Genomic DNA, 71,753 nt, shown 5'->3' on the forward strand with positions numbered 1-71,753 from the left:
TCCATGGTTAAATGTTCGTGCTTACAGTTTTGCGTGAATTCTGCCTTCTATCCATGGTTTCTGGTTAGGTTAGGTTTGAATAGTCACAGTGGTTACAACATCTCCTATACACTTCCTTATAAACTCACTCACCGAATCAGTGTATACTTCGATATTATCAGGTGGATGGATGATATTGGCAAAGGAGAAATGCTCACTAACAGGGATTTAAACAAATTTGTGCACAAAATGTGAGAGAAACACACTTTTCGTGCCTATGGAAAAATTCTGGAATATTTTATTTCAGCTCATGAAACATGGGACCAATCTTTCTTATGTCTCTCAGATATAAGACAGACACTTCCTTTAGATTTTTTTGGGGGGATTATCTGTTGCTCCATATAGTTAATCTGTTACTTAAAGTTACACACACTTTAGGGGGCCAATTTTCTTTTTCATCATCAATTTTTTTTATTTTTTTTACTTAAAATTCAAAAATCAATATCAAAATCCTCCTTGGAATGACCTTAAAACACTTCCATATTGCTTAGTAAACCACCCCCCCCCCCCCTCCTCTTTCTGTCTGTCTGTCTGGACGTGCTGTATTGCTGCTAAACCTCATGTGTGTGATGTCTGACCAACATTTTAACACCCCAGATTGAGACCGAACGTGTGTGTGCGTGGGAAGGGCGTGTGTGAAAGAAAGAGACGGAGGGAAGCCGCTCACTGAATCCCAATAACATCTAATAGAAATGGGTGTTGCGTGTCACAGACTGGATTATCAGGCAGGGGGACCTATGGAGCAACTCCCATGTCTGTCTAACGCTACAGTGAATACAGGAGCGGTGAGTACTGTTGCAGCCAATAATATGACTAAAAGCCTTCTCCTCTCCTCCTGACCTCTCCTATCAACAACCCCTTCCTCTCTCCAGTCTCTACCCCCTGTGACCTCACCCTCTCCTATGACCTACTGTCTCCTCACCCTCCTCAAACACTCCCTCTTGCACAAGTCTCTTCTCACCTCTGCTTGTCTTTTCTCTTTGTGTCACTCATTCCTGCTCCTCTTATTCTATCCTGTCTGTTCTTTTCTCATCTACTTCCTCACAGGTTTTTCCTAGCGTCGCTCCGATTTCTTCTCACTTCTTCTTGCCCCTCCTCTCTCTCTTTCAGTGCCTCACTCCATTTCCCTGGGTCTCTCACATCTTTCCGTCAGTCTGTCTCCCTCATCTCCTCTGCTCCTTCCTGTCACGCCCCCCCCCCCTCCCCCCTAACACAGTTCTTCTCAGTTGGGTTCCTGCACCCCACAGTTTCTTCCCTGAATTCACCTCTCATTACGATGAAATATGTGCTCTAGGTGCTGCACAGGGAAAGCCTGGGGCGTGACGGTAACCTAGGTTCAAAAGCTGATAGCAGCAATTAAATCTCTTTCTTTAGCCTCCGTGAGAGAAGCATTACGAAGATGTTTCTGACTCACTCAACGCAATGTTTTCACAGCAACAAATCGTTTTTTGGGGGGTGTTTTCTTTCTGGTGCTGAGAAGAATAAACGCTGCCATGAGATATGGAGGGGAAAGTACTAGGATTATGGACCCGGGCATCATTTTGATGCTATGCTGGTCTGGCTAAGCTTGTCGACATCAGCTTTGTGTAGAAGTGCCGTACAGAAATATTGAATCATTATGTTCTGATGCAGCTTTTTGTTTTGTTATTTTGAGCTACATTGCCCCGTCTAATGACAATTCCGATACAGAGAGCTGGGTGACAGCCCTGTCCTCCTCCTCCTGTCACCCCCCCCCCCCACACACACACACACACAAACACGGCCAGAGAAAGAGAGAGCTAGAGGAGCTCCCATCTGCGTAATGACATCTCACGCTTGGTTAGGGATCTGCAGGATAATTAGAGCCCTGGCGGGTGATGGATGGCACTGCAGCGGCGCGCTGCACGGCCCGCCTGACCTTGGCATCATTATGGGACGGCAGGGCCGACTGGACCGGCTCGAGCACAGGCGAGCAAGCAGCTGCTGACTTTAATGGGACCATTTGTCCCCCCCCCCTCATCCTCTCTTTCTGTGTATTTTTTCTCCTTCTCTCTCTTTTTATTACCCTGGACGGCTGATACTACCCGTTTTGTTCTCTGGAAGGAGTGCTGAAAGCTGCAGGACCATGCTGAAGGGTACAGTGTAGGAGGAGAGGGGGGCTGGCAGACATACCCTCAGCTGGTCCACAGATAGATGGCTAGTCCACAGATAGATTCCCAGACATGACAAAGTCATTACATGCCAGACAGGCGAACAGATCATTGTCATTAGTGCCCTACTGTTGCACTTGATATATGTTCTCCTGAGTACATATTATCAACACACCTACTACAACTGCAACAGGCTCTGTACGATAATGTTCTATAAATAATGTGGTTTATATAGCATTCTCAAAGAGAAAGACAAGACTTGTACAAACACAGTTCCATTGACACAGTTGCATGCTGGCAGGACAACATATCACCAAGGCAACATGAAGGTTGCATTTGATAGTCACATAACATATCATACTGCTATCTTTCTCTCTGACTCAACATAAGAAACCAACAAAAGGAAAATAATAAGCTGAACCCACGCAGTCTTTGTAATTTTATGTTTTAAATCATCACTGCATGTCTAATCAGTGTGTGTGCTTATTTATTATTGTGTGCTTATTATTATTTTTTTTTGCATTTATTTCCCCTGAACTTCCTTTGGCCCTTGAATTGCTCAGTCTGATTGTGTGGGCGTTAATGGAACACATTTTAAGATATTTACATGCACCGCCCTGATTGGCTGATAGGGGGTGTGCTTTAGACCATCCTTAGCCAGATGAACAGACATTGGTCTATTATAAACAGATCACATTGTGACATCATGATGTGGGACAAACGTTTCATACCACCTGAAGTGACTGAATATCCAGGCATTTGTTTCAAACAGCTCTTATACAGAAAGGGCATCATTTTTCACAATGTCAGTGTTATTTCCACACGGAGATTGAAATATCAAAAAAGGAAAATCACATAACTGCTCTGTCCCTTTAATCTAAAGAAATGTTATTGGGACCCTGAAGTCAATGTACACATTCTGCCCAAAGCACTGATCCCTATGTTCTAATGTTTCAGTAACCTTGCCAGTCCAACTGCCTCAGACCTGAACATTACAAAGAAACCCCTGTTCACAATGTGTCCTCTATCTGTGATGAAAGTAATTACTACAATTTTTAACAATTCTAGACCAAACTTTGCTTCCTTGCTATGCTAGACTGTGTCCAGGTAAAACTCAGTCGTAATACTCTCATAATAGTTATTTCTTACTGTGGCGTGTCTGTGTAGATGTTTTTATACAAGCCAGCAGGGGACAGTACAACTTCAAGGCTGTTCTCTTTCCACAGGCACAAACTGGAGCTTTTCATCCCAAGCAGCCTGTGGAGAAGAGAGACTTAAAATTGTCTCTATGCTGGCACAAGCTAATGCCTTGTTCTCAGACTCCTCATCAAGCTATGGGTTGAACAGCGGGACTAAGACACTGACAGTTTACCAGTGTGGAGTTTTCCTAGCTTGAGTGGAGAAAACTCTGCCTCTCAGCTAGACAATAGAGCTAACGTGCTTATAGAATTCAAAATTCATGACCAAAGTGTTCAGTCTCCAAATATTGTCTCGATGAGGACCCACAAACACTGGTTTGGGGGGGGGGGGGGACATTTTATCAACTGAACCCTGTTACTTTTTATGGATCTTGTGTAATTAGATGGTAGAAAGTGAAGACTTGCTGTAATTGATCGATACGTCTAATCTACAGAGAGTAAGAAACTGGGCTAAACCACCTGTCTGCTATTCTCAGATGGACACAAAACCCCATCTGATACCTGCAATTTTCAACAAGCTACAGGATGAGTTAGGAGAGTGTTCCTCTTCCTGAGCAGGTGTGTTCCGAGGAGGGAGGGGGGGGGTCTGGAGGCAGCCTTGAGAGGAGGAGCTGCAGAGTACCGCAGTGCCAGCCTCTCACCTTGTCAAGCACCCTCTTGGGTATGGCTCACATGCAGACAGCAGGCTGGCGCTGCCCTCCCCCCTCTGCCAGCGGTGCATGTCTCTGGGAGTGAGCTGTCAGACTCTGAGGTGACCACACTGGGCCTGGCTACTGCCTACAGTAACCCAGCCTCACAGTCTCTACTCCAGGGGCACCATGCCAAGACAGGGCCTGGATACCTGTCTGCCAGTCGCGCTCGACACTTACCAGAGAGGGGAGGAGGATGAGGCGAGAGGAAGACGTGTGGGAGGAGGAGGGGATGGAGGTAAGAAGGGGAGGAGGAGAGGAGTAGGTTGCTGAGGGACGGTGGGAGAGAGACAGCATGAGAGGCCGGGAGACAGAAACAGAGGGACGGTGGGAGAGACTGAATGCCGGTAAAGAGAGGGACAGAGAGATACTAATGAGGCTGATGAAGTAACCTCCCGTGGCACAGTGGGTGGCGAGATTCATCTGCTCATACTTTTCAATGACTTTAGCTTCCAAGTTTCTTTGCATGTGCACATTCTCTTCTTCTCACTTCTCCTTTCTTCTCTTGCTTATGAAGAGTCTCTCTCAACATTGTTCACCTCCTATTCCCTTCATGTCGGTCCCTTATTTCCCCACCTCCAATTAATGTCCAATGACGACAGCAGGTTGAAAGGCATTAGCTCACCCTGTTGAGATGATAAAAAAACGAACTTGTTGTTCGACTACCTCTCGATTCGCGGAAACCAAACAATACTGAGTGAGTACTGCTGACAGAATGTCTTTCCTTTCACTGCGAAATCAAACGGTCACATTAGTTCTAAGGCAGGGGTTAGTTAGGCTGATCCAGACAGCTGTCATGGAAACAGATGTCAGTTCTGTTCCGAGGTGCCGCTTTTGCTCCACAGAGGCGGCTGCCACGATGTTTCATTGTGACTCCCTCTGCCTTTCCACAAAGAGTGGCTTCCCTTGATGTTTCCCACCGTCACACACACGATTGCTGGATTCGTTAAGAGAGAATCATTCTCCATACATCTTCTAATGCACATGACAAGAGTCAGCTGCCAGCAGTGTCTGAACTGCGTCGGCACCAGATGTGCTGTAACGACTAGGGCTCAGGACTCAGTCTACTACTCCTCCCCTGCATCTCACATGGATGAATAGCGTTAGATACTTATCCTCGAGCCACACACAGAGAACTCAATATTACACCAAAAACAAGAACAGATTCAAATGGATTATCTGTATAACCACAGGGCTTTGCAATATCTTTCACTGTGGCAGTCAACACCCTGATAGAACACCATCTTGAAATCTAGATTTTACAGTGAGTTACTCATGCAGATAACAGTAACCAACGCAGAAGTCTCTTCGGGCACCCGCCGTGACTGACCTGCCCTGAGCTTGGCAAGCGAAACGAAACAACTAGGCGACAAGAGCTAGTTAGCCACATGAGCCAAATAGAAGAGGCGGTGTCAAATAGATGAATGCCTGAGCAGCATATTTGCTGATGGAGCAAATGTGTTGAGACGAAGCCCTAACGAGCTTCAGTCTGATGTAGTGAAGCGCCGTGACCCCTCTCCACCCCGTCTCGCATCGACCTCCGACTGCAGCCGCAGTATCTCCCAACACCCAGCCCCCAGGCAGGACTTCACATCTCCAGACAAGCCGGGAGCGTGCCGTGGAGAAGCCAGCCAGCTAAGGTCAGAGACAGGCACACTCATTCCTGGTGCTCTGGTTTTCTACAATCACCAACCTCACAGAGGGGAAAGGCTATATGGAGATTTCTCTCAGCTAGAGCTGTCATTATTTTCCCTCGCACACGTATAGGCCCACTGTCTAGACACCAGCTTACTGAATGGATGAGACACATACTGAAAGACTAAGTAGTATCTGCCAAGAGCTGACTGAGTAAAGTGGAGAAGATGGAATTGTGCACCAACTAGTCAAAGAGAATATCACCAAGATCATTTCATGTCAGAGTATACATGAATAGATGATCTTTGAAGGGTGTGTTGTTTTTCTTTAGAAGAGGGAAACGTTCATGTGACCACTAGCCCAAGTAACAGACGGGCTTTTGAGCAAGACAAATAATCCTTAGATCACACATACAAATGTCATAAGAGGCCGTTATCTTACAGCATGCAGCATGTCTCACATAGAAACCAGAGAAATCCATCTTCTATGTGAGGAATCCTCTTTCCACAGAGGAGCCTAGTACGGAATGTAATTCAGAGAGCCAGTCCTATTCCGAGGTATTGGATTTGTTTTGATGAGCTAGAGCTCCATCTACTGTCTGAAGTGTACATTACACAGTGGTTACAGAACCGTTTCATCAATCAGAATGGAATGATTTTGGAATATTGAGAAATGTTCATAGGGTATAAGCACAAGCTGAATTCATTCCTTAACTTAGAAAGAACCATAAAGATGTGTCAAACAGGATGGAAGTAGATGTTATTTCATAACATTTAGAACATGTCAAACAGGATGGAAGTAGATGTTATTTCATAACATTTAGAACATGGCAGCCCAACAGAACAGACCATATATAATTCCCATATTCCATTCAAAACCATAATCCAAATGTTGAATGAACTGCCCAGGAGCAGTAAATGAGATCATCTTCCTTTGGCTAATCTAAGTGTTTCGCTGCTCCCGCTCTGGACAGCCTGTCGGCCTCCTCGTTCCCTGGGTACCCAGCGTGGCCCGGGATGTGCAACTGGAGACAGAAGAGAGAGAAGATAGTCAGAGGCAAAGGGGGACTGTTAGTCATTTCAGTTGTGCATCATCCATGACTGAACGTTCTAGTGCAGGGGTTCCCAAATGTCTGTTGGGCCACGACCCAACTTCGATATCAGAAATGTATTGCAACCCCAACCAACCTTTATTTGGGGCTATGACAGTCGATTTCAAAAACAGTCAGAGGATTTATGATCTTCTTAACTCACCACTAAGGAGATGGGTATACATAAATGTCCTGGGGAGGTTCTCAAAAGTCAGGGGGGCGCGTGGTCGATAATGCACACCTCGTCACTGCAGTCTCATCCTTCAGTGTTTGGATCGGACGCAGACAAGAGCCATGAATCCTGCTTCACATAGATATGAGCTGGCAAAGGATACCACTCTTTCATGCTGACGAAACAGTTTATCACTCTGTCATGTAGTACCACGTTTTTATTTTTTGTTGTCCTAGGCTACCTGCTTGCTTCTCTAACTTCCATTCATGGGCAACGTTAGCTAGTTAACATTAGCCTTCTACATTCATCTACTGTACATGTTGAACTTTGATCCTCTCAGGACAGGGGCACAACAATGTATGAATTAATGGTTGGATCAGAATCTGCGTTATAATCATTGGCCAGTACGGAGAATTCAGTAAAACCACAAGTCCAAATCCCTGTCTCCATCCATAGCTAATTTAGGAAAGGGCCAATTTTAGCTAGCTGGCCACCGGAGGACAACAACACGAGATGCAACAATTGAAGTTGTTTCTGTTAACAACGTATTTGATAGGACAATCGCCAAATCCAAGCTGGCTTCCCTTGTAGAGGGGCGCTGTTTCACACATGTTGAACTTTGATCCTCTCAGGACAGGGGCACAACAATGTATGAATTAATGGTTGGATCAGAATCTGCGTTATAATCATTGGCCAGTACGGAGAATTCAATAAAACCACAAGTCCAAATCCCTGTCTCCATCCATAGCTAATTTAGGAAAGGGCCAATTTTAGCTAGCTGGCCACCGGAGGACAACAACACGAGATGCAACAATTGAAGTTGTTTCTGTTAACAACGTATTTGATAGGACAATCGCCAAATCCAAGCTGGCTTCCCTTGAAGAGGGGCGCTGTTTCACTCGCTCGGATGCTTTCTCCTGTGAGATACATTCAGCCTTTTGCGAAATGTTGTGAAATTAGAAAACACAGAGACGAAAGATACATTGTTTTATGGTTTTTGGCTTCCTTTGGCGTCCATGAATACTCGCCACTGCTCACTTAATGTGCTAGCCACCGAAGAACAAGCCGAGGATGGTCTCAAAAAAAGGTACATTTTGCAGCAGCGTAGAGGCAGAAGCTATTCACCATGGGAAGGATCCAAGTGCAACAGTCAAGTGTAGGCCAGCCTTTTTCGAGCCAATTTAAGGCATTCTCATTTGTTGATGCAAGAGAGCTTCTTCTTCGAGGTTTATTGGCAGAGTACACTCATAAGGTGTATGGCCGCCACCTACTGTACGGGGTAGTAAAAAAGACCCCAATGAACAAATTCATACTAAATACCAAAAACACTAACCAAATTCATGCTACTATGCTGAATTTCAAAAAAATCAAATAAAAATGTACTCCTTCAGTCAGGTTTAAATGTTTATTCAGATCACTACACAGGTTCAGGAACCTGGGGTGGGGGACCTCTTCATTCAGTACTCCCTGTAACACTTAGGCTGTAAAGTCCTGGAGATCCAGAAATCTATGCCGCCTTCAAATATCTAGCTTCTTAGATGTCTAGCTTCTTAGATTTATTAGTTTGACTCGTGCAATTCATCACTTGCCCTATAAAAACGCAACAAAGTCCACCTTCACGATTAGTGTGTCGGGATCCTTCTCCTGCATGGCATTCACTGCAGACTGTGGGACATCCACTGCCATCTCCTCTCACCTTCAGCGATTTTTCACTGATGCCATATAGGAGACTTGCTGGGTGGCCCTGATCCTAGCTACGGTGGACCCCTTCATCCTTACAGGGATGTATGAGAGCTGGACTTCTAATGCTTAAACAACTTTAAACAGAACAGAGGGGAGGTTCGGAGGTGAACGGGAAGACGGAGGAAGTGGATATTGAGTTGGAATTAAGCAGCGCGTCGAGTACATTTGGTGAAGACGAATATTCTGAATGGACAACAGTAGTATTGAAAACTAGTACAAAAAGGAAATTGTCGAAACATTTGAGTAGAGGATACGTGTGTTAATGATAATGAATCGTTTCTTGTTGGGATGCGGTTGTTCAGTAAGGATGCATGTGGAAAACCCGTTTGAGGTGTCAAATGGTGAAGTATATGCGCTTGGAAAAGTGGAGTCCGAGTGACAAGGAGTGGTCTTATGTTGATTCATTGTATTTCTGAATAACTGAGGAAGAATTGCAGTGGGGCTCAAAAGAATCCGGACAACAGAAGTTTTGTGTTTTGTTCAGGTTGAGAACCTGAAAATAATTCCTGGTGTGGTTGGTTTCTGGCATCTGACCCACTGGGCGAATGGAGAGAAAGAAGAATGTCTGTCGGTTGTGTTGTTTTTTGATAAAGAGTAAATGCCTACGTATGTGACGCTTGGTTAAGTAAAATAAGCCGTAAGAGCTTTTGTCCCCAAACCACTGCAGTGTAAAAATTTTAAAGGATATGGCCATGTTTCAAGTGTGTGCAGACAAACAAGAGTATACTGAAGAACGGTGTGTAGAAGAACGATAGTGTTGCAATTGTGGTGGGGATCATGATCCTGAGTTCCTGGAGTGCCCGGTAAGGGTGAAGGAAATTGAGGTGGCAACAGTTAGAGCGGTCAATCGAATCTCCTATGCGGGGGGGGGGGGGCGCTTAAAATAATTGAGAGCACTAGTGATGCTAGTGAAGAGATGGTAGTGGACACACCACAGACCGTAGTAAATGTTTGTCAGACAAAAGATAACGTGTGTTAAAAAGGTGGATTTGGTTGCGTTCATCGCCACAGTTATAAACTGCACAGCACAAGTCTCACAGAAGTCGAAGAAACTGGACATTACTGTGGCAGAAACGTTTTTGGGACTCAAGGATTTTACATCGGAAGATTTGCAAGGGTGTGGTGTGGTGAAACTGTCACTGTCAGTCTTTGAGTTTCGAGTCAGTCTCTACCAGACAAAGTCATGTTAGGATATATCAGTTATACTGTTAGAGGTCTTGTGCAGAATCCACTGCACTGTTTGATGTACAACGTTTATGGTCATATTGCAGCAGTGTGTAGGAGGGAGATTCCAAGATGTGGGAAGTGTGCAGGAGGGTATGGGAAAGAGGATTGTGTAGTTTTGGTGGGAAAGGTTGTGTGTGTCAACTGTAGGGGGGGCCCATGTTGCTGGGGATCGGAGGTGTCCGGTGCGAGAGAGGCAGGATGAAGTGGCCAGAGTCAGAGTAGTGCAGAAGGTGTCGTTTGCTGAGGCAGTGAAGAAAGTAGAGGGGGATGGGGCGAGGAGTCAAGGGTGAGGGATCCTGAGAGGATGTGTAGTAGATTTGTGTCAGAGCAAATCTACTAGTAAAACTGACTATCCTACCGATCCTCGACTTCGGCGATGTCATCTACAAAATGGCTTCCAACACTCTACTCAGCAAACTGGATGCAGTCTATCACAGTGCCATCCGTTTTGTCACTAAAGCACCTTATACTACCCACCACTGCGACTTGTATGCTCTAGTCGGCTGGCCCTCGCTACATATTCGTCGCCAGACCCACTGGCTCCAGGTCATCTACAAGTCTATGCTAGGTAAAGCTCCGCCTTATCTCAGCTCACTGGTCACGATGGCAACACCCATCCGTAGCACGCGCTCCAGCAGGTGTATCTCACTGATCATCCCTAAAGCCAACACCTCATTTGGCCGCCTTTCGTTCCAGTACTCTGCTGCCTGTGACTGGAACGAATTGCAAAAATCGCTGAAGTTGGAGACTTTCATCTCCCTCACCAACTTCAAACATCAGCTATCTGAGCAGCTAACCGATCGCTGCAGCTGTACATAGTCTATTGGTAAATAGCCCACCCTTTTCACCTACCTCATCCCCGTACTGTTTTTATTTATTTACTTTTCTGCTCTTCTGCACACCAATATCTCTACCTGTACATGACCATCTGATCTTTTATCACTCCAGTGTTAATCTGCAAAATTGTAATTATTTGCCTACCTCCTCATGCCTTTTGCACACATTGTATATAGACCCCCCCCTTCGTTTTCTACTGTGTTATTGACTTGTTAATTGTTTACTCCATGTGTAACTCTTTGTTGTATGCTCACACTGCTATGCTTTATCTTGGCCAGGTCGCAGTTGCAAATGAGAACTTGTTCTCAACTAGCCTACCTGGTTAAATAAAGGTGAAATAAAAAAATAGGGCAATGAGTGATTTATGCTTCAGTAAGGTTGGCTTCTGAGTGTTCATAGCAATGGTTACCAACTGTATTGTAGAAACTTAACATAAATCACGGGAAATAGAAAAAATAGCAGAGAAGTATTTTGGTATAAGAGATCTGACTTCAGAAGAGTTAGTGTGTAGGTGTCCTGTCCTCCCAGGCCGTTTGCATGGTGCAGGAGCAGATAGGATCAAAGTATAAGAATCGGGTAGTGGGTTTTTAATTAGTAGGTGGCAGCTGCAGAGGAGTACCTGGGTATATAAGATTTTACTGCAGAAGTTAATGGGGTGGTGATTTTTATGAAATGATGGTATATACTGCAGGGTTAGTTGGTGGTGCTAATGAAGAGAATGTAATATAGGTAGGCTGTGACTGGTCTCACACAGTACAGTATGTGGCGGTGTATGCACCTTAAAGTTGGATGCGATCTGCCAACCCAATCCCAAAGAGGACCGAAATAGAAACTGGAATACTGAATGAACTAAGGACATCCAACTTGCTTTACAAATACTTTGAACAAATACATTTCAAAATAAATGTATTTCGTGAAGGCGACTCCATCACAGGTAATTTTTTTGTGTGGTTCACCACAAATGTTTTTGAGATGCGGGTACAAACATTACTTATAATGATAAACGTATATATTTTTTTATTATTTAAATATTTCACCAGGCTTTTGGGAGTTTCTCCTGCCATCACATCTTCAAATCAGGTGACCTCTCATGGGGTCGTGACCCCTAGTTTGGGAACCACTGTTCTAGTCTGAAACTCAAAACACTTGCGTACTGAATCTCTGAAGTGAAAATATGTAGAGCAACATTGATATTTACCCATACAACCTCCAGCTCTTCATTCAGCTTGTCAAGTTTTTCAAAGTGCTCTTTGTTGATGACGGGGCCACCAGAGTTAAGCCTCCAGTTGTTCAGCTTCCAGTTCTTCACCCAGCTGGTGACACCTGATGGAAGAAAACACCGACATATGCCTTTTCTTAATTGCATACACCTCACCTCTTCCTCAAAACCCATTGGAAGAGAAGGTCAGAGGGGAGGGACCTCTGGATTTCTCATCCAATGGTCACAGTAGGCCTAGCTAGTAACATTAGCTGCAGCATCAAGCCTGCAGCATTACATGATGCCATGCCACATTTAGTCAGGCCCTTGCTGATAGTGTTGGTAGAGTGTTGTAAGCAGCACATATGTACCGTTTATGGTGAACTTGCTGTCTGTATAAAGCACCAACTTCTTGATGTTCATCTCTTTGGCCTGCTCCAAGGCTTTACATGCTGCCTGTTATTTAGAAGCAAAACGTGAGATTACATATCGTGGGGTTGGTTACAATCTAAAGGGAACTGTGGCAATTCAATGAGTCGAAAATAATAATAATCTGGTTTAGAGTTCACAACTAAAGCAAATATGACATTAACACAGTACTTGCCTGTAATTCAGCTCTCTGGTTGGTCTGTCTTCCATCCAGTGGTTCAGCTACATTCCTACAATAAAGACAGTCAACATGAACACTTCTGGACTCTATTGTGTCAAGCTCTCTTGAAGTATAATTTCCTACAGGCCGGAATCAACTCACAGAGGATGGTCACGTCCCCAGTACACTCCGATGCCAGCTCGGGCCCCGGCCTTCCCATTGCCTGAACAGCAACCATCTGTGTACACCACCACTGCATCACCTGGAGGAAAAGACAACACTTTGTTTCCCCTCCCCTTTATTCACCCTAAAAACGTTGACAGTGACCATTTCAATCTGCAACATTAACAACACAATGAGAATGTCTGTACCAATGTAGGTGAATCCATCAGAGCTTTTTGAAGATGGGCTGCTGTATTGACTCTGTTTGGCAGGGGACACCTCCTCCTCGTCTATGTGATCATAGTGCCTCTTCTGACCAATGGGTATGTACTCAAGGGCCTTCGGTGCTCTTCTAGGGAGTGTTGCCTCATAGCTGGCTCCTAAAAGATAATATTGTGATCTGAGTGCAAGTCTGATTTTGCCATGCCTGAATGGTGCACTAGTTGTCTAATGATTAGACGTGCTTGCCCATTCCTAGAGCCAGTAACATCAGCACCCATCGTATTGCCATTTCAGTATAGCGACCTATAGAGAAAGAACATAGCCATCTAATGTATCTACCCTCTGACAGGTCTGGCGTTATCGAGGTTGCTAGGCTTCTGACAAATGCCCATGCATCCTTTTCTGCTGCAAACTTCTTGTAGCTGGCATATGGGAACTTGTCGACTTGGCTCTTACATTCATCCCTAAAAAAAAAGTAGACACATGCAATTATATGAAAATAAATGGGACTAGAAATGATCATATAAATGTCCGTGAGTTAAGACACACCATAGCTGCAATTAGCTAGCTACTCAACTACACCACAGCTCACCAGGTTTCGTAAACGCCAGGTTTGAATCCTTTCCTCACAGCGTAGAAGAATTTGCCTTTCACGATGTCCTCTGTGCCATTGCAGACTGCCCTGCGTACTATACTATACAGACCAGTCAATCTGAACATCACTTAGACCAGCAATTACTTGAAAGTGGAGGCACCGGTCATTGCACTTAACTTAAGCAATGTGAACAAACTAACTTTCTATGTGTTGAAATGCTAGGAAAACGACTAGCTAGTTGTCATTGGAACTAGTACAGGCACGTAAACAGTGCAGATAGCATGCTAGTTAACACAAAAACATATTTGGCCCGCTAGCTAACGTTAGGCTAGCCGCTATCTGACAAGCAAAGATGTTATTTCTGTGTGACAAGCGTAATGTCAACATATAAACATATTAAAGTTAGTTAGCTATACATTGTAACATGACGTACTTATGCTTCTCCTTTGCCTATGTATTCGCATGAATTAATTACTTTTGCTTTCGAAATAGACTATCTGCTGGGGGATGGAGAAAAACAAGTCTTCAAAATCACAGCTACTTCCGCGATCCCATGACTCCCTAGCGCGATGTACTTCTAGCTACCTCTCGCGAGATTCCGGCCTCTTCCCTGGCCGTTGTTGACTGAGGTTGGTTATGATCATGCTCCCAATTTCGGAATTTCTTTTCAAAATGTTGTACATGTGCATCAAATCCCCTGTATTTTGTATCAGAGTGCATGCAAGACGTTTGATGCGTTAGATTGTTATATTTCAGCTTTTGGATGGCCGGTGTGTAGTGAATTATGTAGTGTTTCAGGATAGACCTAACGTGAATGACTCGGAAGGAAGGACTGGTAGTATAACTGGCGCGGTTTGAGGCCCATGTGTTCCTAGAATAATTGCTTGTAGTCAATCGACGTGTCCGTTTTTTAACCGCGTAGCTTAGTATTTTACTTTGTAGACTTGAAATATGGTGTATGTTTGAGTACTGTGTTCCCTGGTGTTAGCTGCTAACTAAAGTTAGCCATATGATAAGGAACATGGGTTGAAAGACACTGCTAGCCAGCTAACGCTGACTAGCCAACAATGTTGCTTGGGGACATGCGACCGTAAGTTATATTGATTCAATGCAATTACTTGCTCGGTTGTTTGCGAGATCATATGGTTGAATGTGTAGATTGGAACCAACCAGTGTCGGCTTCGTTTGATCAACCTTAGCTGGATGATAGCCAAACTACTGTCGTTATACTGACTAGTCAACGTAGTAACTGCATGTATGTATGGTGAGATGGCGTTCAGCATGGACCACTTTGCTGCAGTTTAGTTTCATCTGAAACATTCAATTATGCCCAAAGATGTACAACATACTCAAATGGCTTTCTGGTCTGTCTTGTTTTCCAGAAACATAGGCCATGTTCAGTACCAGCGCCAAAATCGTGAAGCCCAATGGCGAAAAGCCAGATGAGTTCGAGTCTGGCATTTCCCAGGTAACCAATGGCTAATATGTTAGCTATTGCATGTATGGCTAATTTAAACAACTCCATTAACTTAGTCACTTGGCTAATGCTGTTTGCAGTATTCAACATGTCTGCCTTTCTAGGCTCTTCTCGAGCTGGAGATGAACTCGGACATGAAGGCTCAGCTGAGGGAGCTGAACATCACTGCTGCAAAGGTAAGGATCATGCACGGCACCACATGGAGCATGTGTTGTACTTACCGAGCTGTGTTGGGTTATGAGTTAAACCCCTACGTGGACATCCTGTGAGGTTGCTCTCGCATGGCTCTGTCCTTGTGGCGTATGGGAGCGTAGCGCTTCACAGTGCTGTGACGTACAGTCCCGTTCCACGACGTTGGAGAGCAAGCTTTGTCCCGGGCCCTTGGGCTGGTGAGGACGGTGTTCTGTATATTCCTACATCTTCCCAGAGCCCTTTGGGCCGTGACTGGGGGGCTAAACCATGCAGTGCATACTTTTTCATCCAGACAGCTAAAAAAAACTGTCTACTAAAGTTTGTATTTGCCTCCGTAAGTTCAAATAAATCTTTTCCTCTCCCTCAGGAAATTGAAGTTGGTGGTAGCAGGAAAGCCATCATCATCTTTGTCCCAGTGCCCCAGCTGAAATCTTTCCAGAAAATTCAGGTGCGACTCGTGAGGGAGCTGGAAAAGAAGTTCAGCGGCAAACATGTCGTCTTCGTTGCACAGGTAAGAACGCAGCGGTCCTGTTTTCTGAGTTGCAGGGGCAGTTTGCATAGCTGTTGCTGTGAACCAAGCTAACAGAATGGGTTATTTTTGAGACAACTGTATATATATATATATATATATATATATTACTTTTTGTGTCTATGTGGACACCCTTTCGAATAAGTGGATTTGGCTATTTCAGCCACACCGATTGCTGACAGGTGTATAAAATTGAGCACACAATCTCCAGACACACATTGGCAGTAGACTGGCCTTACTGAAGAGCTGTGACTTTAAATGTGGTACTGTCATATGATGCCACCTTTCCAACAAGTCCGTTTGTAAAATGTATGCCCTGCTAAAGCTGCCCCGGTCAACTGTAAGTGAAGTGGAAACGTCTAGGTGCAACAACTGATCCGCCGCAAAGTGGTAGGTGACACAAGCTCACCGGACGGGACCGCTGAGAAATGTTCTCTAGTGGAAAGCTTTCCCAGTAGAGTGGAGCGCTGTTATTGTAGCAAAGAGGGGACAAACTCCATATTAATGCCCATGAGTTTGGAATGAGATGTTCGACAAGCAGGTCTCCACATACTTTTGGTCATATGGTGAACATGCTGTGATTGTAACATTACTATCAACGTGGACATCCTGTGAGGTTGCTCTCGCATGGCTCTGTCCTTGTGGCATATGGGAGCGTAGCGCTTCACAGTGCTGTGACGTACAGTCCCGTTCCACGACGTTGGAGAGCAAGCTCTGTCCCCGGCCCTTCGGGCTGGTGAGGACGGTGTTCTGTATATTCCTACATCTTCCCAGAGCCCTTTGGGCTGTGACTGGGGGGCTAAACCATGCAGTGTACATTAGTTATCAAGTATGCTTCTTGGGCTTTTAAAGTCTGCCTATGTAAATTAGTGATCCTTAATATTTTAATTAAACTTGCAGAGGAGAATCCTGCCCAAACCAACCAGGAAAAGCCGTATCAAGAATAAGCAGAAGCGTCCCAGGAGGTGAGTTACATTATCATACCTGCATGTGCACGACTACATACTGTTTGGAAGAGACAATTAAATGGCTTTAAAGTTGGTGTGAATGGGTACTAGTTTAGAACTTCAAATTATTTGTCATATCTGGTGCTGCCATAATTGCTCGCCAATTTTGGACCCAACGTGGACATCCTGTGAGGTTGCTCTCACATGGCTCTGTCCTTGTGGCGTATGGGAGCGTAGCGCTTCACAGTGCTGTGACGTACAGTCCCGTTCCACGACGTTGGAGAGCAAGCTTTGTCCCCGGCCCTTGGGCTGGTGAGGACGGTGTTCTGTATATTCCTACATCTTCCCAGAGCCCTTTGGGCCATGACTGGGGGGCTAAACCATGCAGTGTACAATTTTACTAACGTGTTGTATATGCTTTCTACCACTCCAGTAAACCTGCACATATGGTAATATGGTATTGGCACTGACCCTGAAACATACCCAGTATATAGCTTGCTTACTTGCTCGTTTTTTCTTGTGTGTTTTTGATCTTTATTTGTAATACTGATATTTGTTATTGCGTTGTTGGGAAAGAGCTCACGAGAAAGGCGCTTCTCTACTTCAGCATGTGACAACTTGAAACTTCGAATGGGATTTTGAATAAATCGATATGGTTACTAGATGACCCGGAGACTGACCATATGATGCTAAATCAACGTTCCCTCGTATTACCTTGCGTTATCTAAAGCAGTCTCTGCTTGTCTCCAGTGATGTGATTGAGACATCTGCATAGCGTTTTAGATTGACTTTCTCTTTCCAATACATGCGTTCAGACATATATAAAGAATCTTTAATTTTGAATGAGGCAGGTGGTAGAATTTTGTTTTTGTAAGGATTGCATTTTTTTTATTTGCCATATGTCTAATGCAAGTTGATTTATTTCTCCAGCCGTACTCTGACAGCTGTGCATGACGCCATACTTGAAGACCTGGTCTTCCCCAGTGAAATTGTTGGCAAGAGGATCCGCGTGAAACTGGACAGCAGCCGGCTCATCAAGGTCCACCTTGACAAGGCTCAGCAGAACAACGTTGAACACAAAGTGAGTGTCGTGTAGCAGTTTGCTAGTTCACCCAACTTAACCCCTACGTGGACATCCTGTGAGGTTGCTCTCACATGGCTCTGTCCTTGTGGCGTATGGGAGCGTAGCGCTTCAGTGCTGTGACGTACAGTCCCGTTCCACGACGTTGGAGAGCAAGCTTTGTCCCCGGCCTTCGGGCTGTTGAGGACGGCGTTCTGTATATTCCTACATCTTCCCAGAGCCCTTTGGGCCATGACTGGGGGGCTAAACCATGCAGTGTACAACCTTTTTTTTGACGTCTCAGTTTTTAGTGTTTTGTACAAAATCATTATGACCTATAAATGTTAGTCTATGCAGTGGTTAACCAGTGGTTGCTTTTCGGTTTTCTAGGTTGAGACCTTCTCTGGCGTCTACAAGAAGCTTACAGGCAAAGATGTTGTTTTTGAGTTCCCCGAATTCCAACTGTAAAGTGCAGATGACAAAATAAATGTGTTTACTGTTAACTCTGTTCTCTGGGGGTGGGGGGGTTAGTCATGCTAGTCCATACATGTTCAAGACTGATGGCCTTTCAGACAGAAAGAACTTCATATCCAAAACAGTAGGACCGTTACCTCAAATAACTACACTTGGAGCAGCTTTGATAATTGACATCTAACAACTGCTAAGAGGGTTTGTTCAGACTTGCTTTTGTACCTCCATGAAATGGTAGTATTCACAATATGTTTTTGCACATTCACTGATGCAGAATGAAATTGACTAGTAATCTATTTGTCAATGTATTCTGGTGGTGGGCCATAGCAAGCCATCTGCTTTAGTTGGTGAGAAAGATCGCTGTCGAGGGAGGAGCTGGTTTTTACATAGTGTATTTCTGCTCAACACATTTCCATTTGGTAATGTCAACTCTTGCACATTTCTTCAAAATACTTATGTTCGCTAGCTGGACAGGTAATTTCTGCCAAGTTTTAAACTGAACCAATCAAATTGTATAGAATCTCTGAACACCACATGATGTGCATTTTAGGTAGTAAGTAGAAAGCTGGTGACATCGAGAGGGATCTCCATCCGACAAAATGCTATCAAATATTATTTGTAATATGTGATACCATCATTCCAAGCGGTGAAATGACCGCTGAACACTGCAACCTTTTAATGTTGCAACTACAGTAGCTAGCTACAAGATCTGGTGCTAGCTAGCATGAACATATTTATCACGAGCTATCTAGTCATTCTGGGACTAGGAGAGATTTAGCTTTTAAGGTTATTCAAGACTACAAACATGTATAGGACAAGTGTAAATCTAATAGTCAAAGGCAGGACCCACAAATGTCATTCATACTGACGAATGCCACATTAATCCTATCAATAGGAGTAGGATGTTTGCAGCCCACAGTGTCGTGTCATTTTCTAGCTTACAAACTACATTCCTTTGCTGTGATTTATTTATTCATTCTCACATTTGTCGCGCATTATCTTGTTCATGTGTCCTGCTCCCAGAGTTCAACCAAGTGCTATTCACCAAGCATGGGCTGAATCGCTCACCTGTGAGGAGAACATCCGACTGCAGTTTGAATTAGCCCTAATGTCACTATTTAGACATTGGGGCCACATGCATTTCTCAGTTTTTGTCTTAAGTCGTGCATTTTAGAGTTGGAACACCCAATACACAGTTGCTTGTTTGAGCATCTTTATTCACTAAGGTTTTTCACCTTAGTCTTCCATGATCTATTCACCTAGCCCTGCGGTCACTATATAAACACGGAGACCATGTCTTTGTGTGTGTTAGTCACATCAGGGTGTTAGGTAGCCAAGCAGCATTGGGCCAGTAACTGAAAGATTGCAGGTTTCAAAGACAACTAGGTGAAAAATCTCTGCCCTTAACCAAGGCACTCATTCCTCCTGTAAACTTGCTTGGGAAACGAGTGTTAAATGACTAAAATGGAAATGTCTACATCGGTCAGCTACATTGTTGACCGGGGCAGGATACTATTGTGCCCTCATTACAAAACATTAGGAACACAATATTAAGTTGCACACCCATTTGCCCCCAGAACAGCCTCAATTTGGCTGGGCATGGATTTCTACACTGATTGAAGTAGAGGTAAGCGATCATAGCATAGCATTCACCTGGTCAGTCTGTCATGGAAAAAGCAGGTGTTCCCACTGTTTTGTATACTCAGTAGATTACAATATATTTACATACGTCAAATACTGCCCGAGACACCTTTTGTTACTTTTCTCCATACTCAAATGGTGAAACATTATTTGTGATTTTGTTCGTATCTTATATGCGTGAAACGCACATTATTGAAAATGTTTCTCGCAGTCACAATAGAAGAACGAATGGATTGGCGAGATTCTGGCACCGTCAACTTTTAGAAGGTTAGTAGGAAAGTTAATATACTCCCATTCAATGAACATTGAGTATTTGAAACAAAGCTTAATTTCCCAACTGCTGTTTCTATAATCCTACAGGCTCGTTATCATTATCCATACATTATATTCCAATGCATCCAACATTATGCAGGCCCACCATGGTTTTGGGCAGCTGCTATTTGAGAACTCAAATGGTTTGGAAATCAAACTCTGGTTATCTTATTGCAGATAACATTATACAACTGTTTTTAGAGAAGATGTAAAGCGAGGTATGCTATAAGTGCTAGGCTATACCATATGTATTGGCTAATATGCATATGCAGCTGTCGTTTTTTAAAAACCTCCAGTCTAGCATGACAGACATCTTTCTCAAAACATGCTTTTATGTGTTTCCATGCTAAGTGTATGATTTAATGTTTCTTTAAGCCTGCTGCTAGTTACTTGAAATGAGACAATCATGCCAAAACATGATACAACAACTGAATTCACAGACAGATGGCTAATGAACCACAAATTTACATTTACAGTTGACTAGCCTAGTCTGTTAACATTGGCTAGCTTTTAATAAATTGTCAACGAAGTTACAGTGCCTCCTTTATATGATCAAGACGATTCGTATTGCATACTGCATAATACTGAACAGAAATATAAACGCAACATGTAAAGTGTTGGACCAATGTTTCACGATATGAAATAAAAGATCCCAGTATGTTTTGCACAAATATGTTTACATCCCTGTTAGTGAGCATGTCTACTTTGCCAAGATAATGCATCCATCTGACAGGTGTGGCATATCAAGAATCTGATTAATCGTCATGATCATTACACAGGTGAACCTTGTGCTGGGGGCAATAAAAGGCCACTCTAAAATGTGCAGTTTTGTCACACAACACAATGCCACATATATCAATTTGCATACTGACTGCAGGAATGTCCACCAGCACTGTTGCCAGATAATTGAATGTTCATTTCTCTACCACATGCTGCCTCCAATGTTGTTTTAGAGAACTAGGCAGTACATTCAATCAGCCTCAACCGCAGACCACGTGTAACCACACCAGCCCAGGACCTACACATCAGACTTCTTCACCTGCGGGATCGTCTGAGACCAGCCACCTGGACAGCTGATGAAACTGGGGAGTATTTATATCTGTAATAAATCCCTGGGGAAAAACTCATTCTGATTGGCTAGGCCTGGCTTCCCAGTGGGTATGCCCTCCCAGACCCACCTATGGCCACGCTTATGCCCAGTCGCGTGAAATCCATAGATTGGGGTCTAATTCATTTATTTCAATTGACTGATGTCATTATATGAACTGCAACTCAGTAAAATTGTTGCATGTTGCGTTTGCATTTTTGTTCAGTATATTTAAACTTATTTCCAAAACAGATATTTATCGTATTTCAGTTTGGGAGCTAGCTTAAAAATAAACATATCCAGGTGTTAGAATGGCCAAGTCAAAGTCCAGACCTGAATCCAATCGAGAATCTGTGGAAAGAACTGAAAACTGCTGTTCACAAATGCTCTCCATCCAACCTCACTGAGCTCGAGCTGTTTTGCAAGGAGGAATGGGAAAAAATGTCAGTCTCTCGATGTGCAAAACTGATAGAGACATACCCCAAGCGATTTACAGCTGTAATCGCAGCAAAAGGTGGCGCTACAAAGTATTAACTTAAGGGGGCTGAATAATTTTGCACGCCCAATTTTTCAGTTTTTGATTTGTTAAAAAAGTTTGAAATGTCCTGTAACGACCCTGGGTTTATAAGCGCGGAAATCGATAGCGCGCCGGACCTCGGGCTAGAAGGTCGAGGGTTTGGGACCTGCTGTTTCATTACAGTACTTTTAATGAGAAAATGTGCAAGAATTTAACATTCAAGAAATGTCAAAGTCATCAGAATAATGTTTTACTGGTATATACAAGGAAAAAACTGCTCCTCCCTAGACAGGAGTGAGTCAGCTCAAAACAAGAATGACACTAGGTTAAGCACGTGGAGTAATGAGTAGGATTTTGTTTTCACATGCAAAAGTGATTGCTTTTGATAAACGCTTTATCTGCTTTCCCAATGACAACTGGCTAGAAAATGTGAACATGCATTTTATGGAAAAGAGACGTACGTTTCTGAATGACGGATCATGCTGCCTTTCTAAAAACATAACCAAGCGGTTCAGATTGCTGTTCGATTATAGCAGAGCGCGCCTCCCTCACGTGACGGACCATAGCCCCGTGCAACTCTGGCCAGTTTAATATAACCCCATCGTGGTTGTACAAGGTGCTCTCGCTTTCTTCCCACAAAAGAAAGCTAAAGCACAACAATCTTCAACAGATATTCAGTATTCAAAACAAAAAAAATCCATTCCACCACCACCTATCTCGTTTAGTTTAGTTAACACTGCTGTCAATGACTTCCCAGTCACCGGACTTTGCCCTGGTGAATTGATTGAAAGAAAACAGGCACCAGAAGAATCTATTCATTAGTGGTTGTGGACTGCTTTTTTAAACTTGGAAGTACGGGAAGCTGTAATATATAAAAGCAGATTTATCTTATTGTATGAGGTAAATGAGAATTATTTTCTCAATCTGGATCGAGTTACATGTCGGGATTGTAAATTATAGTCTGCAATAGAATGGCAGACCGAAAAGCAGTGAAAATTGTCAGTGATCAACCAGACTTTCTGCAGTTTAATAACCTGGCCTGTGAGACAGCTGGAGGAAATGTAAGTCTTACACCATGGACACAAGTTTGACATTTTGAAAAGTGTAAATTACACAACATGAGACAATGTTCATCTGTTTACGTGCTCACTATCATCTTAGGTTATTTTTGCGACAGACGAATGGTTTGCACCAGCTAGCAATCTTCTGAAGGTACTGTGCACACTTACATTACTAATCCGCTGTCATCTGTTGATCCACTACCATTCACATCTACCACCCTCTTCCCTTTGTTCGCTGCACGTGGTTGGAAGAGAGAGCCACCAGAGTTCATAGCGTCTGCATTCACCGAGTACGGAAAATGGATGGATGGCTGGGAGACGAGAAGGAAAAGAATACCTGGTATAACTTGAAGAGACACAAAGTTACAATAATTTCATTGGTGGGAAAATGAAATGATCATAGGTAGGCTAATCTGAATACAGAAGCTTGACCTTGTCTGCTTTCTCTTCCAGGTCATGACTGGTGCATCATCCAGCTGGGTGTACCTGGCATCATACATGGCCTGGATGTGGACACGTCCTTCTTTACTGGAAACTACTCGCCCTCTGCCTCAGTTCAAGCTGCATGTCTGGGTATGGATGACCGTGTAACATAATGTTTTTACACAGGCAGCAAAATACTGATATTTTTCCACTAATTGGTCTTGACCAATCAGATCAGCTCTTTTGCCCAAAAATTGTGAGAGAAAAAAAAATCTGTCTAATACCTCATGATAGGTTAGAAAGATCCATAGGGTGTTTTCACATATGGAATTCAGTACCCTGGTTTGGTTTCCTGGAGTGTTTGTCAGAATTCTACAGAATACGTTTTGCTTTCACAAGACAAGAAAATAACTGTTTCGGGGTGTGAATTAGCAAGGCCCACATTCTACATGGCATCAGCAAACTAACCAGTGTGAAATGGCTAGCTAGTTCGTGGTGCGCACTAGTAGTGTTTCAATCGGTGACGTCACTTGCTCTGATACCTTGAAGGAGTTGTTTTAAAATAGAGTGAAACAGGGAGGTACTACCTGAACTTGTCCAGTAAGAACGCAGATTTTCTGTAACTTTTGTGGCGGGATAGGCAACGATGCTTCGAGCGTGATTGTCACCGACGTGTGCAGAGTGTCCCTGGTTCAAGCCCAAGGTTGGGGCGAGGAGAGGGACGGAAGCAACACTGTTACAGTTACAATTGGCAAAAGTCATAGTCATGTATGTTTCTGTGTTTTGTCTGTCTGATCAGATGAGGCCCCAGCACTGACCCTGGAGGGAGACCGCACTGGCATGGCTGCTTCCGACAGTCAGTTTGAAGCAGTTGCTAAGGTACAACCGTTTACACTGACATTGTACACACACACACTGGAGAAGATCAATGATCAATTGTGTTTGACTGACAGTTGCACTCTGAGTCGTGGGAGGAGCTTGTTCCTGTGACAGAGCTGAAACCTGGATACTCCGACACCTGTCATAACTACTTCCCAATCAACTACCCCAGCAGAGTCACCCACCTACGACTCAACATGTACCCAGGTAACACCTCCACGTCAGACACTCTCTCTGCTATTGGTTACATCATTTCTCATCAATATTCCTGATAAAGGATCTGTACTTACGCTTGTGTTGCAGATGGGGGGATTGCTAGACTGAAGGTCTATGGCGTTGGGCAGAAAGACTGGTCTGCCCTGCCCACACAGGACCAGCTGGACCTGGTGGCCCTGGTCAACGGTGGGGTCTGTCTGGGCTACAGCGACGCCCACTTTGGCCACCCCCGGAATATGATTGGTATGCCAATGCTGTCATTCTGCAAACATTTCAATGGGGCTTCTGTCATCATACTGATTAAGGAATCAATCACTTCAGTACAGATGGCACTGGAATATAAAGTAAAAACAAATAGGGCAATATTTATTTTCGCACTAATTCATTTGGAAATACTGAATAACACAGACAGATATAACAAAGACAGATATAACAAAGGCAGAATTCTTTCAACCAGCTGTGTCCATCTCATTTATTGATCTATCTTTCACTAATGAAGTGCACACATGATTTATCTATTTGGTAAATGATTCCAGTCAGTTGGGCCTTTGTGGCTGAAAGATCTTACTCCAATCTCATGATGTACCTTTGGGATTTGTAATTGTTGTCGAAAGAAGCAGTATGAGTCTTGAATAGTTAGGTGTTCCTTAATATATATACAGGGAAATTACTGGCAGGCCTGTGATATGTTTTAATGACGATGTCAATATTGGCAACGGTCCAGAATCTCATCGGTAGTGCATACCATTGGTAATGAACATATCAAAATGAGACAAGTCTATAGACTGGGTTGACCGGGAAACATACCCTTGTAGGTTTGGGAAGATCTGCAAACATGGGCGATGGATGGGAGACAGCCCGTCGACTGGACAGACCCAAAAACCTACAGGTAACTTAAAATTACATTTTATTCGTCACGTGTACAGGATACAGCGAGTGTAAACGGTACAGTGAAATGCTTACTTGCCGCTCTTCATCAACAGTGCAAAATAAATTCAGCTAAGTTTGGCACATGCCATAATAGCACTGGATCGTGTTCAGTAGGACAATTCAGAGTAGACATTTTTGGAATGTTTTCTACAGAAAATCTGCGTTCTTTTTGGGCAATTTCAGGTAGTACCTCCCTGTTTCACTCTATTTCAATTTTTTTTCTCCTTGGTGAACACGACACTGATGTATCATCTGGTGACCTGATACTGTGCTCCACAGGTGGATGGGAAGGGCATCCTACAGGTACCAGGTTATGAGTGGGCCGTTCTCAGACTGGGGCATCCCGGAGTCATCAGCCAAATTGAGATAGACACCAACCACTTCAAAGGTAGAGTAACACACGCACGCACACACATTCTGTCTGTTCCAGTCACTGTTAAAGACTTGGTTACTATGTTTAGGATTACGGCAGGTAGGCTAGCGGTTAAGAGCGTTGGGCCAGTAACCCGAAAGGTGGAAAAATCTGTCGTTCTGCCCTTGAGCAAGGCAGTTAACCCCCAACAACAACTGCTCCCCGAGCGCCCATGACGTGGATGTCGATTAAGGAAGCCCACTGCACTTCTCTGATTCATAGGGGTTGGGTTAAATGCAGAAGACATATTTCGGTTGAATGCATTTAGCTATGCAACCGACTACTAGGTATCCCCTTTCTCTAGTTATGACAATGTAACAGGTTAGATTACAAGCGATCACAATGGAGACGTCCACTGTACAGACTACTGAGACAGAGGTTTTGTGTTTCTCTAACTGTATCATGTGATGACAACACGCAGGAAACTTCCCAGACTCCTGTAAGATAGAAGCGTGCCATCTGACCCCCGAGGAGGAAGGGAAGTATGTGAGTGGCAGGTGGAGCAGCGATCCAGGAAACAAATGGCGGGTGCTTCTGCAACCTCAGAAAGTATGTCAACCATTATCCCTATAATTCACTCCAATGCCTGGGCCCGTTAGAGCACTGATCTAGGATCTGTTTAGCCTTTTAGTAAGTTCACAATGCGTAGGGGGGACCTGATCCTAGATCAGCGCTCCTACTGAGACTTTATCAGCACATTTTTCATCCAAAAAGTTATTTTCAGCATTTTAATCAATTCAGTGTTTAAATGTCCATATTCCAGACAGATGGGGAGAAATTCAAGTGTGTGTGTGTTTCAAAACATATTATTTAGGTAAACAATAGAATGTGCATGTGTAACAACTAAATCAGGTCTTGGCAAATGTAAGGAGGATATCTGTCTCATCTGTGAGAGGTGTTGTGCTTCACACTTCTCTCATGTGCCCAAGTTTCTGTGACGTGAAACGTCTGCCAAAGTCAACAGTCCACCTAACTTACTTTTTCCCCCTTGTGCAACTGCTTAAGTACGAAAACGACTCATAACCTACAACCAGTGATGATAATAACCGTTCCAAACTGCCACAGTAAAACATCAGTTTGGTGAGAGCTGTTTCCTGTCTGTTCTAGCTGCAGGCCCATCACAGGCACTTTTACTCATGTGACTCGCTGGCGCTGTCTGGGCCGGTCAGTCACGTGCGCCTGGTCATCGCCCCAGATGGAGGGGTCAGCCGACTCAGACTCTGGGGGCGTCCGACTTCCACAAGACACTCCTCCAAACTGTGATGCATTAGGCCACATTATTGGATGAGTTTTGGTGAGCTCATTGTGGAAATTAATGGCTTGAGTGTAACATGTAGGCTACATATGAAGCTTAAAAAAATAAACTTTCATCTGAAAAGATACAACTGGGTCTAAGGAGATGCATAAACTATAAGTTTTGACATGATTTTTGAGTTTATATTGAATGCAATTATATTAAGAAATCTTGCATAGCTGCAACAGTGGGTCTCACATTAGGAAACAATGGTTTCCGTTATAGGAAACAATGGTCTGTGTGTGTGTGTGTGTTGTGGTGTCAATGCCATGTGAAGAATTGTAGCAGAAAGTAAACAAACAAGTGCTTGCACTTGTTGGGGATTCAGCACGACGGACAGCGGCAATTGGAATCCCCACGATCTGACCTTCACACTATTTAGGCCTAGTCGTAGGTTTGCACTGGAAACAAGCCAATAATATTGTAATTTTCCATTTGTTTCCCACATTCAGAGCGCTAATCTAGCCTTATCAACCGCAAACGTTTTTTGTCATGTTTAGGCTACAATGTAGGTAAAAAGTGAAATCAGACACGCCGTCTTACTTAATGTAGCCTAACATTTATTTTGCCATGTGACTGAGATAATAAGATGGAAGTAGACCGAATTGTAAACAGCTTAGTGTCTTTGAAAAAATGTGTTGCTTTTTTGTTACAGACTTGCCCAGTTAGTCACGCTGCCATCTAGTGGATAGACTCATCTTCAACATTTTCATTTTGAAGGCTGATTGAAAATACTGTTATTGAAACTTACAGTATGACAAATAATTTCAATCAAATACTTAAAGTTTGCAGTCATGTGCCCATCAGTAATGAAAAAGAAAGAGGAGACACTCACATTCATCCCTGAATCTCCTATTTCATTTCAGTTCAAACTGTAATAAGGAATGTGCCTATGAGCTGCAATTAAGTGTAGGCCTATTAATGTATTTGTTTATCTGGATAGCCTGCCCTACCCCATTACTTTAAGTGAAAATTGCTCATTGCAGCCTACCCAATGAGTTTAAGCTTCCAAAAGATATGCTGAAAAATATGGTAGCCTACATGCACGTGTTCTGGTGGCGTGCTGGTGATAATGGGATTTGATTGAAAAGCTAGTTTGGAAAAAAACTGTCCAAAGCTTTTGAGTTCGTCTTAGCTTTTGGGTTCGTAGTATATCCTGATGACGAATTCAAAGTGTAAGACAGTGATGAGGGAAAAGTAGATCGTACATGTTCTACCAAAACAAATCCACAATAGGACGGCATAGGCTACAGTGCATTCGGAAAATATTCAGGCCCCTTAACTTTTTCCGAATTTGTTACGTTACAGCCTTATTCTGAAATGGATTACATTCATATTTGCACTCAATTTACACACAATATCCCATAACGACAAAGTGAAAAGCGTTTTTTAGACATTTTTGAAAATATGTTAAAAATATAAAACAGAAATACCTTATTTACATAAGTATTCAGACCCTTTGCTATGAGACTCGAAATTGAGCTCAGGTACATCATGTTTCCATTGATGATCCTTGAGATGTATCTGCAACTTCATTGGAGTAAATTAAATTGATTGGACATGATTTGGAAAGGTATACGCCTGTCTATATAAGGTCCCTTAGTTGACAGTGCATGTCAGAGCAAAAACCAAGCCATGAGGTCGAAGGACTTGTCCAAAGAGCTCAGACAGGATTGTGTCAAGACACAGATCTGGGAAAGGGTACCAAAAAATGCCTTTCATCATTGTAGGTCTCGAAGAACACAGTGGCCTTCATTATTCTTAAATGGAAGAAGTTTGGAACCACCAAGACTCTTCCTAGAGCTGGCCGCCCAGCCAAACTGAGCAATCGGGGGAGAAGGACCTTGGTCAGGGAGGAGACCAAGAACCTGATGGTCACTCTCACAGAACTCCAGAGTACCTCTGTGGAGATGGGAGAACCTTCCAGAAGGACAACCATCTCTGCAACACTCCACCAATCAGGCCTTTATGGTAGAGTGGCCAGACGGAAGCCATTCCTCAGTAAAAGGCTCATGTCAGCCCGCTTGGAGTTTGACAAAAGGCACCTAAAGGACTCTCAGACCATGAGAAACAAGGTTCTCTGGTCTGATGAAACCAATATTGAACTCTTTGGCCTGAACACTAAGCGTCACATCTGGGGGAAACCTGGCACCATCCCTATGGTGAAGCATGGTGGTGGCAGCATCATGCTGTGGGGATGTTTTTCAGCGGCAGGGACTGGGAGACTAGTCAGGATTGAGGGAAAGATGAACAGAGAAAAGTACAGAGATCCTTGATAAAAACCTGCTCAGGATTTCAGACTGGAGCGAAGGTTCACTTTCCAACAGGCCAATGAACACAGCCAAGGCAATGTAGGAGTGGCTTCGGGGGACGTCTCTGAATGTCCTTGAGTGGCCCAGCCAGAGCCCGGACTTGAACCTGATCGAACATCTCTGGAGAGACCTGAAAATAGCTGTGCAATGACGCCCCCTATCCAACCTGACAGCGCTTGAGAGGATCTGCAGAGACAAATAGGAGAAAATCCCTAAATACAGGTGTGCAAAGCTTTTACCGTCATACAGAAGAAGACTCGAGGCTGCCAAAGGTGCTTCAACAAAGTACTGACTAAAGGGTCTGAATAAATGTGATAATTGCGTTGTTTACATTTTTGAATACATTTGCAAAAAAAACATTTAAGACTGTTTTTGCTTTGTCATTATGGGGTGTTGTGTGTAGATTGATGAGAAAGCAAAAATTGAATCCATTTTAGAATAAGGCTGTAACGTAACAAAATGTGGAAAAAGTTAAGGGGTCTGAATAGGACCATTTCTGTGTTTTGACTTGTAGAGAGTGCAAGAGGAATAGTAGTGTCAGGAAGCCAGGGGAGCAGGGCACTGACAATGATGCGGGTAGAGATATAAACCACAGCATTGGTTCTCTACATCTGTCTTGTGATGTGCAGGCCAATTGTAATCTGTTGTCAATGAAACTGTAGTCAAATATTGTAGTCCGGATGAAAGGCTGCGTGGACAGTTTTATTCAAAGAGACCTATAAAACACTTATATCACTATCAGAACATGGTATTGAGAGCGAACGTAGATTTCTCTTACATTTTCTTCTACTTCCTCAAGGTGCTGGAATAGCAGTGCTCCTGTTGTCTTTGTGCTGACTTGCGGTAACACTGTGGTTCTAAATCAGTAGTTGTATAGTAAACTATTGAAAAACATGAACTTGTTTGACCATTGTGCAGGTGATAATTGTTTTGTAGGCAACGTTTGCTTTGTGGATTTCACCGGACAGATGTTGGTCTCTGGTTTTGTGATGAAACAAACTATGTGTAGTTGAATTTATTCCACCACTGTGTGACTGTTGTCTTTTTGGTGTCACGGCCTTATTGTACATCACGGTGGCTCATGAACAAATTGATTACAGAGCAAACAACGCAATTATCACAACAGGTTATAAAATGGCTTTTTTTGCTGGCTTGGCTTTGCTTCCTCAGTGATTTTACCCACGCACCACTACTGTGAGTGAGATTGATTTGATTGCATTGCATTGTTTGTTTTGAAGTTCCCAGAGCTCAGTGAAAGTCCACATAGGGATGTCAGAGGACAGTATCATCAGCAGTGTCCAGGAGCAACTGTCTGACCATGAGATTATGTCCTCTTGCCCACCTGAGCTGACTGCTGGTCTTTTCAAAGAGGTGATTGAACAGCTCAACTCTATCAGCAGAACGCTTTCTGGGCAGTCCTCCCCTGTTGCCTCTGGTACTCCGGCAACCGAACAGATGGTCAACATGGTCCAGAAGTGTTTCAATGATCACACCAATCCAGAGGACGAAATAGATGTTGAGTCCTGCATTCCACCTGCGACAGACAAGGTGATTACTGTTTTTGAAGACATGTTGGATTAAATGGAGAAAAAAATAAGATCCAGGAATCGTCTAAGCTGCTTTAAGAAGTGGCTGTGAAAGTTAAAATGTTGGCATCTGGCAGTGACCTTGCATTGGAGCACCTGGATGCTGAAGACTCTCCTGTTCCAGAGAACCTGAACATACAGTTTATTGCAAGGCATTGGTGGAAAACCTTGACACTCTGTCAAGTGCTAAGTTCAACACTAAAGCTTCAAAGGAGGTTTTGTAGCGTTACCTCTGTTTTGGTTCAGACTTCCCATTCATTTAGTGGCACTCCCAGCTTAATGAATACGTCTGGCCCATCTGACAGGATCCTTGATTTCCGTGGCCATTGGGCTCATTACAGACAGATGTGGATTTGGAGACATCGAAAATAATTGACAACTTTGTTGTTGATGTTCAAAGATCTTGTGAAGGAAGCTGAATTAGATAAGCCAACAAGCACCCAGAGAGATCCCCAAATGGCACGTTGCATGTCAAAGCAAAGAACTATTTCAAACGAGAAAAACAAGCCAAAGCAACAATGGCTCAAGGCAAAGCAATCCTCAGCCATATTCTGATTTGCAAAAGAAAAATGTTGACCAAACGGTGACTGCAGGAGAGCTTTCACAAATAGGGAATGTGGTTGGAATTATGCTGGAGGACATTGAGAAGGTAAGCAGTGGATGTGGTGAGGACCTGAAATCCATTTTCCTCTTTGCCAAGGTCATCAGCCAAATTACAGAAAAGAATGGGAATTTGCTCTCCCTGGCACTCCCATCCCTTCTGAATAGCCAGAGAGGACTGCTCCACCCATTGTGAGATGTCCAGTCATCGACATGAGCGGATCCACTAAGCCAGAGACATTGGTGTGTGATGCCAGGAAATCCATGTCTGCTATAACAGATACCGTGATAAAGGAGGAATATCCAGAGGGAGAAGGGCAGGTTACTGTGATCTGACAGCTTGGATAGCTAGAATGGAGGAGGTCATATATCAGAGTAGGATTGGTGCTCTCTCCCATGATCTTACTCACCAAGTCAACGTCATCGGTGACCGTGGCGGCTGGAACGATTGCATCCGATACAGTTCTTACTAAGCTGAAGAGAAAGGACAAGAAGGTTGGGAATCCAACAGCTTATGAACTTGTTCAGCTGTTTGCAGAGGAGTCAGTGAAGCGTCTCCTCCATCCTAGTCTTGTGCTTTCTTTAGCGTCAATGAGTTTGGCTCAGGGAGTCGGTGTGTTGGCTAGCACGTCCGAAGATAGGATTTCCTGCTCCTCTTCTTCATCAGTATTCAGTGAGTGGCACAGTCAGTCTGTTTAACAAAGTTATGGTAAGCCAGGTCATGGACTCTGGTTTCTGATGCCCAAAGCAGAGTGTCATCTTCAACCGAGGGACCAGAATCCCTCCAAGTATCTTTGTCCACTGTCACTGACCTAGGCAGTTTAATGAGTGGCAAGTCCTCCCCCTCGGCCATCTCTCTCCTGTGTCAGTGTGGCAATAAGTGAACCCTCCAAAGTACTACGAGGCTTTGAAGCCAACATGGATGGAGAGAAAGAAGATACCACCAGTCATTCTGGTGTAGATCAGAAAATCGTCAGTGATCAGATGTGGTCAAATATGCCTCGCCTCCATCCCAATCCTCTGACAACTCAGACATTGATATAGCCTTTTACCGGCCTCGTCAACACGCTAGGGGTGAGGCTTCTGTACAAAATCCAAAACCCCAGTTGATGTCGCACGCACATCACAAGACCTGATCCCGACGGTAATGGCTGTCTTCTGTGCAATGTCAGGCTCCTCTGAGACCCAAGCTTATCCAGAGAGCCTGAGGATTCATAAAGAGTACAAACATCTGTTGGAGGAGTTTAGCTCAGAGAAAATCCTCCAACTGGCTGTGTCGACACACAACCATACCTTTGATAGGATTCTTGTCAAGTCCTTGAGTAAAGAGCTCCTCGACATATGTAATAAGGCCCGCCTCAAGAATATTGTTCGAAGCCACCAGATCTAAAGTGCTTCCTCTGGCTGAGGATGTAAAGGCTAGCAAAGTGAAGTTCTCCTTCCTACAACGGCTGGCCAAAATTGTTCAATGTGAGTAAATAACTCAATTTGCGAGTGTTCCAAATCTAAAACCATCCATTAATTTATGAATCTTTCTGGTGTGTTAGATTCGGTTATTATTATGTTGTTTTTTCTCTTCCAACACTTAAATCCTCAAAGAAGAGGAACAATAAGGATTCACACCTCTGAGTCCGAAGACCAGACTACTGCTGAGAGTAGCCTTGGTAAACACATACAGCAGGACATTTTCTATTCGATATTGGTGTACAAAGAAAAGCTATTGGAAAATAACAAATGACCTAGTCTAGTAATCTCTTATGTAAAACTCAAGTTGCTGGTTCTCATGTATCGATGTAATGTATGTTGTAACTGAGAATAGATGCCATTGTACATTATAACATCATTCCTAAATGAAAGTACATGTCAAATCGGTCTTCTGTAGTGCCCAGCATAGTTCCACATGCTGCCACATCTGCACTTCCAGAGGATCTTCCCTCCACGTCTCAACAGGAGAAAGCAAGCATACCCTTGTCAAGATGTTTTCGGCGATCTCCAAAAGGCCTGTCCAGGCCCTTCAAGCGCTTCTCAAAGAGAAAGTGAATCAACCAACTTATTGGCTAATTGATTAAATATCATTGCATGAATTGATGGCCTTTCTGACTTCTTGTGGGGGTCATGTGTTAAATCAGATTAGAAAATATATATATTTTTAAATGTTAGTCTAGTAATTAGTGATTACCACTTAACAGGGATTAATGCAGGTTGAGGACAAGCGTGGAGTGCCACACTCAATTTAATCATAACATAGTCATAGCCATAACTATATCACCATCTACACAACCAGACCATTACTAAACAGAGTAGTGCTGTCCATGAGTGTTTATTTCTAGATGACACACACACATACACGGAGGCAGGTAGCCTAGCGGTTACGCGTGTTGGGCCAGTAACCGAAAGGTTGCTGGTTTGAATCCCAGAGCAGACTAGGTGACAAATAAGCCAATGTGCCCTTGAGCAAGGCATTTAACCGTAATTTCTCTTGTAAGTCGCTCTCAATAAGTGGGTCTGCTAAACTAACGCACACATTAAATACTTTATTTGAATCCACCAATCGAATGGTCATTTAAAAAAAGCATACAAACATTTCAAAGATGCCTGTATGCAAGTCACTGAATTGTACAGGGGGCACAGAAATAATCTCCTTCTTCTGCCTACGACAGCTGAAACAGAGGAGTACCCAGCCGCCAACAGCTTTGGCTAGTTTTTGCCAGGCCCACAAGCCTGTGCACGTGGCAGAGACCGCCAAATATCAGCGCCACCAGCTTGCACCTCCACCCAGGCTGTCCAAGCACGAGGGGCTGGTATTTAAGAAACTAGCCATCAAATGAGCAGCCCACTTCCAAAATGAGCTGTTGTTGTGAGGAACTATAGTTTTAATCAGACATTTCTTCTGTTTTGTCCTGTGATGTGAGTGATCTGTTTTTTCACACACACACAATACTTCAGATACTTCCTACCTCAGTCTAAAATAACTGATGCAATATTAGCTACAGGCCTACTTAGTTCATATGTAATGCATTAATAAAGGATGCAGGACACTCAGTGACAAGGAAATCAACAGTTTCTTTTGTTTTTTAATCATTGTAGAGAATTTGGTGCCATAATACATATCATACCTGTATATATCCAGTAGGGGGCAACATATCAGTATACACAAGACACAGGACCACTACATTCTATCATCAGCCACTCATAGGAATATCGTTTTTTAAAAATATTTTTCAAGGGGTGCTGTAGCACCCTCAGCATCCCTACTTCCCTCAGTTATGGACATAGGACCAAATGATAATGTACTACCAAAACTATAAATGCGATTGAACATACTCGGGCTTTGGGCTATCAAAAACCATGAAGACATAACGGATATAGGCCTACATGATATAATTGCCCAAATTGTAGTGGGTAGAGAATGATAGAGCAACCAATGATGACCTGTGACGGGGGCATCGTTGACATGTTGGCGCCAAAACACATCGTGGGATTCAATCACGATGTATGCCGTTGTCCGTATGTTTTCACATTTTAGGGGCGGAGGTACTCCCACACTTGCATCTTCCCTCCGGAACGACATCTCTCACGTTGCGCACAATAGTTCCTAGCGCCATCAGAGGTGTGAAGACTGATCAAACTTGAGTTGACATATGAAATGTAACTGTATGAATTGAATTGTGATGTTTGTAATCTCATTAGCGAATAAAGAGCTGAACATTTTCATATGTCTCACTGTACTGTATGTGGAGCAGATATTTATTTCCAGAGTTGCTCGACTAAACTGGTTTCATCAAAGCAGTAGCGGCCCGGTTGTGCGCTCATATTATTTAGATTGAGTTGTGATGATTAGATTAGAGGATGTGTGTGATGTTTTCATTCTCTTTGATTTCTTTGTTTTGGCTGGCAAAGTGAAGCTAATAAACGTTGGGGGTTATTGAAATTGGGTTCCGCCCTGGGTAGGATAAAATGAGGATGTTTGTCTCCATTCAATTTGAGTCATTTGTAATTACACATTTCCTGGCAACACTTTGACTTCGCCCACGGTTACGGTGTATGCTATGTTCTAGACTTAGACAACATTTGACCTTTTTATATTGACGACTTATGGTATGTACTCTTTTGATAATTGTATCTTATTGCATTCCTGTAATAAATCTGATTATTGTTGTCCTCATACTTCAGAGTAATACTATTTGATTGGTGTTATGGTTTAATGGTACAGTTAATTACACAATCTTATATACTTTGGTTTCCAACTTGGTGTAACCTTCCGGTTCTAAATCCTTTCTGAGGCATGGACACGATAGTAGTTATTTATTTATTTCTGGGACAGACAAAAACTTACACCTCAGTGGTAGTTGACGTGACTTTTCCAACACTCCATTAATTACATCAGCATGAAACAGTCTGTTATATTATTCTTGTTCTGAACGTATAGTATTTTAAATTTTGCATATGCGCTCCACACAAAATGATAAAATACAAAGTGTACAATTGCAATCACATGAAATAAATACCCGATTGACAACAGACAATAACATACACCGCAGTGGTAGTTGATTTATGGCGTCTCGCACACTGCTACAACATAAAATGATACAAATTCAACAAAAATGTTGAACCTTCTAGGTTTGGACAGGGCGCACATGTTGAAAACAAGCTAACAGTGTAACGTGAGATGGCGAACAGGACGAGAGCTAGCATAACAAACGATTTAGCATGAAAAAACGGTTAAAACAACCAAAATACACTTAACATCTGTGGCAATTTTATAATGTAAATCTTGGTGGGTAAAAAAGAAAAAAATTGTATGCATCCCGGCAAAGCCACTACACTACACAGCCCTAAACAAGAAATTAATTACACTATAACGGTGACAAACGGTGCCCACGTTCTTACCCAATTAAAATGATTAGGGTGGGGCACATGGGCTACTAACAGTATACTACACAACATACACTAATTATTACTTTCTTACCTGCAGTATACATATCAACATGTCTTTTTACATCATTTATCCAGAAGCATACAAGACATTTTTGGACTCACCTTGCTGTGTTCACTTGAACGTGGCGCGGCAGTCCTTCCTGTGTAACTTTTGTCATCAAAACGTCTGTCATTCTCTGGATTTATGGTGCTTTCAAGACAACTGGGAACTCTGGAAAAAAAGCTAGGTCGAATCATGACCTCAGTGATCTTCTGGTCGGAGCTCTAGAAAGAGGCCTGAGTTCCCTACTTGGAATTCCGAGTTGGATTGCTATTCAAAACGAATTTTCCCAGTCGTGGGGCTCGTTTTTCTCTGAGTTCCTAGTTGTCTTGAACTCACTGAAATTTGAGATTATCGAGTTACCGAGGTCCAGCTCTTTTGAACGCGGCAGAAATCATGCTGGATTGACATCATGGCCGATGTTGAATGTGTTTCCTTTTTCATTTGGAAAAGAGACCCTTAAACACAGACTTGGACCACACACCAACAACTGAATAGCAGGCTAGTGATTGCTTTAAAATGGTTGCAGTTATCCACTGATTCCTTCCAAACCACATTGTTGAATTTGCGATTTCCAACTTGTTGTGTAATGTTATGTCCAATGGCCGATGAGCACCGATATGTTTTATCTATCATTTCTCTTCATATATGAAAATGATAAAAAATGATTTGCCAGTAGATTATCAATTTGATTCATGATGATGACTGCTAACTTGCTAGCTAAGATTTTGAAAGTATGATGTTGACAGGATCAGTCCAATCAAAGCTACAGTAATAACGTGATTTGATGAAATTTTATCTGTGGCCAATGACCTTGAGACTTGTTGGATGGGCACTTCTAATGCAACTCTATGGCAGCACCCAAGGGGCTTGAATTTTCGAGCTCTCCCCATAGATTTTGAGGTGATCTAGTGTCCACATCAGTGACAGAACACTTAGCCAATCACAGCGCAACTAGAGAACATTACCAACCTGAAACACCTACATTTTGGAGCTGACTGATATATTTTATATTTGAGATTCTTCAAAGTAGCCACCCTTTGCCCTGAAGACAACTTTGCATACTCTTGGCATTCTCTCAACCAGCTTCATGAGGTAGCCACCTGGAATGCATTTCAATAAACAGGTGTGCCTTGTTACAAGTTCATTTGTGGAATTTCTTTCCTTTGAGCTAATCAGTTGTGTTGTGACAAGGTAGGGGTGGTATACAGAAGATAGCTCTATTTGGTTAAAGACCAAGTTCATATTATGGCAAGAACAGCTCATATATGTAAAGAGAAACAACAGTCCATCATTACTTGAAGACATGAAGGTCAGTCAATCTGGAAAATCTCAAGAATTTTGAATGTTTCTTCAAGTTCAGTTGCAAAAACCATCAATCGTTCTGATGAAACTGACTCTCATGAGGACAGCCACAGGAAAGGAAGACCCAGAGCTACCTCTGCTGCAGAGGATAAGTTCATTAGAGTTACCAGCCTCAGAAATTGTAGCCCAAATAAATGCTTCACAGAGTTCAAGTAACAGACACATCTCAACACACATTTTTCAGAGGAGACTGCATGAATCAGGTCTTCATGGTCGAATTGCTGCAACGAAACCATTACCAACAGACACCAATAAGAAGAAGAGACTTGCTTGGGCCAAGAAACACGAGCAATGGACATTAGATGGGTGGAAATCAGTCCTTTGGTCTGATGAGTCCAAGTACTAAGTAAAATACTTTAAAGTACTACTTAAGTTGTTTTTGGGGGTATCTGTACTTTTCTTTACTATATGTATTTTTGACTACTTTTACTTTTAAAAATTGTGTTCTAACCGCCATTCCTTTGTGAGGCGCAGAGTAGGTGAACGGATTGTCTCTGCATGTGTGGTTCCCACCGTGAAGCAAGGAGGAGGAGTTGTGATGGTGTGGGGGTGCTTTGTTGGCTATACTGACAGTGATTTAGTTAGAATTCAAGGCACACTTAATCAGCATGGCTACTAAAGCATTCTGCAGCAATAAGCCATCCACTGCTTCACATTGACTGTACGCTTGTTTATCCCATGTGTAACTCTGTGTTGTTGTTTTTGTCGCACTGCTTTGCTTTATCTTGGCCAGGTCACAGTTGTAAATGAGAACTTGTTCTTAACTGGCCTACATGGTTAAATGAAGGTGAACCCCCCCCCCCCCCCGAAAAAAACGAAAAAACAAACACATTTTGACAAACTACATGTCATTACAATGTACATTAGTTCATACATATTCTGTAACAATTTGGACGTAATTATATACAAAGGAAGTGCCTTGAACTGGGAAAGGAGTGGAGAAGCATTACTTACCTACCATTAATTCTATTAGCATGAAACAGTCTGAGGGAAAATGGTACGCAAAACTTAGGGTGCAATACCGTCAATCAACCACAGGATGTCCGGGAAAGTACCCATGAAAGAAACCTATCAATAGGAATAATTGAAACTATAAAAAATATTCAAACATGTACTCAAGAACATGTATTCAATGCTTATGAAAATTAAATTAAACAGGACATATTTCTTACTCTGTTACATTGGCACCTCTGCTCTAATTTGACAAAATTAATTTAATGCTAGAACATTGACTGCAAAGATCAGCTTTTTGTTTCTAGTCTATTGTTAATTGCATAAATGTTAATTTCAGTATCTGAAACTGGCAACGCCTAGGCTCGCTACCTGGCTAGATCCGTCAGACACGAACAAAGCTTCTTGCATTTAAGTACACATGATATGGAGACAGATTTAAATCCTATTAGTATAGAATTTCTCCTAAATTAATTCTGTCATCTCCAGAAAGTTGGAGTGGATTTTCAGTCTATAACTACAAAATATGGGGAAATTGATGTCACGTGTGGATACATGATTGGGTCTAATGTTGCTCCAATTTCAATGCAGATCTGTGCTCTTCCTTAAAATATGCAACGGGGTCGTTTCCTGAGATTTCACCACCCAAGTATTGCGTAATGTTTGGTGAATGCAGATACTATTTAAGTATATTTCCGCTAAGTGAACCATAACATAATTTAGGTATCTACTTAGCAGAGTGAGTGCTGTAAATGTTTATGCTTGATAACACATCCACCCTACTTGTTTTTTTGTCACCCTAACAATGTTTGATCTAGCGTGGATGACAGCCGTTTAACATTTATTTTCAAGCACTTTTTCCACATTTGCTGGTTATACGATCAGAATGGGAGCAGAAAGATTTAGGCGTCTTCTCCCCTATGACAATACATCTCATGTTCAGTAGGTGTCACTACAGCTCCAGCAAATGTTGAAATCCGGCAACTCCCTCAGTATTGATGCTATCGTTCCACAATGCCACGTTAAATTGTTCAGATAAGACTGTCTGTTCTGTTCTGAAATGGAGTCTGAAGTCCAATATTTTGAAACAGTCTAGTCCTAGACTCTTAGTCTATATCATACCAAATCATGCAGGGCCCTAATCATACTGTAATCAATTAGGATACATTATGTATTGTCTTATTCTTTATAAACCCTGAGCACAAGATGGAGGAAATACTCAAAGGCTAGTGCACACCACACTGAGGTGTTGTCTATGTGAGCTGTCTATGGTGGGAGGAGAGCTGGTCTCTATTTCACGCTAAGCAGAGTGCTAGCTCTCACTACTTGCGCTAAGTGGACAAAACATTAGGAACACCTTCCTAATATTGAGCTGCACCCGCTTTTGCGCTTAGAACAGCCTCAATTCGTTTAAGGCATGGACTCTACAAGGTGTCGAAAGCATTCCGTAGGGATTGCTTGCCCATGTTGACTGCAAAGCTTCCCATAGTTGTGTCAAGTTGGATGGACGTCCTTTGGGTGTTGGACCATTCTTGATACACGAGGGAAACTGTTGAGCGTGAAAAACCCAGTAGCATTGCAGTTATTGACACAGTGAAACCGATGCGCCTGGCACCTACTACAACATCCCGTTCAAAGGCAATTCAATATTTTGTCTTGCCCATTCCCCCTCTGAATGGCACACATACACAGTCCATGTCTCAAATGTCTCTGGGCTAAAAAAAGTTACTTTCATCCGGTCTCCTCCCCTTCATCTACACTGATTGAAGTGGATTTAACAAGTGACATCAATAAGGGATCATAGCTTTCACCTGGATTCACCTGCTCAGTCTATGTCATGGAAAGAGCAGATATTTCTCATGTTTTGTCCACTCAGTGTAGGACGGCATCCATAGTGGTTCTCATTCTCTAAAGTGGATCTCTTTTTCTCAGAGATCTTCCTCCCTTCTTTTTTTTTCTCTTCCCTCCATTTCGTCCATCCCTCCTCCCCCTTTGAGGGTATATGATGTTTAGCTGTGAGAGTGAAACCGAAGTTGGTGGAGGAATCGAGATAGTTCACTCAGAATTAAAAGGTCAGTTCTGGCCTACTTAACTGGGTGTGTCTCCCATAGACATCAATGCAAAAGCAGATGGGTCTGGCCTACTTAGTTCATTGACCTTTATTGAACCAGAAAAAAAACATTCTCCTTACCGGCCAATTGGTTCAAAGCATTGCTGTCCTGGCAGGGAAAGGGACAGCCATTTACACAGAGACAGTGGGGGTGTTAATAGTCCAACAAAATGCAATGAAGGAGGAAGTTTTAAAATGTATATTGGAGGAAGGGAAAAACAAAAGGTATCCTCTGCAATGTTGATCTCATGAATATGCAACTTCCCCCAATGCTCTCGCTCTCTCGCTCTCTCGCTCTCCCTCCCTCCCTCCCTCCCCTTAATCTTCCATTGACACATTCCATTTTTATTTGATTGCTAATAAAGAGCCCTTGAGTCAGATAGAGGGTGAATCACGGCAAGATGCTTTTCTCCTTTTGTAGCATTCACATCCCATCAGTGACTGGACATACTCATTCACTCTCATTGAGTAGCTCTAATCAACACGGTGCATTCTCAGTAGATTACCACCTCTATCAAGGGTTCTTGCATGGTGCAAGAAGATACATTAGGTATGGCAAAGAGCCCATATGCCAATGCGATATATATATATATATATATATATATATATATATATATATGAAAAAATGGATCTGGGTATGGTGATTGTCACACATGCACATATGATGGAGAGGACAACCATATATGTATTATTTCGTTGAGAGAGAGAACGGAACTCATCAAGCCAGGACTCACTATCCACCATTCTTATCCTTGGATTGGTATTAAAAAGGCTCAAAGTTCTGAATTGTGAATCCGCAGAGCTGTGGAGGAGAGCCCGAGAGTCCGACTGATTCATGAAATGAGCTTAACTGGGAAAACTGTGTTGCCCATTTCGAGACTTAAGATTGCGATTTTAAAACATTTTTTTTACGCACAGCTGCCAAAATTAGGTATCAAATGTAAATGAAAGAGCGTTTTAATACATTCCAGAGTAAAAATAAAAAAGTCAAAACAGCTCGAGCCAGAAGACCCATCAAGGTGGGTCTGGCAATGTGACTCTCAGCAATAGTGATATTCTGCCACATGCAGCCACACAAAGAATACTTGTATTGGCTCTAGAGTGGGAGAGAGTGAATATTAAATACTATTACATGGCCTATTTTCCAAGCAGCTGTGCTTGTGAAATGCATTCAGTGTAAACTCTATGAGCCAGTGGGAGATGGAGGGCTGTTAAGAACCAGAATTCAGTGTTAGAATGTCCCCCTCTGTGGGACTCAACACCTTTGATCCTTAGCTTTAGAATATAATGTCGTGAATTTTATCACAAATATTTTGTTGTGTATCAGTGTGTGTGCATACATGTTTTGAGTGAATACGGTATTTACCGTTACCTCAAAGTACACAAACTTCATAGAAAATGACGTGATATATAGTCTGGCATGGCCCTTTAAAGCAGTCTTGTCTGAGCCAGAAAGGCAGCAACCTTTTTTTTTCTGTTGCTAGTCTTTTTAGAGTCTCATTTTAGTCTTTGGTACGACTCAACCGGGGCTCGAACCCCTAAAATGCTCATCTCAGGGAGGACACTCTAATCACAAGGCCTGCTGAGTTGGTTATGTGGTGTGAACCTTTAGTGCTCCTTATCTGCTTTCATCACGTCTTCTTCCCTGTTTCATTCTCACGTTTCTAGCACCAGCTTTCCTAGTCATACAACATCAAAACAGCTGCTTTAGTTTCTGTCACAAGGTTTGGGTGCATATGTCAGATCATTACACTAGCATTAGCGCCACAAAAGGCCAGGGACAGAATATTATTCTCAACTAAAACAAGAGTGGGAAGTGAGAACTATTAGTCAGAAAGATTTGGGTGAAATGGCTTTCAGGTTTTCTAATGAAATCGTATACTGTATCTGCTGTTGCCTTTGGGTGACTTTAGGTGACTTCAATCCTCAGCTCAGTTCTGGTACAGAACCTCTCTGAAATCATATTGAATATAATATCATAAATAGTGAATCAGGGGGAGACACGTAGTGGGGGATCTCAAGTTAGGTTTCTCTCGTTTCTGAGTTTCTGAGTCGTTGACATTGAGGGGCTATTCGGAATAACCTTGCAGATGATGTACTTGGTAACTGATGATGCATCCCAGTTTATCTTCTCATGTCTCATTTCAAAATGTTCAGTTTAATGGTCTGAAAAATAAGAACAATAAAAGTTGTTGGCACACTCAGACTAATGAAGCCTAATTATCCACCAGCTTCGGAACAGAACACAAAGGAAGAATATTCACTGGCCCAAATACAATGACAAACAATGAAGAGGAAATATGTATCAGTACTATAAGAAATAAGGGATATTAATTGTATGCGAGTTGTTGAAAGACTATTATTGATGCAGCTGCAGAACATTCCAAACTTTTAAGAACATTTCATTTTTCTTGGATCCTCCCAGACTCCTCACCACTCAAAATGTGTGGCCCGGAACTAACCATTTTATAACGAGAAGTCATTTCCAGGCATGGCCTTCAGGCCTTCAGGGCATCGATGAAATGCCGAAGATACAATATGGATCAAGCAATGATGAGTGACCCTGAATGAAACCATTGACAAAATCTTTCCCTTTAGGGCCACCGTACGCAAGGCCAACATACTTTATCCATGGTGTACATGAGGTTGAATACTCCTGGGCTGACACGTGTTGTACTGGAATCCACTTTGATTCAGTAAAGCATCAAACCGTTACATTCTAGTAAGACGTAACGTTATACAGCATCACACAGCATTTACACTCCACTAAATTGGACAATTTGGATAAATAAAGCAGCAAGAGACAAACAATGAGCAAAATGAACTTAACTGTGTTTCCAGGTGAATACAAACCTGCTCCCCCTCACAGCGGGATCATGGGTAAAAGATGGCAAGTGTCTGTTGATGAAACAAACCCCACCCACGCACAAAAGCACACACACACACGCACACACGCACACACACACATGTGCATGCACGCTATGCACACACAAACACACACACACACACACACACACACACACACACACACACACACACACACACACACACACACACACACACACACTAATATAAATCCTACAAAGAGCTTCTTCTCTGTTGGCACTCTCACCATCTTTGAGTTTCTTTTTGAATCCTTTTCCCCTGCCAAATTTGCAATATGTCACAAAATTCGTATTTCAAGTGGAGCCGCATCGTATAAATCACTCAGTCATTTTCGTGGGTGTGAAATAATAGGGCGACGAGGGAAACTATTTCTCTGCTCTCTGCAGTGCAGGCCTCCTCACAGCAGACTGCCCGGTGTGCACAGGATGGAAACGGTGACGTGTTCTATCCATCTCTGTGTCGTGTGTGTGTGTGTGTGTGTGTGTCTGAGAAAGCCCGGAATGTAGAGATCAGTGCCCCAAATGCAAGAAACCAGTCGTCTCTCTGTCTTTCTCTCATCCTCCTACTGCACATGCGCGCACACACACAATCACACACACACACACAGTGGTGGAAAAAGTACTTGAGTAAAAGTAAAGATACCTTACTAGAAAATGACTAGTAAATGTGAAAGTCGCCCAGTAAAATACTACATGAGTAAAAGTCTAAAAGTATTGGGTTTTAAATATACTTTTGTATGAAAAGTAAAAGAAGAAGCATAAATCATTTCAAATTCTTTGTATTAAGCAAACCAGACGGCACTCATACATCATTTACAAACAAAGCATTTGTGTTTAGTGAGTCCGCCAGATCAGAGGCAGTAGGGACGACCAGGGAAGTTCTGATAAGTGTGTGAATTGAACCCTTGTCCTGTCCTGCTATGCATTCTAAATGTAACTATAGTACTTTTGAGTGTCAGGGAAAATGTATGAAGTATAAAGTACTTTTTTTTATTTTTATGTAATGAAGTAAAAGTAAAAGTTGTCAAAAATAGAAATAGTAAAGTACAGATACAAAAAAAAACTACTTAAGTAGTACTTTAAAGTATTTTTTACTTTGCACTACTGCACATACACCCAGTGAGACCACACGTACACTGCCAACCATTTAATTCTGCTGTCCTATCCCCATCAGCGACAGTCAGTGAACCTCATAGACAGGGCTGTGTGTTGGCAAAACAAACGGCTCGTCCACAACGTTCTTAGTCTATACCGACTCGTTTCATTCCAAAACACCCGTTTCCATCTGCTAGCAGAATCAGAGGTGAGCTTGCAGCTGATTGACAGTTTTTTTTTATAATCGCTTTGGTACTATATTCACAATTATGTGGTACATTTTCACAACTCTTAATACAAAACTCCAAACTGGTCACGCTTGTAACGCAGTCTTCTATTCAAAACCTGTGTATTCATTTGGATTATAAACTCTCACCACACAACCATTGATTCAAAATATAAGTTGATTGTGAAATGTAATGAGAACATTGGTTTAATCACCAAAACACAACATAATGATATCTTTTTCAATTTAGTCATTTTAACTACCACTTAATCCAATAGCAAACAATGCAAGATATGTGTTTCAAATCGCCCTTAGAAGTACTGAAAGTAATATGCAACAGTACTGTAAATTGCAGTTGATTACACAGTTTTCACATCAGGCAATACACTTACATTATCCAACAAAATTGACAGAAAATCTATGATTTCCATAATATCTCTCCAATGTGTAATCAATGGTGTGCTCAATGAAGACATTCTCTACAATCATTCATGCAAATATATATAGATTTATTTTCCGATAGAATTGCAACATAAAGTAGGTGTACTGTCTATATTCACATGTAAGAAATTACATTAAAAAAATGTAATGAATGAAAATAAAACCTACTGTTTATCACGGATTAATTTGCATCAAGCCTGTCTTGAGCATTTGGCCATACATTCTCATCCACATCACAGTGAATATCGTCATTGTTCATGTACTGCTGGAAAAATATTTTGGCGTGGCGAGTCCGAGCTTGACATTGCTCTTCATTGATATTGTCACATGCCTCATCCATGGCCAGAAGGGTGGCACGCTCATGGGAATGGCGATCGTGCACCTTCAACCTCAAAAAAAATCCTCAATAGGGTTGAAGAAAGGAGAGAATTGGGACAGATATAGGGTCACAAATCTGGGATGGGCCCCAAACTATGCCTGAACCAACTGCATGGTGACACCTGACATTGCCCCAACAATGACATAGGAGTCCCCTTCACCTTTGACAGGCCTGCTCAATTTAATTGAGAAACACAATGAGGTGTGCAGTGTTGTAGGATCCAAGTAATGGCCTACGTCCTACCCCACCATCTTCAGCAATAGCTGCACAGATGGAGATGTTTCACCCATGTTGTCACCCATGAGGTTCCGCCCATGGCGCCGAGTTTTGACCAAGTTGAAGCCCGCTTCACCAATAAAGATATACTTGTGATGGTTCACAGCTTCATCAAGCACCATCACCCTCCAAAAATATATTTTGGTTAGTTATTTTTAAAGTATAGTTCCAATATGGTATTGTGAAGTAACAGTAATACCAGGGCTGTACCTGAACATACTTGGCCCATAGTTGTTTCACACAGTCGTTGTTTCTCTCAAAAGGCACCAGGTAAATGTGTTTCATAGATACAGTACCTGGTGCCTCTTCAAAAGGCGGGCGATTGTTAGTATGCTGATGGATGCCACGTTGGCAAAGGTGTCATCGTTCGCCTCATTGGCCCGCTTTATTTAGGACAGCCATATGTCACTCCTGTCCCTCACCATTTCCACCACTTCCCACTCTTTCTGGTCGATCAGCACAAGGCCACAGACACCACCATTGGGTCTTCTGTCAATTCTGAGCATAGAACAGAGTATACTGTCAATAGAAAGTACTGTAAGAATTGTGTAACATGAATTTACATGCATTACAATATGTCATTTGCTGTAAATGTAACAGTAAAGCATAGGGAATATCCTGCAAATCCTGGCGAAATGTCCTCATGATTGAATTGACAGTTGATCTTTTCAGATTGGGGTGAACTAATCTGGCAGCCTCGGCCATGGTCTCTCTTTACCGTATGGTCAACGACGATGGCCCGGACTTCATTAGACACAATAGTTCCCTGCTGTCTGCCTCCCTCTCTCTGATGTTCACCTCTGATGGGGCCCATGCCCACCTCTTTGACCTCTTTGATGGGGCCCGATGCCTACCTCTCTGACCTCTTTGATGGGGCCCATGCCTACCTCTTTGACCTCTTTGATGGGGCCCATGCCTACCTCTCTGACCTCTTTGATGGGGCCCATGCCTACCTCTCTGACCTCTTTGATGGGGCCCATGCCTACCTCTCTGACCTCTTTGATGGGGCCCATGCCTACCTCTCTGACCTCTTTGATGGGGCCCATGCCCACCTCTTTGATGGGGCCCATGCCTACCTCTCTGACCTCTTTGATGGGGCCCATGCCCACCTCTCTGACAGGCCCCTAGTCCACGAGCTCTTTGATTTCTTCCTCTCCCTTGCTGTCTATTCTGCTCCATGTTGAAATAAATGTGTTCACACAACCTCTTTTACATCTATTTGATGGCCAATTGTGGTTACCACCATATGAAATCAATTAGCAATAACGAGTAGTCATTATGTATGGTTATCATGCATCATACATGTCATTTACATGTTTATACTTTACAAACACACATTTTATTTCTGTAGTTCTCAAAATCCACATATAGTAGACAAACCAGTTAAAAATCTTTAAGTGATTAACCAGTTAGCACAGTTGGATTAAGTGATGGTCAAATCATATGAAAAGTATTGTGAGCAGTGCATTGTGAAAGGAAATGACTTTATATGAAAGGTATTTCTAGATGAACCACTGATTAGGTTTGGTGAAAAAGTTACTGTGTGATTCAGTGTTTTGAAAAACGGCCGTTTTGATGATCTGTTTTGAGTTTTGTACAAAGAGTTGTGAAGTTTTACCACATGCTGTACTTGTGAAAATAGTACCAAAGAAATAACATAAACTGTAACAACACGATGCTAAGCTAACGGCAAATGGATTTCCTTGAGTTGAAAGCTATAGTAGGCAGGTCATTCAAAAGCTAATTAAGAGGCTGAGCCGTCATCAAAACACTCATGAGATGAGGTTAATTGTCATGCTGCGATGCCAATGTTAAAGCTATTGTTATAGTGAGTAGGGGTATACAGAATCAGCTTTCATTAGAAATGCATCTATGGAGCTGGAGGTATAAAGGGAAATACTTGTAATCAAATCAAATGTTATTGGTCACATACACGTGTTTAGCAGATGTTATTGCGGGTGTAGCGAAATCCTTGTGTTTCTAGCACCAACATTGCAGTAATATCTAACAAGTGATATCGAACATATACCCAATACAAACAAATCTAGGGAAGGAATGGAATTAAGAATATAGAAATATATAGACGAGCAATGTCAGAGCGGCATAGTATAGGATACAGCATATACACGTGAGATGGGTAATGCAAGATATGTAGACATGATTAAAGTGACTAGTCTTCCGTTTCTTAAAGTGGCCAGTGATTTCAAGTCTGTGTATATCGGCAACAGCCATTATGTGTCTGCCACTCCATAACTACTGTACCGTAGCTCTTCCCTGTATAGCATAGTCTATTATTCTGGTAAAGCCCACTCTTCTAGATTTAAAGGATCTAAATATGTTTGTTATCATTTAACATAGGCTGGCGTGACCAAAACGAACCGCACTGTTCCGCCCTCATCCCACCTCTCTGGATGCCTCTTCCCCAGAGCTACACAACCGAATCAACCATTCTGCACGTGTTACTTTACCCCCAACTCTTCCCAGCAACCAATTTGATCAACGTGATGATGTAGCCTTCGTCTCTGCCTCATATTTCTGAACGGCTACTGCAGCGATTTTAACGAACGTTCCCCCAAAATATATATTTTGTAGGCTAATTTCGGATGAAGTCTACAACCTTCTCTGTCTGTTGTAAGTATGGATATTGCAGTAGCACAAACAAAAGCCAGACACAATCTGCGTTTTAACCACAAATAACTTACAACTGTTTCGCTTCTCAGAGTAGCTTGTTCCACCTACAGTCATTTGTTTTTATAGTAACATCAAAAAAAGTCCTCTGTCTTCCAGCAATGCACAGCACTTCCTTTCACACAGACCTGCCTGGCCTCTTGACTTCCCCAATCACTAAAGCAGCTTAAAAGCACAGTGTAAAAGTACTCTTAAGGCTGTAGAGGGGCTTGTCACAGACAACCATTAATTCCCTTCTGACAGGGGAGAGGGTGAGAAATGAACTCGTCTTTGTTCGCTGGTGAGCCCCTTCTATGCCATATGAAGGTGAAGGGTGGTATAACGTACTGCATGGTATATGATTGGTCCATTCGTTATTAGGGTTATTGTGCTTCAATGACATTCTGTTGTAAAAAAAAACACACAAAAACCCAATAGAACTTGAGTCAGTCAACATAATGACTCTAGCCTACTTACAGTTTGAGGAAGTATTGAGAAATCATTGCAGGTGATGGTCTATGGACAACGCTGGTTTGTGGATTGTCCTTCAAGCCTAAAGGAGACGCCCAGGGCTCCATGGTTCCTTGAGATATGTTTAGAGGAAAACTCTCTCTCTCTCTCTCTCTCCTAAAGACCTTACACCTCTTTTTACCAGCTCTGTGTCTGTTCTCTCGCTTAAAAAAGAGGAGGAGAGGAAAAAAGACATGATAATCTGGCTCATAATCAGTGTGTGTGTGTGAACCCAGGCCAGGTAGAGGCTGTGTGGAGTGCGTGTGCTGCATGAAGATGTGGAGGGAGGGAGACAGAGAGACAGACCTTGGAGGCTGGTGTGTCAGGACAGGTGGCGAGGGGAAGAGTGGAAAGGGGGAGGAGGGGGAGAGGGATTAGCTCAGGAGGGGATTTGAGGGCATAGGGGAGGAGAGGTAGTTGAATGGGGGAAGAGGGGAGGGCGAGAGACTAGGTAAGACTGGCTATTGTGTCTGCCACTGATACAGGAATATGGAGTTGTAGACAAAGGACACACACACACACACACACACACACACACACACAGTAATTTCCCCCCTACCATGACATTTACGCTTAACAGCAGTCTGTCTCGTATGTGTGCCTATGTGACAGGGAGAGAGAGTGCACTGAAATGGTGTGGCGTGCAGTCGTTCATCTTAATCACATAATGTGGAGAAGATAGGTTAGAACTATGGAGGGTATTAGGGAATAAACAGGGCTGATTCTGAGGGAAATGTGACAGTGTTTTGACAGAGTACGTGCACTCTATTCCAGTGGAGTCATTATTTATGCATTAGTGACGGGGCGCTAATTGCATCCATCACCTCCTCCCACCATCCCACTGAGCTCAGCTGACACCGCTTCTGGATTTATCATACACAACATTAACATACCGCTGTTGTGTAGAAAAGTGTGTTTGTTGTCGTGCGTGTGTCACGGAAATACAAGAACAGCAACATCGACTGGACTCACAAGTGTGAAGTATGAAGTGTAAAAATGTACAACCGTCTTCTGTGCTGCTGCCTTTCTCTTCTCTATAGGGACACGCTGAACTGCAATAGTACTGTAGGATAGTCACCCAGAGAGCAGTGGAGCAGTGGAGATGTTTTCAGTGTCGGGTAGTGGATGGAAATAGGGTTGTTTACAAACTGTAAAACGCTGTTCTGGTGCATATAAAACGACTCTAAAATCAGTCTGCGAGGGCTGACATTTTATATGTTGAATATTGATTTTGGAGCACAGTAATGTGTTGTTAAATTCTGTTGAAGCTGTTGAGGGATGTATAGCAGCCCAAAATCATACATATAAATTTGGCCTTAAATCAGCAGGCTAAATCTCGAAATTGGAAGCCAAATGTTGTGAGTTTTCCTTAAACCCCATCCCCATCCCCAACCCCAACCAGCCACCCAGAATAGCATCTACTGGGCGGCTTGACTGTCAGAGTGAGAGAGAAAGATTGCAACGCGAGAGAAAGAAGCAAAACAAAGGCGACAGAAGACAACACTTCAGACTCTTCAACCCTGGCTCCTCGGGTTTCTAATCTCAGCAGATCCTGGCCCTACTGAACTCACTCACAATTTGGGGATGGAAAAAGGTTCCCTTGCTGGGTTATCAATTTGAACCCCTCATCGCTGGTGGATACAGCTTTGATACCTGACACATTAGAGCAGAATCACGCAGACACTGCACTGTATCAAGCATGATCCTCCTCGCTAGCTAACTGTACCCACTTTAAACATATCAAAGTGCAGAATGAAACACAAATGATCATATTTGAGCAAGATTGCCGTGGGGAGTTCAATCTGTACACATTGCTCAATTCACCTGACGCCCCCTCATGCAGAGAGGCTCTCAGGTTGGAGAACGAAAATAATGTGCGCTAAACAGAAACCTACGAAGATCATGAAGACTGTTGTGCATGTGTGTGGGTTTGTGTGTGAGTGTGTAAAACAGTAGCGTCTTTTGGTGATGAATGACGAACACGTTAATGTCTCTATGTCCTATGACAGTGAAGCTGTGTGACAAAGTAACTGTTCTGTACATAAAAAACAGTTGGAGGCTATTCCATCCCCCCCCCAAAAAAACGGCATGGTGTTACCCTGAGGTGTGTACATCAATAACTCAATATTTGGAATTCACTTTGGACGTTTCAGTGGAGTATTTCAACAAACAAAATGATCAAGGCCTAACAACAGTAACTTGGGGAGAACTATTTGCTCATACTTTTCTATTCCCATAGAACATAAGAAACTCCTTCTTAGCAGCTTAATGTAAGTGGGCCAATTGACCCTTTATTGAAAATGAAAGCAAATCTGATTCAAGTTTTGATTAAATCAAAAGCAAACAGTTCATTTCCTGACATTTATCCTAACTCGGCCAAACAATTCCATGTAATCCCATCCCACGTGTTGATACTGTAAGACGCTGGCGTGATTACATTATATTATATAGCACTCAGAGCTTCCAAGCAATTTGCTGAATTCATGCATTTTCTTTTCTTTGTTTACGCCTTTAACGAAAACCCATAATTACAAATAATTATCTTCACAAAATATCATGGCTCGGGGCCCCAAAAGAGTTCAGATGAAGCAACAACGGTGGGATTAAATATTCATTTTGATTAGGAAATAATTAGGACAGCCGGTACTCTTGATGTTTAGTGTTGCCGTGACTAATACATAAGAAATAATCCGACCTTTGCGAAATGTACAGGAATGACTTGTTCTGCTACAATTTTGAGACACTGTGATTTTGTTTTGTCATTCATCAAGCAGAAAAAAGAGGAGGAAGAGGAATAGGAGATTGAGGAGAAGAGGGAAGAGGAGGAAGGGTAGAAAGAAAAGGAGCAGTTGAGGAGGAGGTGGAGGAAGGCCCAAAAAAAGGCCAATGTAAACTCCTCATCACATTTACAAACATCCTATCATTAAAACAAATATGATTCTGACCCTGATTTGAATGTTTCTGAGGGCAACCAAGTGTTTTCTATGTTTTAAACATTATATATTCATTTAATCTCAGAAAGCAAAATAGTCCACACTGCATCTCTCTTCTAAACGGGCAACCTGGACTCAGGGGTAGACGTAACATAGTAAATGTTCATCCGAGCTCATTTCAATTACCATATGTTACTTTTCGTATGGTATGTCTTCGTTCATTTTGTACGATATGTTACGAATAAAAATGTGTATGATATGCTATGATTTGCAATTCGTACAATATGTTCTGAATTTGAAAAACGTATGTTATGTTACAAATTCCAATTTGTTGTGGCTAACATTTGCTAGGTGGCTAACGCTAACATTAGCTAGTTGGCAAATGTTAGCTAGGCTAGGGGTTAAGGTTAATGTTAGGGTTAAGGTTACGAGTTCGGTTAACCGTCTACAGTCTTTTGACGCACCAGTGTGTCAATCTAAGTTACATAACAAAAAAATCCCCATAAAACTCTTGTCAGTTTAAGTTAGAGATATCTGCATTGGATGTGTCTCAATCCACTACATCCGCTAGTTTCTCATATCCGCATCTGCGATGAAAAGTTGCAATTCGGTATTTTCACGTAAATGTCTGTAGTGTTTGACCTACAAACTATGACTCTCACGAACACAATGGTGTTCTCCGTTTTGCTCTACGACACAAGTGTCAGGAGACTCGTCTGAAGTCGGAACTGTCGATGTGCCAACATCTGTTTGGTAGTGTCCAAACAGTTTCCCCACTGTTGAAAGGGGATATTCTCACAAACACGATGGTGCTTTCTGTTTTGCCCTACGAGTCCCACAAGTCTCACAAGCCTTGTCTGAAGGAAACTGGTACAGGTAAAAAAAAAAAAAACGAATGGATGTATGAAGGCAGTTTTGTGCCTACCTAAAATATTTCCCAAGATTTTTTTATATCGCTAGATTTAGGACAGGCACTTCAAAACCTTGTTTCTTAAGATGTATTTTTTGACTGTCTTTTTTAGCATTTATGAATGTGTTATTCCATGCATTTCAATGGGCTTTAGTCTTAAACTCTAAAGAATGAAAGAGGTAGGTTTAGAGTTAGGGTTAGGTGAAGGGTTAGATAACATGCTAAGTGGTTGCAAAGTAGCTAACAAGTAGTAAGTAGTTGCAATGTTGCTAATGAGCTAAAATGCTAATGTTGTCCACGATAAGATTCGAACACGCAACCTTTGGGTTGCTTGACGTTTGTGTTTTACGCCCACCCATCCACACCGACCAGTGGTGGAAAAAGTATTCAATTGTCATACTTGATTAAAAGTAAAGATACCTTAATATAATATGACTCAAGTAAAAGTGAAAGCCACCCAGTAAAATACTACTTGAGTAAAAGTCTAAAAGTATTTGGTTTTAAATATACTTAAGTATCAAAAAAAGTATGACTAATTTAAAATTCCTTATATATTTTTTTTATTAACAGATAGGCAGGGGCACATGCCAACACTCAGACTTCATTTAAAAAGTAAGCATTTGTGTTTAGTGAGTCCACCAGATGTAACGGTTTTCTTTAGGTGAAGTAGAGGCGGACCACAATGCAGCATGGTTGTTATTCATTGTACTTTAATAAAGAAACTGTACACGAATAAACTAACAAAACAACAAACGTGCGAAAACCTAAAACAGTCCTATCTGGTGCAAAACACAGAGACAGGAACAATCACCCACAAACACACAGTGAAACCAAGGCTACCTAAGTACGATTCTCAATCAGAGACAACTAATGACACCTGCCTCTGATTGAGAACCATACTAGGCCGAAACATAGAAATACCCCAAAACATAGAAAAACAAACATAGACTGCCCACCCAACTCACGCCCTGACCATACTAAAATAAATACAAAACAAAGGAAATAAAGGTCAGAACGTGACACCAGATCATAGAAAGTAAGGATGACAAGGGATGTTCTCTTGATAAGTGTGTAAATTGGACCACGTTCTGTCCTGATAAGCAATCAAAATGTAATGAGTAATTTTGGGTGTCAGTGGAAACACAGTGCATCATTTTTTGGGGAGAATGTAGTGAAGTAAAAGTATTATTTTTTAAAGTATTTATACTTACGCATTTTACACCACTTGTATCCTACTTTCGTTTTCAGTTGGGTATCCCCTTTCCCTTTCCTTTCCCTTTCCTTCTGTCTTATGTAGGCAAAAGGAAACTGCACACTGCTCTTTCCTTTATCCTTCATCTTGTTCAATTGTTGCCATGCACCTGCAAATAAGATTGCTCAGATGTGCGAGTGCCTTTTGAATTTTGGACTTCTGTCTTATGTAAACATGCCAAATGTAACATATCACACTCATTTGAGTGTTCCAGATTTTCACTTACCGTGTTACGTCTAGTCTATGAGACCAGGCTGCAAAGGGAATCCACATTATTTTCAGGGGCATTTAAGTTTATATTATCAAAATCCCCATTTATGTCATGCCTTGGCCCTAAAAAACCCCAGTTAATACGAGTTAATGCATAGAGCAGTTCTTGTAAGATTACCTCCTAAAATCCCCTTTCCTCAACACAGGCAACCACCATGCTGTCTAGAATACAGCTGCCACGACACACTCCATGTCTCCAAATTCTTGATGGATCTTCAGCTAAACAGCCTATGGCTGTATAATGTAATCGGAGGTAATCTCACTGTGAGATAATGGTATAAAAAAGACAACCTTCACATTTCAGTTTGACCTTATCAGAATCTTTCATCTAGACTTTCTGATTCGCTGGGGCTTGCAGCCCGAACACTGTTCTATGATGACCTATTATGGGTATATTCTGCTTCTTTGTACTGCTGGAGATTGTTTTCCCTTTCTGCACCTGTCAGTCCTGCCACCATTTTCCCATCTGCCAAAACAATGATCTAGGCACTGAACCATAGGCCTTTTCCTTTTGCCCGATAACGTCTGTGAGAGGAGAGGACACTCGTAATGTCACCTTAGGCTCTCTTTTTCTGACACTGTGTGGGAGAGGACAGGACACTGGTAAAATCAGGAGGACACTGCGCTGTCCTAGCACCAGTAGGTCTCTCCTCCGTATTAAATCCAATGTGAGTGTGGTTGATGAGGCGGAGGACACACATCGTGGGTAATTGATCATCTCCATGTCCTGAGAACAATTGTTCCCTTGGCGGGTGAGAAGGGGAGAATGAGGGGGAATGAGAGGAGAGAATAGAGAGAGAAGGCAATCAGAAGAAGTGCTGATAAGGGGCTTTTTATCCTCATTTCCACCGTCAATCTAATTGTATGAGTTTCTGTGTCACTTTCAGAAAAGCAGCAAGCAGGAAGTCAATGGTGACAAAGGAGGATGGCTGAACCCTCATCTGTCAGGCAGAGTAGGTAGAAAAGGAAGGAAAGACCGAGAGGAAGAGAGTGAGAAGGGGGAGGTGTAGAGTTTCACCTTGTCAGCAGGTTCCTTTAACAAAAGACTGGCACTGCTTTGTGCTGTCACAGCGATGGCTGGAGAGGATCCCGAAGGGAGTTGTATAAGGATTGTACTCTCTGCTTAAAAATGTGTTAAATAGTTAACACGCTGTGTCTTCACCTTATGGGGAGAGGTGAGACAGAGTGCAGTGTGTAACATGAATTAAACATATAAGTACCGGTAGCTTTGAACGTCCTCTGTAGGAGATAAGTAATAGCATACATTTACAGTGAAAACACAGGCTTACTTGTCTCCTAAGAAGAAAAAAGAAAGAGTAGACATGAGGGATCATGTGTTGAGGATTCCAACGAGAAGTGCATTTCTGAATATACTATGAGCTCAAATTCAGCTACTAAGGTTTGACATTTAACTAAATCTAAATCAAATTGTATTTATCACATGCGCTGAATACAACAGGTGTAGAAATGCTTACTTACAAGCCCTTAACCAACAATGCAGTTCTAAGAAAAATAAGAGTTACGAAAATATGTACTAAAGGCTATATTCTGGGGGTATCGGTTTTGCGAGTCAATGTGCGGGGTACAGGTTAGTCGAGGTAATTGAGATAATATGTACATGTAGATAGGGGTAAATAGTCTGGGTAGCCATTTGATTAACTGTTCAGCAGTCTTATGGCTTGGGGGTAGAAGCTGTTATGGAGCCTTTTGGACCTCGTTTTCCTGTAGTCCACGATCAGCTCCATTGTCTTGATCACGTTGAGGGAGATGTTGTTGTCCTGGCACCACACTGCCAGGTCTCTGACCCTCCCCATAGGCTGTCTCACCGTTGTTGGTGATCAGGCCTACCACTGTTGTCTTATCGGAAAACTTAATGATGGTGTTGCATACGTGCTTGGCCATGCAGTCGTGGTTGAACATGGAGTACAGGAGGGGACTGAGCACACACCCCTGAGGGGCCCCAGTGTTAAGGATCAGCGTAGCAGATGTGTTGTTACCTACCCTTACCACCTGGTGGTGGCCCATCAGGACGTCCAGGATCCAGTTGCAGAGGGAGGTGTTTAGTCCCAGGTCCTTACCTTAGTGATGAGCTTTGAGGGCACTATGGTGTTGAACACTGAGCTGTAGTTAATGAATAGCATTTTCACATAGGTGTTCCTTTTTTCAAGGTGGGAAGGGCAGTGTGGAGTGCAAAGGAGATTGCTGCATCTGTGGATCTGTTTGGGCGGTATGCGAATTGTAGTGGGTCTAGGATTTCTGGGATGATGGTGTTGATGTGAGCCATGACCAGCCTTTCAAAGCACTTCATGGCTACAGACGTGAGTGCTACGTGTCGGTAGCCATTTAGGCAGGTTACCTTGGCGTTCTTGGGCACAGGGACTATGGTGGTCTGCTTGAAACATGTTGGTATTACAGACTCGGTCAAGGACAGGTTGCTGACCTGTTTAAAGGTCTTATTCACATCGGCTACGGAGAGTGTGATCACACAGTCGTCCAGAACAGCTGGTGCTCTCATGCATGCTTAAGTGTTGTTTGCCTCGAAGTGCGCATAGAAGTAATTTAGCTCCTCTGATAGGCTTGTATCAGTGGGCAGCTCGCGGCTGGGCTTCCCTTTGTAGTCCGTAATAGTTTGCAAGCCCTGCCACATCCGACAAGCGTCAGAGCCAGTGTAGTATGATTCTATCTTAGTCCCGTATTGACTCGTTGCCTGTTTGATGGTTCGTCAGAGGGCATTGCACTTATCTCATAAGTGACTGGGTTAGTGTCCCGCTCCTTGAAAGTGGTAGCTCTAACCTTTTTCACAAATGTTGCCCGTAATCCGTGGCTTCTGGTTGGGGTATGTACGTACTGTCACTGTGGGGATGACATCATCGATGCACTTGGTATACTCCTCTATACCATCGGATGAATCCGGTCTGGTACCTGCAAATAGGACACACACAGTTGGTGTATCAGGTTGAATGAATCATTTTTAGTATTTAGTATTTTTAATCATATTAGTATAAAGAGCTGAATGTTAGATATCCACAGCAACCTACATTTTTTTTTTGAGTTTCCTAAAATGAGAGAAATTTTTTTACTTGAATATAAAAGCATAAGTAATTTGATAGAGCCTACGAATGCTTCAGTATGACACCTGTCTCTTTCATGGAGACTACCCACCGGCAGGCAGACAGGAAGCGGTGGAATGGAAAGATGTGGAGTGGTGGGTATCGAGATATTGATTGCTGTGTCCTTGCGGTGACGGAAATACTCTACATTCTCTAAATTGTATGGACTAAAGAGTAATCTAACAATTTAAAGTGTGTGTGTGTGTGTGTCTGTGAGTGCATGCACTGTAAATAGATGTGCTATTATGCGGGGGCATGACTGATAATAACCGGAGGGTATTTGGTTTGATCCCAGTCAAAGCAATGGGGGCGGAGAGCTGTGATAGAAAGCTCTCTGCGGTTCAAAATTCAAATGCAAAAAGCCTGCCCTCGTCTGGGATATATTAAGGTAAATAGAATCTCACGCTCCCTTATTCAACGTCTTTCTAGAGTGTGTTGTTCCGTCTAGATTCAATAACTTTGCAATAGAGAGGCCATGATTTCCTTAAATTCATGATGTGAAAGAAATGCTGACGCGTTGGTGTCAAAAGTGAGATAATTCAAACTCCAGGAATGGAGGACACTTTAATCAGGTTTCATTTAAACCATTAGGGGTCATAAAAGCAAGGTTCACTGACAATATGTCATTATGACATATCTGACACATACTAACTTATCAATCAATCAATAAATAGACTCTTGTCGTGTTTCTACCATCTTTGTCATTGTACGCTCTCTTTGACATTGTTACCGATCTGTCACAGCTCATTTCCTCAAACATGATACATCTACTGTCACATTTACCTTTAACACAAGACCAAAAGATGTGCATTATGTGTAAGTCATTTGAACGACAGTTAGTGTGAGTAAATTAAACTTGTCGCTCATGTCAGTCAACTCTATTACCTCCAGTAACTCGAAGACTAGCAGAGCACGTTAAAACAGACGATTGCCAAAGATACACTTTTACACATTGTAGCACTCATACCAATGGCACCTACAGTACATGATTAAAATACCTATCATGATTGAGATGTTGGAGCTAGAGAAATGCTACCAAACCTATTCTGAGGCGCACAAACCAAGTCAAGGCAGCAATGGAAATGCAGAAATACTTTATACTTTAGAATAAGATTATAGTACGGTGTCCGTATCAGGACTATTCTAATATGGACAGTATAATACAGTATGAAAGCTAAACCAAAACTTTGTTGTGATTCTACTGCAGATTCTACTACAATGATTTTTCATGCATAAACCAGTGCTAGAATCGTGAGGGAGATTTCAAACGGAACCGAACGAGCTTTAGATAGCTTTATTAATTAAGATACCATATCACGTCTCTATATTTAAAGAAATAAAGCGACACCCAAGAAAGAAGCTGTAGAAAGGAACGGTTAACTAATTCAGATGGATATTGTTATGTATTTACTTGTTTAAATGTAAAAAAAAAATGTCATCCTATCCTTGAACAGCACTGTCAGAAAAATAAACAAGTGATTCACATATTTGTGAACATCTTCCAAGCAGGCGGGGGGAGAAGGATGGAAAAAGAGAGGAAGAGATGCTGGTTATTAAGATTTCAGATAAGACATCTTCCTCCCAAAGAACTGCTCAGGGATTCAGAATGGCATACACGTTTTCTAAAAAACCCTCTGCACAATTCGCCCGGTGCTCTCATCTCCACTCTTCCTTTCTTCCTCTCCTCTCCTCTGTCCTCCACTCTTCTCTCTCCTCTCCTCTGTCCTCTTCTCTGTCCTCTTCTCTGTCCTCTCCTCTCTCTTCTGTCCTCTCCTCTTCTCTGTCCTCTCCTCTTCTCTGTCCTCTCCTCTGTCCTCTCCTCTCCTCTGTCCTCTCTTCTGTCCTCTCCTCTCTCCTCTTCTCTGTCCTCTCCTCTGTCCTCTCCTCTCCTCTCCTCTGTCCTCTCCTCTGTCCTCTCTTCTGTCCTCTCCTCTGTCCTCTCCTCTCCTCTGTCCTCTCCTATGTCCCCTCCTCTCTCAGAGTGTTGTGGTGGGATGTGCTGTTTTTGCCTCGCTGGGCTCCATCAAACCCAGCAGACCAGATAGTGGCTGGGTCAGCAGTGACGCTGCATGGCCGGAGGTGTGAGGCCGGAGGCTGGAGGCTGAGGCTGAGGGGGGCTGATACGAAGAGCACATGGCTCAGGAGGGCTGGCAGGGAGAGGTGGGGGCACCATTTGTTATTGAATGGGTATGAAAACAGGTGATCATCTGCTCTTGTAATTCACAGAGTAGTAATCGGAAGCTGCTCTCAGTCACACTTGACTATTCAAGTTCGGGCTGTGAGTTTTCCCATGAATTAGGTTGAATATTCAAGTCAGGCTGTGAGTTTGTCCTTTGAGTAGGTTGGCATGATTTTTTAACATTTTGGTTGGTGTCAATCTGTAGAAAATGGAGTGTTCATGTTTGTGCTGCTGTAATGTGTTGACTTGAAGGATATCAATCAATTTCTCCCCCTTCCTTGCATTCACACAGCAAACAAACCAGAAATGAATTTGGCAGATAAACCCTGCCTCTTATAAAGAGCTTCCGTCAGTAGATAGAACTGTCAAGTCAGGTGTGAATATGGACACTTGTACATATACATGTCACATCTTTCATGTGTTTGCTCGATCAATATGATCAAGTTGTTTGCAAATAGTCACTGCTGTGTAGATTACGAAGAATATTGATCGGCCTGTGTACTGTGAATCTGTCGAGAAAAATACACCATTTTTTATCCTCTTCTATGTTCTATCAAATGAAACCTGGACTGATCAACATTCAAACAGCAGCACCACTAAACTTCATCAAGAGACGTTTTCTTTTTACCCAGAATACCCTCCCGTGCATTTGGAAGCTCAGCATTGTTTGTGCAGAGTGCCATTAGTAATAGAACCACAACTTGTATAACAAATCACAATACAACAAAGTGGCACTAAATTCATTGTCTGCGCCATTCAACCGACGTGCATCTATAGTATACCTCGAGCGATTGGTTCAAATAGCCTGCTCATAAAACATCTTCCAGTGTGTATGATGTCCATATGATGACCTCCTCAGTCTCTGGAGTTAAGGCTGTCCTAATATGGACACTGCACATTGAAACAACGGAGACATTTGCAGAGATCCAGTGTTTATCTGAAAGGAAAGTGGGAGAACATAGCCCATCACTACAGATGCTTTATTGATTTGTCGTTACGACTTGAAAAAGCAGGGGCCCATAAAAAGCAATTAGACGCTACAGCGGGCTGTAAGCCCCTCTGTCTGTGCCCAAAGCCCTTCTGAATTCAGGGGGAGTGCTGGGCCTCGGTGTGCAAACTAAAAGGAACTGCACACTGCCTGATCCCGTGGACCATAGCACTTCCGCATCACTTTGGAGACACTTCAACACCATATGCTGTTCTGTGTCTTCGCCTTGACCCGAGGCGTACGTCTGATGGTAGGCATATTTGAGCTCTGTTATCTTTGTAGTGCTGCTAGAGGTGGATGAGATGCACACACACACGCACACACACACAGGCTCTTAATGGTGGGCTCTTAATGGTTGGCTCCCAGCGTGCTGCATGCTCCTCGGGAAACAAGTCAACGAAATGCATCAAACACTCCAAAATCTAAGAGAGAAAGACATCAGATCCCAACACAAAGTAATCTACCCCTTCCCTGATTCATCCTAAGCTCACCGGTGTGAATTCAGTCATGGTTGTGAATAATGAATGTCTCCACTTTAATATACATACAGATCTCGTTGATAGGCACACGTACGCACACACACACACACACACACACACACACACACACACACACACACACACACACACACACACACACACACACACACACACACACACACACACACACACACACACACACACACACACACACACACACACACACACACACACACACACACACCCTTCACAAGCTCGGACCTTGGTGCAGTGAGACGTGTTTCAACATCACGCGGCCTTGTGGGGGAAACTGTATTTCACAGGCGATCAGTCTGCCTTTTGGTGTGATTGACCTAAGCAGGAAATCTTTAAGTCGCTCATGCATACATGGAGAAGCTAGAAGCATATCAAAGCAGCCTCGAATGCAGATGCCTAAGGCCTGCTAACATGACAGCCAAGGTCGCACACGCTGCTAACTGACCGCTCCAAATTGGGCCACGTTAATTGCACTTCGATCAAGGCGCCTCTTGAACATCAATGATACCTTCCTTTTAAAAATGTGTGTAACACTCACTTTAAATAACTTCTCCATCGTGCATCTATAACACTTTATGAGCAATGTTCAGTTGTATTCCCAGCAGTTTTATGAGAGCAAAATAATTCAGCCACCTCTGGAGTGAAATCGGTTTCATTTTAATAACACATTGAGAGAGTGTTTCATTCTAAAATGCTACATGGGAAAGAATGCAATCTATTTAAGAGTGGGTTTGTAATACATCATATTGATATGTAATTGACAAGGGGCAAGAGCACAGTAATTCATGTTTTTTAAATAATGAGATGAATGACAGAGAATAGATTTCTGACCTGTGGTCTTCCATCTAATCAGATATTGGAGACTCGTAAACAACTACACCCTCCCTTTTTTCAAAAATGTCTTGTTGTTTTCTGAACTAGGGGCAAAGTAAACCAACTGACCCGTCCGTTCGTTGTGCTTTAATTGTATTTGAGAGTTTAAAGGGTCCCTAATCCTTTAACCACAAACACAGTGACATTTGATCATCTGGAGCAGTGGGTTGAGGAGATGATTGAATGCTGCGAAACTCATAATGCCCTCTTTGCACTGGTCAGCCCCTGGGAGCAGTGTGATGTGTGGGGATTGGATCAGGTCGATCAGCAGACCAGCCGGCTAGCAGCCCAGTGCCTCTGGTTCTGCCTCACGGAATCCATCAGAACTGGGTTCAAATACTATTTTAAATAATTAGAAAATGATGTATCTTGGTTTAATTGAGCTTGCCTGTTGCAATGGAACCAGTAGAGTAGTCACAGAGGTGCCAACACTGCCCATCTGTCACTCTGGGCAGGCTAAAGTAAAGGCTAAATGTATTTGAACCATTTCAAATACTATTTGAACCCAGGTCTGATCCATGCAGCTAACTTTGCTCAGGTTAATGTTTTTCATAATGAGTCATGTTCTGAAGGCAGCTAGTGGTCACTAGCTGGCACAGCCACAAAGTTATAACTCTAACCATAACCACACTGCTAACCCCAATGCCTAAGCCAGCGCTAAACTGGAGGAGTGAGATTAATCAGGATGTGAACACGTGAAGGGCCATGGGGACACTCCACCACACCTCGGCTGCATGCCACTCAATTCCCTGCCATCACACAGAGCATAAGGAGGGGGGCATAAGGATTAATGCCTGAGAAATGTGTTCTCCTAATTGGAGAGAGGAACTCCTGAGTAAACCTCAGGTCTAAAGAACATGAGCTATTGTGTAGCATCCTCTAGTAGAGAGAGGTAAACCTGAGACCTTGAGCACATAAAGTATTGTGTTGCATCTTCAAGCATCTTCTAGTATAGCAGAGGGAAAACCTGAGAGTGAATCTGAGGCCTAAAGCACATGGGCTATTGGGTAGGCAGTGCTTGACTTTGGGCAGGAGCTCACCGGAGGTGAGAACCAGCACCTACATTTAAAGCACATGGGCTATTGGGTAGGCAGTGCTTGACTTTGGGCAGGAGCTCACCGGAGGTGAGAACCAGCACCTACATTTATCTACTGCTTGAGCTCCTGCACGTCTTCTAGAGGAATATTAGCTCAAATTGTAAATACAAACAGTACCAGCACCCAAAATGAGTACCGGCACCTATTTCAGTTCAAGTCAAGAACTGTGTGTAAGATCGTATAGGAAAGAGGGAGTAGCTTGAAATGACGAAAGGAGGTCATTTGGCCGGATCACAGATGGATCCCACTGCTGCCATCAACTGTCAACAGATACAGTGAGTTAAACTGCCCATTTCAGCACTTCATCAACCCCCACATTCAAAGGTTATTCTGTTAAGGGGATGAGAAAAGAGGAGCGGAAAATACAATACAGCAGGAGCTCTGGAGGAAGAAAAGATCTTTGGAAAATAGAAAGCCCCAGTGACACTGTCAGTCCAGGTAATGGCGGAACGGAGGCTCTGCTGAGCGATTTAGGCCGCACAGTTCATTCAATCCTACAGGTCTGGCTTCAAAATGAGCTTCTCTGCACCAGCCCGAGCAGTGGGCCAACTCTCTCTGTCCAATCTCTTTGATGGAGGAGTGCAGTGGTGGAGAGCAGAGAGCGGAGCATGGACCCTCTTTTCTGGCGAGGCCAGGCGAGGCAGCAATGTACTGTAGCAGAGGCAGGGTTCAGCTGGGGTGGGGGGGGGTGAAAAGTTGCAATGTTTTCAAAGTGGACTGCCTCCCTACATCCCGCCTCTCCCACCCGGGGGAACTGGCGAGAGATTAGAGGGTGATATTAGAAAGCAATGAGCTGTACCACCAGCGCATAATACACCTCCCCTCTCTCTTTCTCTCGCTCTCTCTCTTTGTGTGTGTCTGATGTGAAATGGCATCAATGTCATTACTTCCCACACTCATTGTGTTCCAGGGAGGGTGGAGGGAAGGACTTCCCTTTCTGATTAATGTTTTGCCTTTGTCTCAGCACAGTCTGTTAATGCTCACCTGAACTGAATCCCTGATCTTCTGCTGCAGTTCCTTAAGACTCCACCCGTGGCCCGCCCGAAACCCACCGCTTAATCATTAAGTCTGAGTCTGAACACGAGCGAGCACCGAGGCCTGGAATTGAGGGATCTGAATTTCATATGCTTGCCTCTCTAAACTCGCAATTCGGTTTGTGGTGATGGATTATTGTCTCTCTCCGACGTGATGTTGACAATTTTCCCTGGTTTAATATGCCTTGCATTGCCCACCTGAGATAATGACAATTCCCTCCCTTGCAACAAGGGAACAAATCAGAGGGGAACAAAGCTGTTACTGATTATAGCAATGGCTTGAGAATTAAAACACTATCACAGGAAAACCCTGTTATGCATTATTGCTGGAGTAAGTGGTTATTGGTGTCTTTTAGACGGGAGAGCTGCTTCCAATGGCCTTTATAATACTTTTACAGTGAATTAAATGAGCCTGTTCTGTACTTGAGTGGTAGTTTCATTCAACTTTTTTTTGCAGTCATTGGGCTTGTTAACATGTAAAAGAGAGAGAGAGAGAGAACTCATACCCATGAGGCATTCCCATAATAAGGAACTTTTCTTTTGACAGACACAAAGTACGCAATGCATACTTGTTCCTTTGTACTTGTGTGGTCAAGAATGTGAGGAGACTGTTACTAGCGTTGCGTACTACCACCTAGTGCTTAGACATATCTCTTAGAATCCTGTTTTAATGTCCTCTCTCCAATTCTCCTAATCCTCTGCTATGACTTTTAAGGACAGTAGCTAATGAGTGTAATTCAGTGTCACGGTCAAGCCTCAGACTTAATTGAAAGACTGGATTATTTCACTTAAATTTATTAGGGGCCATCTTTGTGCCATTAAGTGCTTAACCCACATTCATTTAGTATTTAAATATAATCTCTTCTCACACTTGCTACTGAAATGGCCTGAGTATAGAAACAGGATTGAGTCATTTATTATTATCATTTATTATTATTATCATTATTCCAAGATGGCATAGCAGTCAGACATCCTTTGTCCTCGTCTTGTCGTGCCCCGTGTATATATATATATTTACATATTTTCTTTGAATATCTTTTATATATACTGTATATATATTTTCTCTTCTAAAAACTCAAATTCAAAACACTCTCCTCCAACCCACCACACCAATTTATTAAAAGAATATAATTCACCTCAAATCTGAAATCCACAACAGAAGCTAGCCAGAAGCTAGCCAGTTCACTGGCTAACTTTAGTATTCAGCTAACCACGTTTGGCGGTCATCAGCTATCCTTTAGCTCGAAAAGCTATCGCCAGTTTTGTACAACGCGACTCAGACCAGAGCATACCGGACCCATTTTCTCTCCATATCCCCGGATTTCTACCGCAAGCTCTGGACATTCACACCTGGATCTTGAAGCTAGCTAGCTGCAATCCGAGTGACTATTGGCTTACGTCGGTCCCGGAGCAAACATCAATTATTCAGGAGCTAGCCAGCTGAAGAGTTACATCAGCCACTCCTGCGCTACAATCACCTATCCGGACCCGTTTTACTGCGGATACGGAGCCCCACCGGACCTTCACGACTCCATGAAGCACTTCAGCGAGCAGGCTTTTGTAATCGACCTGGCCCGGGTACCTCATCCCGTCAGTAGAGGATGCCTGGTTATTTTTTTTAAATGCCTTCCTCACCATCTAGAATAAGCATGCCCCATTCAAGAAATGTTGAACCAGGAACAGATATAGCCCTTGGTTCTCTCCAGACCTGACTGCCCTTAACCAACACAAAAACATCCTATGGCTTTCTGCATTAGCATTGAACAGCCCCTGTGATATGCAACTTTTCAGGGAAGTTAGAAACCAATATACACCGGCAGTTAGAAAAGCCAAGGCTTGCTTTTTCAAGCAGAAATTTGCTTCCTGTAACACAAACTCAAAAAAGTTCTGGGACACTGCAAAGTCCATGGAGAATAAGAACACCTCCTCCCAGCTGCCCAATGCACTGAGGATAGGAAACTCTGTCACCACCGATAATGCTTTCCACCTGGCTACCCCTACCTCGGTCAACAGCACTGCACCCCCCACAGCAACTCGCCCAAGCCTTCCCCATGTCTCCTTCTCCCAAATCCAGTCAGCTGATGTTCTGAAAGAGCTGCAAAATCTGGACCCCTACAAATCAGCCGGGCTAGACAATCTCGACCCTTTCTTTCTAAAACTATCTGCTGAAATTGTTGCAACCCCTATTACTAGCCTGTTCAACCTCTCTTTCATGTCATCTGAGATTCCCAAAGATTGGAAAGTCACTTTTGACCCAAACTGCTACAGACCTATATCTATCCTAACCTGCCTTTCTAAGGTCTTCGAAAGCCAAATCAACAAACAGATTACCGACCATTTCGAATCCCACCGCACCTTCTCCGCTATGCAATCTGGTTTCAGAGCTGGTCATGGGTGCACCTCAGCCATGCTCAAGGTCCTAAACGATATCTTAACAACCATTGATAAGAAACAATATTGTGCAGCCGTATTTATTGACCTGGCCAAGGCTTTCGACTCTGTCAATCACCACATCCTCATCGGCAGACTCGATAGCCTTGGTTTCTCAAATGATTGCCTCGCCTGGTTCACCAACTACTTCTCTGATAGAGTTCAGTGTGTCAAATCGGTGGGCCTGTTGTACGGGCCTCTGGCAGTCTCATTGGGGCTGCCACAGGGTTCAATTCTTGGGCCGACTCTCTTCTCTGTATACATCAATGATGTCGCTCTTGCTGCTGGTGAGTCTCTGATCCACCTCTACGCAGACGACACCATTCGGTATACTTCTGGCCCTTCTTTGGACACTGTGTTAACAATCCTCCAGATGAGCTTCAATGCCATACAACTCCCCTATCGTGGCCTCCAACGGCTCTTAAATACAAGTAAAACTAAATGCATGCTTTTCAACCGATCGCTGCCTGCACCTACCTGCCTGTCCATCACTACTCTGGACGGTTCTGACTTAGAATATGTGGACAACTACAAATACCTAGGTGTCTGGTTAGACTATAAACTCTCCTTCCAGACTGACATCAAACATCTCCAATCCAAAGTTAAATCTAGAATTGACTTCCTATTTCGCAACAAAGCCTCCTTCACTCATTCTGCCAAACATACCCTCGTAAAACTGTCCATCCTACCGATCCTCAACATAGGCGATGTCATTTACAAAATAGCCTCCAATACCCTACTCAATAAATTGGATGCAGTTTATCACAGTGCCATCCGTTTTGTCACCGAAGCCCCATATACCACCCACCACTGCGACTTGTACAGTCTCGTTGGCTGGCCCTCGCTTCATACTCATCGCCAAACCCACTGGCTCCAGGTCATCTACAAGACCCTGCTAGGTAAAGTCACCCCTTCTCTCAGCTCGCTGGTCACCATAGCAGCACCCACCTGTAGCACGCGCTCCAGCAGGTATATCTCTCTGGTCACCCCTAAAACCAATTCTTTCTTTGGCCGCCTCTCCTTTCAGTTCTCTGCTGCCAATGACTGGAACGAACTACAAAAATCTCTGAAACTGGAAACACTTTTCTCCCTCACTAGCTTTAAGCACCAGCTGTCAGAGCAGCTCACAGATTGCTGCACCTGTACATAGCCCATCTATAATTTAGCCCAAACAACTACCTCTTCCCCTACTGTATTTATTGATTTATTTTGCTCCTTTGCACCCCATTATTTATATTTCTACTTTGCACATTCTTCCACTGCAAATCTAACATTCCAGTGTTTTACTTGCTATATTGTATTTACTTCACCACCATGGCCTTTTTTTCCTTTACCTCCCTTCTCACCTCATTTGCTCACATTGTACATGGACTTATTTTTCTACTGTATTAATGACTGTATATTTGCTTTACTCCATGTGTAACTCTGTGTTGTTGTATGTGTCGAACTGCTTTGCTTTATGTTGGCCAGGTCGCAATTGTAAATGAGAACTTGTTCTCAACTTGCCAACGTGGTTAAAAAAAATATACAATTTGCGAAACATAAATATTTCCTTACAGGTATTATAATCATGTTTTCTAGAATAATCGAAGTAGGCCAAATTCTTTTGTTAATGTTGTGTTTGTTTCACAGTTTTGTTACAGCTAACGACTAAACAAAGACAACTTCATCCTGGAATAGCTCTGAGGGTCTTTTCTTTGCTACCCTGTGCAGTTTTAGATTTCAAATTAAATATACTTCTCCCCCTCTGCATATTTTAAGAGACTCTCGCTCCAGTTTTTACGCCTCCCCCCATCCAATCATGCAATGGTATGCCTGGGTAACGGCATCTGTCCACCGTGTGTGGGTCTCTACAGCTGTGGCACGAGGCCTCCTATGACTTGGCACGACCTCAATGCTCAACACCGCCTGTCTGCCATTCCTATTCCCATCCTCTCCTCATCCCATCCCACGTCCTGCCATAAAACTCGGTAACATTTAAAAAGCCAATAAAAACACAGCCCATGATAATCCTTCTAAGTTCATCCATAATAAAGCACAAATTTGTCGACATCGTTGTAATTATGAGAGATTGAGCTCAGGGATTGCATGGGGGAATGATTTGCCGTAATTGCAGGGAACCATAAATGCGTGTTTTATTGCCTTTTATAAAGTATTCATGTTCCGTGCTTGATGGTTTCAGAATAGTTCAGGATAGCAGTGTTCATCGTCGGTTGCTGCTGTTGTGCAGCATGACTGATTTGAGTAATAAAACACAGAAAAATAGCAAATGGGAGATCATTTCTCCGGATCCAAATAGCTGGGGTAAAACATTATAATATTTGAACAGGTTTGGGTTGTTATTCTGTCATTTGCTTAGTTGTGTCCTATTCCGTTAAATTGCCTAGAGGAAGGGACCCAATTTTGCAGACAACGTCTACTTCTGAGTTCACTCAGTGCAAATCAGTTGTCTCTCTCTATCTCCAAGGACATTGTCCGGATGCTGAGAGATGCTGAGGAAGCTTTCAGCTCCAACGCCAATAAGTTACAGTCAGCCAGACTGAATCAGATGGGTGAGAAGAGATGAGAGAAATGACAGAGAGTCTGTGGGAAAAAGAGGTCTGTGGTGCTGGGGTCATCTGTGTCACTATCCCCTCTCCCACACCTCTCAGTCCCACTCCCCTCGTCACCACTGCAGATTCCTTAGTGTCTTCATCAGCGAAGAGCAGTGATCTTGTCTCTATGGATTAACCACAACTTTTTAAATATTTCTCTCAGTGCTGTGGAGTTGCTTCTATTGTGAGACGATAATTATCTTTCTTGGTCGACTCCTTTGCTCTGTTAGAAAAATGTTGACATTGTGACTGTGAGCGACACCCAAATAATTGAAAACATAATGCTTTGTGAGCCAAATGTTAGTTGGGATCATGGGTGAGAGACGCAGCACACGTAGACTGTTTGGGTCTATTAACTGTGATGAAGCCTGTCATCACATTTAGAGGTGGTACTTTTCTACAAGTGTCCCACATTGATTTAGCGCCAGTGTGGAATCTGTAAGAGGACACCAGTTGTTACATCAATAATGGACTTTTCATTTACCAGATCCAGAAATAGGAAAATGTTAACGTCCTGTTTTAGGAAGTCTATTCAGCCTAAATTGAGCTATAAACAACAAAGAAGAGTCTCATTGAAAGCCACGCTTTAATTACTCCTGTCAAAAGACAAAAGTCAAATTGTTCATGTGATGACGTGCTTTGCCCCTCATGCTCAATTGAACAAATAATCTTTTTCATTGCACTTTTTTAAATTGTCCTTTGTACCCTTCTCATGTTGACAGCTTGCCTGGCATAATGGAGCCAATGGAATAATCTCAAATGTGCTAACCCCTAAATGAAGCCCATAAGGTATTAGAAAGAAAACATGCTTATTCAAACCTGGTCTGATGCACACGCACACACACACACACACACACACACACACACACACACACACACACACACACACACACACACACACACACACACACACACACACACACACACACACACACACACACACACACACATACATGCACACGCACACACACACACACACACACACACACACACACACACACACACACACACACACACACACACACACACACACACACACACACACACACACACATACACACACACACACACGCACACACGGCAGACAGCTAGTAGTCATCACCCCAGGGCCCAGAGAGGGATCTCTCTCTCTCTCTCTCTCTCTCTCTCTCTCAATCCTTTGGCAGGCAGCCGCCGCCTGGCAATCAATGCTCATTTTACCTCTTGTCCCACACCCCCTTCATTGATCTGTGTGTGTCTGACTGGACATCCGGCAGAAAGCAACCCAACCCAATGCTGCTTTCTAGCCCAGTCTGTCCACAGCACAGATGGTCGTCTGACAGGGACCCGGGAGAGTGGACAGCGTCATGTTCCAGGTCTTTAGCTCAGGGAGTGGGAGGGAGATTTGGGGAGCAACTCTGAGGTCACTGGCTAGCTAAAGGGCCGCTGGCTGCACTTAGCTGCCTGGAAGTGCTAAATGATAATGTCTCACAATGGTTTGAGCGCTTAGTTTAGATTTGATTAACTCTATGTGGCGCTCTTTGAAGCTAGACAACCTGAAGTTTGGCTTGAATCAAATCAAATCCAATTGTATTGCTTCGTGCTTCGTAAGCAACAGGTGGAGACTAACAGTAACAATAAGAATTCCAGGTGAAGCTGGTTGAGAGAATTCCAAGAATGTGCAAAGCTGTCTTCAATGCAAAATGTGTCTACTTTGAGGAATCTAAAATATATTTTGATTTGTTTAACACATTTGGTTAAAACATGATTTCATATGTGTTATTTTATTACAATGTTGAAAATGTTGAAAATAAAGAAAAACCCTTGAATGAGTAGGTGTGTCCAAACTTTGACTGCTACTGTGTATATAACTAGGAATAAAGTGAATGAATGGACACATCGTTTTTGCATAGATGGACATGCCTGGTAGATGTAAAAGGTATATAACTTGAGCTTTCTCAATCAATAGCCAAAGTGATGCCACGTTGTTTTGAGAGTTGATGACGTGAGAGGACACATTTAATATGTAGCTAATTAGAAAAAGACAGAATCATGTTGGGACCTAACTAACAGGATGTAAAAATCACATTTTCTATTTTGCTGCGTCCTCATGGTCCGGTGACCAGCACTTGCCCTGACCGCCCTCTGTGCCGGCATGACATCATTCGGACTGGTGTCGTACGTTTTTAAAATAATAATAATTCAATATTAGCAGTGGCGGCCCCCACATATTC

The 71,753-nt window shown here is 42.8% G+C and overlaps 3 protein-coding genes and 4 non-coding genes across 8 annotated transcripts; 6 read left to right on the forward strand and 1 right to left on the reverse strand.

Annotated features, from left to right (window-relative positions):
- Positions 1-6,428: 6,428 nt before the first annotated feature.
- On the reverse strand, positions 6,429-14,041 carry LOC109900923 (ribonuclease H1-like). Its single transcript, XM_020496828.2, has 8 exons — positions 13,524-14,041; positions 13,271-13,395; positions 12,919-13,089; positions 12,710-12,809; positions 12,563-12,617; positions 12,330-12,414; positions 11,959-12,083; positions 6,429-6,715 (listed from the first exon to the last, which is right to left on the reverse strand). Exons 1-8 carry the CDS (start codon positions 13,649-13,651, stop codon positions 6,629-6,631), a joined length of 876 nt encoding a protein of 291 aa, XP_020352417.1. The 5' UTR covers positions 13,652-14,041; the 3' UTR covers positions 6,429-6,628.
- Positions 14,042-14,060: 19 nt separating this feature from the next.
- LOC109900924 (40S ribosomal protein S7) lies at positions 14,061-18,234 on the forward strand. Its single transcript, XM_020496829.2, has 7 exons — positions 14,061-14,155; positions 14,909-14,994; positions 15,108-15,179; positions 15,563-15,706; positions 16,625-16,689; positions 17,602-17,752; positions 18,122-18,234. Exons 2-7 carry the CDS (start codon positions 14,920-14,922, stop codon positions 18,197-18,199), a joined length of 585 nt encoding a protein of 194 aa, XP_020352418.1. The 5' UTR covers positions 14,061-14,155; positions 14,909-14,919; the 3' UTR covers positions 18,200-18,234.
- LOC116376657 (small nucleolar RNA SNORA73 family) lies at positions 15,253-15,477 on the forward strand. The gene has a single exon (XR_004212102.1). It is a non-coding gene; the product is annotated as a small nucleolar RNA SNORA73 family (small nucleolar RNA).
- LOC116376668 (small nucleolar RNA SNORA73 family) lies at positions 16,320-16,545 on the forward strand. Its single transcript, XR_004212113.1, has one exon. It is a non-coding gene; the product is annotated as a small nucleolar RNA SNORA73 family (small nucleolar RNA).
- On the forward strand, positions 16,844-17,068 carry LOC116376635 (small nucleolar RNA SNORA73 family). The gene has a single exon (XR_004212080.1). It is a non-coding gene; the product is annotated as a small nucleolar RNA SNORA73 family (small nucleolar RNA).
- On the forward strand, positions 17,795-18,017 carry LOC116376646 (small nucleolar RNA SNORA73 family). Its single transcript, XR_004212091.1, has one exon. It is a non-coding gene; the product is annotated as a small nucleolar RNA SNORA73 family (small nucleolar RNA).
- Positions 18,235-21,868: 3,634 nt separating the features above from the next.
- allc (allantoicase) lies at positions 21,869-35,186 on the forward strand. 2 transcript variants are annotated; one of them, XM_020496830.2, is made up of 11 exons: positions 21,869-22,820; positions 22,921-22,971; positions 23,073-23,160; positions 23,274-23,393; positions 24,043-24,122; positions 24,197-24,329; positions 24,426-24,581; positions 25,154-25,227; positions 25,548-25,656; positions 26,102-26,229; positions 26,788-27,063. In XM_020496830.2, the coding sequence occupies exons 1-11, from the start codon at positions 22,731-22,733 to the stop codon at positions 26,941-26,943; spliced, it is 1,185 nt and encodes a 394-aa protein (XP_020352419.1). In that variant the 5' UTR covers positions 21,869-22,730; the 3' UTR covers positions 26,944-27,063. The 2 variants fall into 2 exon arrangements, with proteins under 2 accessions (XP_020352419.1, XP_020352420.1); XM_020496831.2 differs by lacking the exon at positions 26,788-27,063 and adding an exon at positions 33,355-35,186 and having other exon boundaries at positions 21,944-22,820.
- The last annotated feature ends 36,567 nt before the right edge of the window (positions 35,187-71,753 follow it).

This window comes from Oncorhynchus kisutch, linkage group LG12, assembly GCF_002021735.2.
Source record: "Oncorhynchus kisutch isolate 150728-3 linkage group LG12, Okis_V2, whole genome shotgun sequence".
Classification (NCBI taxonomy): domain Eukaryota; kingdom Metazoa; phylum Chordata; class Actinopteri; order Salmoniformes; family Salmonidae; genus Oncorhynchus; species Oncorhynchus kisutch.

Coding starts and splice junctions, on each gene's coding strand:
- LOC109900923 (XM_020496828.2), bottom strand. CDS start 13,651: ATGTTCAGATTGACTGGTCTGTATAGTATAGTACGCAGGGCAGTCTGC. Junction 13,396..13,523: donor CCTGGCGTTTACGAAACCTG/GTGAGCTGTGGT, acceptor CTTTTTTTTTAG/GGATGAATGTAAGAGCCAAG. Junction 12,810..12,918: donor TGATGGATTCACCTACATTG/GTACAGACATTC, acceptor CTTTTCCTCCAG/GTGATGCAGTGGTGGTGTAC.
- LOC109900924 (XM_020496829.2), top strand. CDS start 14,920: ATGTTCAGTACCAGCGCCAAAATCGTGAAGCCCAATGGCGAAAAGCCA. Junction 15,180..15,562: donor TGAACATCACTGCTGCAAAG/GTAAGGATCATG, acceptor CCTCTCCCTCAG/GAAATTGAAGTTGGTGGTAG. Junction 17,753..18,121: donor AGAACAACGTTGAACACAAA/GTGAGTGTCGTG, acceptor TCGGTTTTCTAG/GTTGAGACCTTCTCTGGCGT.
- allc (XM_020496830.2), top strand. CDS start 22,731: ATGGCAGACCGAAAAGCAGTGAAAATTGTCAGTGATCAACCAGACTTT. Junction 24,123..24,196: donor AGTTTGAAGCAGTTGCTAAG/GTACAACCGTTT, acceptor TTTGACTGACAG/TTGCACTCTGAGTCGTGGGA. Junction 24,582..25,153: donor CCACCCCCGGAATATGATTG/GTATGCCAATGC, acceptor ATACCCTTGTAG/GTTTGGGAAGATCTGCAAAC.